At 47.8% G+C, this 72,089-nt stretch overlaps 1 protein-coding gene across 1 annotated transcript; it reads left to right on the top strand.

Moving 5' to 3' along the window:
• Positions 1-42,762: 42,762 nt before the first annotated feature.
• LOC125759109 (juvenile hormone acid O-methyltransferase-like) lies at positions 42,763-52,257 on the top strand. Its single transcript, XM_049417396.1, has 3 exons — positions 42,763-43,086; positions 49,534-49,791; positions 52,228-52,257. The coding sequence occupies exons 1-3, from the start codon at positions 42,763-42,765 to the stop codon at positions 52,255-52,257; spliced, it is 612 nt and encodes a 203-aa protein (XP_049273353.1).
• The last annotated feature ends 19,832 nt before the right edge of the window (positions 52,258-72,089 follow it).

Below are 72,089 nucleotides of genomic sequence, written 5' to 3'. Positions count from 1 at the left end.
CTCGGCGGCAATCACGCAGCCAAATCTTCAACGACATCGTATTGAGGGATTCGAACTTGCTGAAAAATTTATTAGGTCTCTCAGAGATGTTGTGTTCGTTCCTCAAAGGTCAAGAATGATTAAGCATGCCATAAATAGAAACGCCTTCATCATGTATACCCACAGAGGCCTAGCGCGATCCACAACTTGTCCTTTGTTGCAGGGGATTTCAATCCATTAATACCTGATGTTTCCTGGATCTGGGCTGTGCTTACCTGGTTCAAGTATGTGTTCAATGTACTGGATTGAAGACATCGTTACCTTACATTTCTTCAAGTTCGCCCCGAGGGTCCCTGCCTCAGGCGTTGAAAATATTTCATGCCGATGACTCACCTGTCCTAATCGCCGGAGCGACGGGTCGATTGGTGCCTGGTCGGTTCTATGTGTTTCTAATCTGGCATTGCAGCTACGGCAACAAGCGAAGTGGTCACTGATATCTTCCTCGGGAACAAGATGCCTTCACCGCTGGATGTTTTATGGCACAACTTTATGTACAGAACTATTTACATCGGAAATGCAAAAAAAAACGAAGAATGCCCCGCAGTGGGGCCTAAAGTGTCCGTGCTGGTGTCCAGCCGACAAGCTCTCGTAGTAGTTAAAAGATGCCTGGCTTTCTCGGAGGCTGCTTTTATCCTCTGGGCGACGACGAAATTATTCTGGTGTAGAACACCGATTTCAGTTTCTGTAATTTTTCCAGCTTTTGCTTAGTGTTTGCGGAAAACACCGCTCCCGTGACTACAACAATGGACGTAGATTCAGCTGGAATTTCGCCCAAACTATCCACATCAACTGCAGCTGCTCCGAGAAAGCGCACTGGCCACCCGAGTGAGGCTGACAGTGAGGACATATTGATTTACTCTACGGCCAGTGACGAAACCTGAGATGAAGGTGACTTTGTGCCTGTGAAAAGGCGTAAAGCAAAAAGAAGACTACTGATGCCATCTCCTTCAACAAGTAAAGCTACAACGAAGACACGAGAGCCACCGGTTCACACAATTCTGTTTGTACCGGTGGCTGCTGCTGATAGCCTAAACCGGCTAAATCGTCAAGCCACGTCTAGTTCTCTTGGGGCTCTCGCCCTGGGACGAATCCGGGATGTGCGGATGCGTCCCGGGGCCGTGAGAATGTTCTCGCCATAGACGTCACGCAAACAAGTACACTGGATATATTGAGTAACATCAAGGTGTTAGAGGACATAAACGTGCGTACATATCTGACGGCAGGGACTCTACAAGCGGTGTTATATACGATGTCGATATTTCTATCAGCGAAAGTGACTTCCCGGTTCTCATAAAGCCGGTGACGCGAGGACTTATCATGCTGCAAGCCCGTCGTCTTGGTAACTCACACTGTGTTAAACTGATGTTCAAAGGAGACTGCCTTCCATCGCAAGTCAGAGTCGGCAATTTTCGACACGCAGTGCGACCCTATGTGCCAAGGCCACTTCAATGCCGGAACTGTTTTAAGATGACCTGCAATGAGCAATGTCATAGCGTATATCAGGCGCGAGCTTACCTATACCGAACACCTTGTAACACCTGATGATAACAACCAGTACGTCTGCCTGACAGTAAAACGCAGTGACATCACTTCGACGCTAGTAGGCGCATATATTTCACCTTCAAGCGTTTTTGACACTTCAAGACTGAGCACACTTTTATCAGGGACTCCTGGACCGTGGATTGTTACCGGTGATTTCAACGCTCACCACCCACTAAGCGAAAGACAGAAGATGGATCGTCATGGAAGAGAAGTTTTCACCTTTGCGTCGGATCATGTGCTGCGCTGTGAAAACAACGGCAGTCCTACGTTTCTACGGGGATCGACCTACAGCAGCTACATCGAAATCACGTTCGTGTAACGAAGCCTAATTGACAAGGGGCAGTGGTTTGCAGATAATAAGACCCATGGGAGTGACCATATTGCGACTTATCTAAAAATCGAGGGCCTGAGCAAATAACAAAATTTCACCGCTGTGCCTCGCATCGAGTGGCCAAAGTTCAGGTCGCTAACAGAAGAGTGGTGTCAGAAAAATGACGCGCGTCCACTTGACAATCTGGGGGGGGGGGGGTACGATCAGATATGTTTCTCAAGAAGCTACTTATAACTTTGAACCTACATCACAATTTTGCGAGTATGAAGCGGAATTCGAGCGGATCAAAGCTATCCGTCGCCTTGCCGAAGGACGCTATAGGCGCACAAAATTCATTTATGATTTGAGGGAGGCACGACGTCTGCAGGACAAGATTCAGTGAAGAATCAACTGACTCCAATCTTTTAGATGAAACTCTTTATGCGAGTCGCTTGATGCACACAAGCCTCTATTACAAATATGGAGCATTGTTCGCGGCCTACGAACATCGCAAGTGTCTTGCTCTCCACCAAGGCTGTCACGGAATATGAAGTCGCGGAAGATTTCGGCGTGAAGGTTGCCGGTCAGATGTCCGCGTCCAGCACGCGTTACCTAGGAAACGCGTTCGTTTCAAAAGAATCGAGAATGGACAATCTGTTATCTCTAGAGGAACTTCGGGCAGCCTTAACTGCATGCAAGCGATCTTCATCACCCGGACCTGATTGGGTCCCCTACCTGGCCATTTGCAACCTCGGTCAAGCAGCTCGGCGTGCCCTTCTGGCCGTGTACAATGACTAATGGTGCGACGCACTGGTCCCTTCTTCGTGGAAATCCAGCCGCCTCGTTCCTCTGCTTAATCCAGGTAAATCTCTTCTAGACTTGTCCTTCTATCACCCCATCGCCCTTTGCCAGCTGTTTTGAAAAAGTGATGGAGAGGATTGTATTGACTCGCCTAGAGTTGTACCTGGAGTACTATAAGATATGCCTTAAGGCTATGACCAGATTTCGGCGTCGACGGTCGTCCATAGATAACGTTATCGACCTGGTTTCGTATGTGCAACAGCAAAATAGCCTAAAAGATTATGCGCGGCCTTGTTCCTGGACGTGAAAGGCGCATACGGCAACGTATTGCATGCAGCCATTGTGGATGTCTTGGAAAGTATTCGACTGGTGGCCGTGTTTACCGATGGATTGACAGCTATTTGAAAGGCAGTACCTTCTTTCTACAAACATCTTAATCTCATCTACCGTCCTAATTTTCTGTCTGCCCTCACGCGTTTGCCATCTCATGGAATCGAGTCAGTTGCCCCTAATGCTGCAGCCACGTACAGCAGAAAGCACATGACCGGGTTGATTGGCGGAACATGGGAGAGGCCTTTGCCTTACAGTGGGCGTAGACAGGGTGATGATGATGATGACCTTCTTTCTGCAGACTGAAGATGGTCCAACAGCGTACCATTACACCTGTCGCGTCGTGCCTCAAGGTGAAGTTCTAAACCCCACACTTTCTCACCTAGCGCTTCTCGGCTTGGTTGACGCATTTCTACGGTCTGTTCATCTATCAATATTTGCAGATGACATCTGCATCTGGGGTTCGGGGGTGACGCGTGTCCACGTACGTGCCAGGCTTCAGAGAGCGGCTGCACTGACGACAAAGTACGTTCAAGGACGGGGGCTGGAGCTGTCACCAGAGAAGTGTTCGCTTGTTGCCCTCGCGCGCAAGGCGATGGGACCGTTTGTAATTAAAATGAATGGCTATGCCATAACATACCAGAAGGCCCACCGCATTCTGGGGCTCATAATTGATCGCAACCTGTCCTAGAGCCCTCGCATCGCCTACATGAAGAAACTGACCATGATCCCCCACGTCCCAACATTTCTCGCTGGAACATCGTGGGGCGCATCTGTGCGAGCGATGCTTCAACTTTACAACGCTCTGTTTCTCGGTTTCATGCGCTACAGCCTACCTGTGCTTTGTAAAACCCGAACAAAAACGTACGTGTTCTCCAGTGATTTCAAGCTCAAGCACTGAGAATATGACTTGGCCTTACGAGATGCGCGTCTACAGCAGCGACTGTCGTCATCACGCGCGACCATCCAATCGCTACATACGTACGGGTCGATGCTTTTAAAATGCACATCGCACAATGCACAATGCATATCGCACCATCTCGCCTCACATCGTACATATAGGCGACACTGTGCGTTCAGCGGTACTGCAGCATAACAGCGGGCAGATTCTCTCGAACTTCACGCAGTCAGAAAGGCCGCCGTTATCATTATGGTGCCTACACGCAGTCGAAGCCCTTCTTATCATTTTCGGAATCCAAAAGGAAAAACAGTCGTCGTATTTAGCCCTACAACAGGCCACACTACTGTACCTGCATGAGAAACACAGCGGACGCATTCACATTTACACAGACGGTTCAGTCTCTTCTGCATGCTCAGCAGGGGCAGTGTTTATTCCCGCGAAATCAGTCACCGTAAAATTCAAAAATTCCCATTTGACATCATGGACGGCCGCAGAACTCGACGCCATCTGTAAGGCCGCTTATGGCTGCGAGCCGTTCAGGAGAGAGGGCAAGGGCCCCTTTAGCACGCCGATGGTGGCCGCGGTATCGCGCCAAGGAACAAACCGCGAGTTCGCGGAAGGCCGAGAGGGGTCGGCGCCGTCTCCCGCTGCGTTCGGGAGCGTTCAGGACGGTCGAGCCGTCTTCGGTGGCGCCATGCAGGCAAGTGCGTGCTGCCTCCCGTTCGGTTGTGACATCTGGCCCAGAGCCGCGGCGGTCTGGCTTTCGAGCTCCGGAAATTCCGGTCAAAACACGGACTGGGTCCGAGGCGCTGGCCGCGCTGTTTGAGGGCATCTGCCGGCGACAGGGACACTCTGCAGAACACCCCCTATGGTCGCGTTCGCGCCGAGTCACGGGCGATGGCGTGCTTGCTGTCGCCGAGGAGTGGAATGTGTAAGCGATAAATTCCGCGCACGTGGTGTTGGTTCCTGACACCGTGAATGAACACGCGTGGAAGAGAAAGGAGGAAAGCAGTGTTTCTCGGAATATCTGGGCTTTCCGGTTAGGCCCTGCCCAGTGGGCGGTGGCCAAGAAATACTTCTGCTCTGGTTGGTCGCCGTGGTGGAGGGATGGACAAAGAGCGGCCACCGTCCATTTTCTTTGTTCTTGGCAGGAGATATCGAGCTGCACGAGTGCGGCACGGCAGTCTGGGCTGTAATCAGCGTTTCTGATAGATCAGTGATGCTCCGTACTATGTACGTAAGGCTAGCCTGGGCTGAAATCATGTGTTGATAGATCAGTGAGGCTAGCGGCGAGCGCAACGTAAAACAGTCTGGGCTCTAACTTCTTCAATAAGTAGAAGAGTGAGACTGTGTGTTATTCCTGTTTAATCTTTTGTATATTTCTAGCTCAGTTGTATTCATTATTTTACGTTCACATAAACTACTAAATTCACCTAACCACCACTGCTGCCTACGTGTGAATGCATCATCGCTGCCGATCATCAACGAAGATCTCCGTGATCGACGACGACGAAGGACCATCAAAACTTTACTCCATCGGTTCAGCACTAAAGTTTGTAGTGGAAGAACCTTCGCAAGCTTGGTCCATCTTTGACTCCGAGGCTGCTTTTCCATGTCTTATGTCGCCATTTCGTTATGGACCTAATGATCAGTTAGTCGCTGCTATAAGGCTCCATCACTACCAAGCAATTGAGAAACAACACAACGTGTTGATAGCGTGTCAGTGGATAGCGAGTCATAGTGGTATATAAGGTAACGACCGTGCGGATCAGATATAGCGTTCTCCAGAACCGATGCCGCTACAAGACTTCTTTCGCTAGCATGTAAGCTCACACTTGCCCAGTGAAAACCGGCGGAATTCACCAACGGTCGCCTACACAGCTTGGGTCCCAATCGCCAGCTCCGTCTTCCGTCAGGAATACGGCGAGCTGAGGAGACGCTTCTCTGCTGCCTGTGGCTTGGCATGGCCTTCACGAATGCCAACTCCTGTCTGATTGGAATAGCCCACTAATCTACATGGAATAACTGCAGCTGCGAAGAAACGATCTCCCATTTTCTGTGCGAATGTGTCCGTTTCAGTGCGCCAAGACAAAAGCTTTCGTATGCGCTATATAAACTTGATAACCGCCCTTTAGCGGACAAAGAGTTTTGGGGCCTTGACCGAGTCCGTCGTCAGCACAGAAAGCTTTGGAAGCATTACTGCGCTTCTTCCGGACAACTGGTCTTAGTGACACACTCTAAGCAGTGTCGTAATCTCATTTCCTTTTTTCAACACGAAAGTGTTTTGTGCCGGGATCCACCAAGACATTCCCCATGAACTATTTCCATCACGGAAATACTTCAGCAGAATGGACATCATCAGATGGCGAAGAAAAGAAAGCTAGAAGAAAAAGTTCCGTTGACAGGAGTCGAACCCACGACCTCTAGGTCCACGACGACGTCTGGCGGGCGTTTAGCACTGAGCTACCGCCAAAGACATAAGGTAGCCTACATGAACGCGTCATTTATCTGTCACACTTTCATGTCACAGTGCTATTGAATTTATGGATGGATGCTATGAGCATTCCCTTTATAACGGGGTGGCGACATGCGCGCCACCAGGCTTAAAAACAAAAAAAAACAAAACTTTCGTTGCCTATGCAATTAACTCCGGCAGCACACCGTAGCTATGACCATCCCATTCGGCATGTTTCCAATAGGAGAAGTGTAATTTCGTCAACGCTTTCCCAATCTTCGCACAAGCATCCATCCATATCGAAAAATAGCTATCCACGCTCGCCTGGCTGTCGCTCCGCTTTCCCCGCTCGCTATGTGAGAAATAACGGCCAGGCTACAGGGAAGACATGACGCTCGTCACGTTCCTCTTCGCCTTTCACGACGCTTTGCATGGAGGCGAAAATGTCTGAGGCCCGTGTACTTAGATTTAGGTGCACGTTAAAGAACCCCAGGTGGTCAAAATTTCCGGAGCCCTCCACTACGGCGTCTCTCATAATCATATCGTGGTTTTGGGACGTTAAACCCCAGATATTATTACGACGCTTTGCAGGAGTACATATCGAGTATCAGTGCTTGTTGATGCCATCGTTGCGTGGAATTCGCCGTATGCGGTTTCCAGGTATATCATGACAACTTCAGTTACCTCAGGCGTTAAATCATGATCATGGGCGTCAGACCTCGGTACCGAGAAGTGCCACTACGCGCCAACGTGGGTGCTTCCACATCAAGCGGCGCTGCATCTGCCAAACAACCATTGATATTGTACAATCTCTCATATACCAATGCGATATAAACAATCAACCACTTCTATAACGACACGTTTCACTTTCGTATTATACCGATTTCTATGACGGAAGGATCAGCCATGTTTTTCTCTCTTTTTCCATTTCTTGCTCTCCCTTTTTTGTAACATCTCTCTTCAATCATCTCTAATCCCCCTTACCAGGGTAGCCAGCCAGGGTAGCCAGCCGGTATAAGAACTGGCTAACCTCTGTGTCTTTCCGCTTGTTTCATCCTTCCTTCCTTCCTTTTTTTCTCCTCTCCTCCAAAGACTGCGCGTTGCCTGCCGTCATTGACACCAACGCAAACCGGGTAAGCAGCTTCGTGCAAAAGGCGGGGGAGTGAGTCTGGCGCGACGCACCTCCGAGGCTCGGGAATATTTCAGCACACTTCAACCCAGGAATGTGTATAAGGAGATGGGGTTGTCACGATGAGCGCAACCTTACAGTGTCCTTAGCGAATGTTCGGACCTCCAGTTTCGAGTCACTGTATATAGTCGTTCTCCCGTCCTGCAACACGCCAAACCCTCTTTCGCAACCTCGGCCACCATGGTCCTGACTGTCGATGGGTCTCTAATTTTCCCATCTTGATCAACGCTGACTGCAACGAACGCATTTCTGTCAGGGTACCATACTGCAACGACGAAATAGCAAGCTCGAGCCTGGGCCCGGGCATATCCCAGGAGGGCTTTAGCCCTAGCCCGTCGTCTGCCCATATTGCACTCGAGGTGGACATTCTAAGCAAGGAGCAACGTTATTGCGCTCTCAGTTCTCCAGGAATGCTGGATATTTCTGGCCTCGATTTCCGTCGGGGAGACGTCAAGCTCTTTCAGGAGTTTTGTCCCGGCACTGGTGGTAAACAGTCTGGTAAACTGCGCCTTCTCTTGTGACTGTTGTTTATCAAGAACGCAGGATCAGAGGGTGGAAGAGAAACTTTATTGAGGTGCTCGTAGTTACAGAGCCTCGAGCAGACTGCCCCGACGAACGCGGGGTCGTCGAGGGGGAGTAGGGCCGTTCCGTCGCTCTCTTGTTTACAATACATGGCGAGAGCGACTTCCCGGGGAAACGTGACTCTACATGTCTTGAGTTCACGGCGGCTGCAATAGTACATATTTCACAGCCGCGCACCGACGTAAACACGGAGAGGCCATGTCTCTCACTACACACTCACGTTGTTAAACACGGACACATTGCCGTTGCTTATGTGTGTGTGGCTTTTTAGTTCCCAACAGTGACTTAGCTGCCTCTTCAAGAGTATTGTGCATCCTGATGTGGAGCAGTCTCTGCGAGCTCGTGTGCTCTCTTGACCGCCTTTCCGATGAAAATGTTCAGTTCGTCCCGCTCCGACCTATGCCAGTTAATGGAAAATATATCAATACGCGATGTATGTGCCTGACTAAAGGTATATATGATGCCTCGTAAAAATGAGGCGTCGAAAATCACAATTTACTACAGTCCACATTATAGCTGTCTAGAGAAAGCTCCGGCAATGTTAAGAGAGCACAATACACAGCTAATCGATCGGATGTGTAGCACGTCAAAATGGAGGGAAATACACGTTTCATTTTATCACTGCATTCAGCAATAATTCATTGAGAGCGTCAGCTGTAATTGAAACTAAGAAGACAAGATCATGAAGTTATATTTTGTCGTACTTGATCGGTCAAGCAGATGTAATTCTGAACGCACCAGTAAAAGTACAGACGCGAGGCCTACAATGATATTTTGACAGGTGCAAACATCCCGCGATTTCTTTAATATCGCGTATTTAGATTTATTTTGATAAATTGATGTTTTTTAGTGATTTCCCGATGTCTACAATAGATTTAAACAAATATAACGTAACCATCCTAATTTACAAAAAGAGAGAACGCTTGTTGTTAAAATTTAAAACTGACTCTTTTTTTACTAAAAAAATTCGACAGATCCCACGCGTTGTGGGAATCGGTTTCATGCGAAGCAGTCAGCAAGTACTTCTATGCTGTACTTTATGGCTTTGAGCCAAGCGTTAGGATGTGGATCGACGTGTTTTTGTAAGTGTAGTATCTCTGTGGACATCGTGGGCTTACAGACACGTCGACAACACTGGCGTTTAAAGGGTAATTTATGAGGCGACGTAGCGTCAGCCCTCACGTTAGAGTACATACGTGAGTATTATCAAAACTAAGTGCACGTTATGGTGCAATCGTGTGAATATTCCATTTATTCCACCGGGGACGAGCAATGCTTCAATATTGCTTGTTGAATCATAGGAACACAAATGTAATGTTTATTTGACTGCTATAAAAGCGGAGCCAACACTGGAACCACCAACGCTAATCTCATATGACGCCTGTATCGTAGGAGTACATATGTGGCGTTATTTTCTAAAAGAGCCCTATGAACCTAATTGAAACTGAGAAAAAACGCACTTTTTTGCTACTGCCAATACGGTCTGGCCTGCTCCAACAATTCTTTGCCAGTGTGTTCCTGTCCGCTAAATGCCTCAAATTTATATTGCGGCTAAAATCAATATAGCCCATTATCGTCGGTATTCAAGTGCAAACTTTGTATTTGGCTCTTATAGATTGGTTCATTTCATTCGGGCTTGAATTAGCTCGTAAAAGAAGTCTAAAACGATTCGAATGTACGATATAGCAGTATTTTGCGATAAAATGAACACCATCATTGTGACTTCGTCGGTGCCGTCCTCCGTCGCATGCGTGTAATGGCGATGACTAGACTTGAAGAGCGAGTGGTCGTACCTGGCATTCTGAAGTGTTGGCAGCGTTTTCTTGTCCTTGGCATATATTGAAGGTCTGTAAAAGTGCTCCAGCTCTTCTTCTTCCTCTGAGCTCGTTTTAAGCTATGCCGTTTCGGATCACTTCTTCTTCTTCAAGGAATAGATCGGTGGTGCCCAATAACTTCCTTTCATATATCTTTTATTTCCAATATACCGTCTTGGCGCGAAGGAATGGCATGACACTGTAGCGCTAAACTCGAAAGAAACACCAAGAGGCAAAAAGAAGTAGAAAAGTCGACCTCTTGCTCTTTATATTAGAGTTCTGCCCCGCAACATAATGTCTTTCAGTAAGTGCCAACTCACCTTAGAAAAACTAATTGTGGAACATAAACACGATAGCAAAGGAACATGGACACCAATGAAACAGATTAAATGACACCATGTTGGTTGTTTTGGTCACAATTGTTGACGCAGCGCTGGTTTAATGAATGTGGCTCAGTTTGAATGAAACAGATCCAGCATTTTGCTCATTTTTTTATTAGAAACTGCCTTTTAGATGCGGAGCAGCTTATGAACGAGGCCTATCCCCCCGACGTAACCAGTGCGCTAAATATAGCATAGCCAACTGTAGCATGCGCACGCTCGCGCGAAAGTGGTCTTCTTCCTGTTGTTCTTCGAGAGCCTTGATGATGATAATAACACAGGCGAAATCCGATTATCTCCGAGCCAGCCCCTCAATCATCACTCACTTCGTGGCTATGGCGTAACCAGTGCCCCGCGAGCCACTATATGTATGGAAGAAGAGAACGAAGTGTTGGCACGAGTGGAGAGCTCGCGCATGGTGTGCAGAAAGGAATGTTTGCTTGACATGTGGACGTGCGGTATAGCGCTCGCTCCACTGCAGCGTGTGCTCTAGTATAAATCATGCAAAGTACCCACTACGCCATAAATCATGCAAGGTACCCACTGCGCCAGAAACCATCGTCATTCATGCAAGGTACCCACTGCGCCATAAATCATGCAAGGTACCCTTATATGTGTAGCAGCTTGTGAACGAGGCCTGTTCCCCAGGCGTCGCGTCGGCGTAGCCAGTGCCCCAGCCGATCCGGAGCGGCGTGCTCGCGAAGCCGAAGCGAAACAGGCGCGTCGACGTCGCATTCTCAAACTTCAAGCTACAACCTTTGCAGCAAGAGCCATTAACTTTATACTTTACGGACCACAAGGCCGTTATACTCAAGGGGAAACGTTCCCTTGAGTTTGGGTCATATATGACGAGTAACACCATCAGGGGAACCGTTCCGCTGAGCTTCAAGTCATATATGACGAGTAACAACATGAAGGGAACTTCGAATGAAAGCACCATGAACAGTGATGAAGGTAATAAAAGATTTACAGAAATCTAAGTTGACTCATGGCTGCTTCGCATACTACTCAGGGTTACTTTTACTGGGACAGGGAGATATTTTTTTGAGTGGACGGTACAATGAGGAATTGTCCAATTTCATTCCAACTGTTTAGAAGTTAAAGATACCTAGGCGCTCTTTACGCTCCCGCAAAATTTAGCAAAGTGTCGGTTTATTAATTTGGCTCTATTTAAATAAAAAGCCACATACGTAGTTTTAACTGCTTTCTTGCAAAATTAAATAGCCAGCAGCACAAACACAATTGACGTTGCACCGTCACTACGTCTGCATAGGCTGCTTTTTCAAATCATTTTATAGGCCTGGCGTGGCTCTATGGTACAATACCTGATTGCCCCGCAGAATGCTTGGGTTCGATTCCTGCTGGGATCCGAATTATTGTTTTAGGGGCGAAGCTGCTTAGGGTGTGGGTCGTTCCCTCCTCTGTAGTAGTAGTATTATGTATGTAGACAGCTCTAGTTTAATGAATTGCTCAATAGATGGCGTTTCATGTATTTCTTAGAGCTCTAGTTTAATGAATTGCTCACTAGATGGCGTTTCATGCATTTCTTAGAGTTGCTGCTTAAAGATGACTGACGGCGCTTGTATAATGCGAATGGCACATGCCATTGGATGCTCGCGATCGTAAAAGGCGCTCGCTCTTGGCGCGCTTTCTCTTTCGCTCGGAGTCACCGGATGGAGGCAGACAAGGCGCTCGCTCTTGGCGCGGTTTCTCTTTCGCTCGGGAGCGGACACTTTTCCTGCATTTCGCCGATCACAAAGCGGTGATAATGAGGGACTACGTAAACCAACAGTACAATAAAAGTTTGATGTTTAATATATACATGGTGTTTCACACTCTTTATATGATGTACTGGGCGAATTTCGCGGAAGAGTTTCACGGTTTACCGATAATTACCTCCGGAGCTTCGCCCCACTCATCATCATTCACCCCGTGGATATGCTGTGATTTTATTGCATTCGTCGGCTCAAAGGTGCCGATGTCGGCTTTTCTTAACGCTCTCTCATTTAAATTACCAATGTCTGTTCTTACCGTTCCTGGGTAGATATAAACTGCCAATCACATGTGGCGCATGCCCGTACACCGCGGCCCGTGGTATACGGGTATGCGCCACACGTGTCTGGAGGAAAGTGTTTGACGACGTACGCGACAAAATTTTCACGTTATTCATGTCATGACCAGGCAGTCATATTGGTCAAATCATCTTACTCTCCCACACCAATTTTGGTCTACACCAAGTTATAGGGGCTATGACAAGAGCACCCAAGCGTAGCCGGCTAGATAGATGGATAGATACATACGTAGATAGGAATGCTGAAGTTGCCACAGGTTCGCTAAAGAATTCTACGAGTTTAAAATGTCGTTTGCGTGCGTGCCGATTGAGGAATTTGTGAGACCAAGGCACAACTAATGCTCGGCAGGAACTATTGCTGAGGAAAATTTTGAGGTGTTTCTGCAGCGGATGGTAGGGAGTATGGCCAGAAGGGTTTGAATGCAGCGTATAACACGATTGATAAACATAGGAAACAGTACGAAGATATGTGAGAAGCTCAGCTACGGGTATTTGTGTTAGCATGATATGGCGCCTGGGATGCTTAACGTGTACATAAGGCGTTGAAGGAAGCAGGCACTTTATCTTACATGCCGCTGCCATTTTGTATTCACTAAGTCAGCTACTATGTTGTCAAGGTGAGAATTGTCACCCGTACATTGAAATACCATGCAGGAATTGCTCGGAGATGTCCCGCGATAGCGTTATATCTAGCTGAAGTTGTAACATTGTGCGGATATATGTTTGCCTGTATCTGAGAAGTGAGGGAGATATGAGCTTTAAAGGGGCCATGGCACGATCACCCACAAATTTGTGCTTTTCAGCGAAAAGTAGATGTAGAGGGTGTATTATTCCTTTACATATATGAAAAATAGGCTGTAAGTGAATATTTCAGTGCAAAATAACCCCTAGAATTCGCCGGCTATAAACCCCGCCCACCGCCGGCAACCGCCATTTTGTTATCACGTGTGTGGGGCCATGTGCCGCATTAAGCGGAGCCGCCGTCATCTTCAACCAAAGCTCCGGCTGCAGTAAATCGTTCAATATCTCTGCCAAGCTGAATATAGCGGAAATAGCTCTATTGCACGTGCGGCTGTCCACGGAATGAAATCATTCGCCGGGATGCAGACGCTCGCAGACAGCAGCTTGTTACGTCACGGCTCGCGAGCGCGCCAGTGTTGCCCAACTGTTCACTATTCAAATATAAATTAGGTCGTCAACCAAATGCGCTAAAATTTTGCCAGCCTATTTGTGAACGCAGAAACATTAACCCACATAACAGGGATTATGATATACAATCGGCTGCCATGGACCCTTAACCCGTCGAGGTGGTGACGACGCCTGATGCTTTTCAATACCAGTTTCCTTACACAAGTAAGAAAACAGGTAGGGTGGTATCGTCATCGCGATGTAGGTGACCAGGTGCTAAAAAATACGGCAAATTCCACACACACTGGGTGTTAAAGTAATGCGTAGTACCCAGCAAGGAGCTGAATGCAGTGCATTGTTTTTGTTTGAGGCAAATGAATGCACCCATGTCATGACACGTAGGTCATTATCGCACGTTTATCAAGCATGCACGCATGTACAATCTCCTATATACATCGCATGACCTGCTGTTTATGTTCGTCACGCACGCATCTCATACCATATCAAATTTGATATATATCCAAGTGACGAAACGGCTCGAACCGCTCCAAGAGAGTTGCGTGTAGATCATGCCGTAGATGGCATGCAGGTCATAATTTGCAAGTTAGGACATACCATGTCACCCCGCAGCAATATAGGTGTATATCAAGTCAATGAAACGGCCGCGACCGCTTCCCGAGTGTGTCATGTAAATCATCAAAAAACGGCACGAAAGGGTACGATGGAAGCTTGCGATGATAAAATCCGTAAACGGTGGCTGTGTGCTCGGGCCAACTTTTAGACAAGTGGAGTTGTCTTTTTCAAGGCTGGAACTGATTTCCTTAGCGCTCGTGTGTATATTCTACGTGTTCTGTCCTGCACAGATGAGGAGGGGAGGGCAACTGTGAAAGTGGGGTTGGGGTGGGAAGCGGTCACCGTGACGAATTCGGCCAATCGGAAGGAAGCAGGTATTCCGTGGAAAAAAAAGAAAAAAAAAGGCTGATCCCTCAGTCATAGGAATCGGTATAACACGAAAGTTAAGCGTGTCGTCACACAAGTAGTTGATTGTTTATAGTGCATTGGTATATGAGAGCTTGTACAATGTCTACAGTTGTTCGGAAGATATAGAACCGCTTGATATGGACACACTCACGTTAGTGCCTGGTGGCACATATCCGTACCGACGACTAACGCCCATGACCATGCTTTGACCCTTGCGGTAGCTGAAGTTGTCAAGATATACCTGAACATCGCATATGATGAATCTCGCGCAAAGGTGACATCAACAAGCACATAGTAAACATGATAATCGATATGCACCCCTTCAAACCATGGTGCAACGCGAAGAGAAACGCGACGAGCCTCGTGTCTTCCCTCTAGCCTGGCCTTTAATTCTCACAGGGGCAGCGGGGAACGCGTTGCGACAGCCAGGCGAGCATCGGAGAGCTATTTTTCGATATGGATGTATGTATGCTATGAACTAGGCTTCGGCTAAAGCCGCCATCTCGCGGTTTGTTGAATCGTTCACGAAAGTGCACTTCTCCTTTTGGAAACACGTCGAATGGGATGGTCGCAGCAACGGCGCGTTGCCGAAGCTAACTGCGGGGGCAGCGAATATTTTTTTTCAGCATGGTGGCACACGTGTCGCCACACCGTTTAAAGGGACAGTCATAATATCCATCCATCCATGAGTATTGTGAGGGGGCAGTGTGAAAGGTAAAATGCGCGTCCATGTGCTCCCCGTCATGTGTGTGGCTGTAGCTCAGTGGGCTAAGTAACCGCCAGCCATCGTTGCGGACTTAGAGATTGTAGGTTCGACTCCTCTCAACGAAACTTTCTCGTGCAGTTCTTTTTTCGTTGAGATCTGATGGCGTTCATTTTGCTAACGTATTTCCGTGACGGAAATACGTCATGAAAGTCTTGATGGACCCCGGCATAAAACACTTTCGTCTTAAAAAAGGAGCAAAATGGGGAGGGGGGAGGTATACGTTTCGCTGAATAATGGTTGGCAGAGGAAGCACCACTTAACAATGGTAGGTTAGAAATTCCTAGAAGGGCCTAATTAAGATTCCTTTTCGTTGCGTATGTACCATATCGGATGGATTCAGGACGCCACTTAGAAATGGTAATACGCAATGGCAGGAGTGTACTGTACTTGTGATAAGGCATGACTGCATTTTTTTGTCTCTTGGGGACCGGAAATTTGACAGAAGTATGTAAAGTTTCAGATTATCGATGTTGTGAGCTGCTACATGCTGCGCCACTGCTGTCGGTAATTTCTTCGCCGTGTCCGCACGATGCCCTTTTAAACTAACATTAGCGTTTCTTAGTCTGCCCGGTATTCCGGTAACGCCAAGGCAAAGCATAGTACCGGATAGCGTGTGCCATAGCTACCGCCAAGTCAAGCGGCGCCATCTATGGACAAAAAAAACGACCAAAAAAAAGACGTAATATATATGTCCTCCGAGATTCTCGGATTACCCCTCGCTAAGCCAACAGCTTTGCTTATTTGAGTATGGCTTTCGAAAACGGTGCCGATTCGACACGAATGTTTTGCTGTCGAAATTTAAGCTGTCTTCCCAAGACGGACGTGATCGCGGATGGATCAGACATGTGACATGAGCCGTGATTTGGATCTCTCCACAGCCATCATTGACACGACGGGGAAGAACTCACGCTACAAGCAAGGATTTCGGCATTGCTTCCCAAGGATCCCAACTGTGCTTTGGGCCTCCGTCTCTTCCCGAATCGCTCCGCGCGGACCGAAGCGGGAGCGCGGGAACGGCTGACGTATGGTGACGTAGTACGCAATCCGCAGGCTCGAATTGCTATTTCGTCCGTCGTGTGAATACAGCTTTAGCGACATGAATCTAAAGCAAAGCATCAGTGCGGAGCTTACGAGCTGTAATATACATAGCGCACGACGGCCACTTGATAGAATCGAGGTGGACGGCCATCGCTTTCGGCGGAGCGGCCATGTTTACCGGGCGCGCGCATGCGCAGTTCACACCCGGTATTCCGGTACTCAGAAAGCGTTTGGCGTATAGCAGTGCGCGAGTCAGACTAATATCCTCTGTTAACAGGCTGTCCCGTTTCGCAAATGTACTGTTTGTGACAATATGAACATTCGATCATCTAGATAACATTTTATCTACATGTTCCATAGACTCCAGCCAGGAGGTATTGACGTTTATAAGGGGGCTCTTGAATCCATTCTATATGGTACATACAGAACGAAAACGAATGAGAGTTAAGCGCTTCCGCTAGGAATTTCTAACCTACCATTGTTAAAGGGACACTAAATAGAAAGAATGAATTGGTTTAGATTGATGAAGTGTGCTCGGAGAACTCTTGTGTAGTTTATTTCACCACCATAGGTTTATTATGAGAGGAGAAAACCAAGTTCAAAGTTTCATTTTGAAATTTCGCGGCGAGCTTTGTAATTCGTGACGTAAAAGGTTGTAATTCATGACGTAAAACGTATTTTGGCGCCACTGGCTCGAAGAAATTTCCACAAACTCGTTATGTCAAGTCTCTGGCCCCCTCAGAGGACAATGTACTTCGATTTAACCGATTAGGAACTACGTAGGTACAAGCAGTCGCCGTCAAAAATATGTGACGTCACGGCAAATGGTGCGGGAATTCCAAGGTGGCGTCTCCACCTGTATTTTCTTTTTGCGCGTTTTCTCGCTTATTAAGCGTCTTCTCGCAGCAAGCGTGGTGTTTTTGGTATCGTGGAAGACTACTTTACTAATGCGAGAAAAATCTTTTTGCTCTTTAGTGTCCCTTTAAGTGGTGCTTCCTCTGGCGACCATTATTCTGCGAAACGTACGCCTACCTCCCCCCTCTCAGTTTTTCTGATTTTTCCCCACAGAATATCTGTACCCTTCTGATTCTCCCAATTCGTCACGGTGACCTCTCCACACCCCCTCCCCCGAGTCTCACAGGCGCCCTCCCCTCCTACTCTGTGCAGGAGATGGCACGAAGCCTATACACTAGTGATACGGAACTATCGATGGTACTATCGATACTATTGATAGCTGAGTCGCTATCGAACTATCGATGGTGAAAAATACAATCGATAGCGCTATCGATAGTAAAAAATTCGATGGCACCCTCGATAGTATAAAATCAACAGCGCGGGCTCACTGCAGAGTAAACTTGGTTCTGCGCTCTCGTGGTACATAGGGGAGCCGGAGGAGCAGGCTGAAGGGCAAGAAAGTTGACATGATTGAGTTCTTCACCAGAGTGCTTTCCTGACACATGATTATAAAGTCAAACTGTTCAGCTGTAGCGGAAAGGAAGCCTTTACATGTGGTGGGACTGCGCGGCTTCAAAGTAATATTGCATTTTATGATTTCAAAATAAAAAAATATCAAAGATTTAAGTGGTTGTTTTTAGATACGAATTTATTGATCGATATATCCCGCCGCTTACATTGCGGAAATACCTAATTTCTCCGCAAAAATTGCTCATAAATTAAGCGAAGCTGGTAGTAGGCTATCGCAATTATCTTCGCAATATGGCCGGCCAGCAGCCGCATCATTATTCACACCACTATCGATAGTATCGTCACGTGGTTGTGACGGGAAGAACGCTGCACCAAGACTGGGAAATACGGAGCACTTTATTTGGGGGAACTTGTGCCCAGGAAATCAAAGCTCATGATACAAGGGATACCCGCTGCGCTCTGATAGCGGCGGGAGCAGTCGCAAGCCGTTGAGTAATCTGATCATCAGTGGAACGCGCCGTCCTTTATACATCAGTCTTCAAACCTTCCAGCGTTATCGCTGGCGCTCGCGTAAACTCTCGAATAAACTTGACTATTCTCGTCCGGCGCGTAATATTTAACAGAATGATCTCAAATAATTGTGAAGCTTCTCAAACATTACGGCGTGGTCTGCGTCAAACGTCTTGTGGGTGAAGCCCGAATAAGTAAAAAACAAAGCAATAAACAGGCGTAACAGTAATATCGCTAGTAATATTACGATGGTACTATCGAGGGCACTATCGATAGGTTGTCGACAGTAGCACTATCGATAGTGTAAACACACTATCGATAGCTTCAAAAAATCACAGCATATCCACGGAGTGAATGATGATGAGTGGGCGAAGCTGCGGAGGTTCATCGGTAAACCGTGAATCTTCCGTGAATTCTGCCCAGTACATCATCACCGACGTGAGATCAGGCGTCTTTATACTAAATGTTCGATGAGAGTTATGACGACTTGCAGCTCACTTTAATTTTACATGTACGCTGTGAATTTTCATTGTTTAGAAAACCATTGCTTTAGAAAACTTCTGGCGTCTTTCGTTAAGCAGCTGGCGTCTTTTCGTTTTGCTTTAGAAACATCTGGCGTTCTTTCGTTTTGCTTTTAGAAAACATCTGGCGTCTTTCGTTGGTTTATTTCATCAATCAACGGCGTTTTGAACAAAATTTTTTTTGTTTAATCACGCACAGGAGAAATCTCACCAGGCACTACCTTGGAGGTAAACAATGGCTGCTAATGGGAATGAGGCACAGAAGAAGTCGGCTTTTAGCTAAGACTTACACTTCTACTTCTACTAACGTTTCCTACTGGAACATGCCAATGGCTGCTAATGGGGAATGAGAGACAGAAGAATCCGGCTTTTAGTTAACACGCACGCTGCGAATTTTTTATTGTTCAACAACGCACAGGAAAAATCTCCCACCGGCACCACCTTGGAGGTCAAGATCTGGTACTAGCGTTACGACTGGTTACGCACTACGACTACTACGACTACGAGGGACGAACGGGTGCCGCCTTAAGGAGCTTCGCCCCTAAAAAAAAAACTATCGATACTATCGATAGTCAATTTACCGATAGTTCTGCATCACTAATGTACACACGAGCGCTAAATAAATCAGTTCTTTCTTTGAAGAAGACAAGTCCACTTGTCTAAACGTCGGCTCCAGCCCTCGCCCGCTGTTTAGGGATTTTTTCATCGTGTAAATCATGACGTACGTAAGATGCGTTGGTAATATATATGTTACATAGTAATAAAGAGCACGAAAAACTAGATACAAAACGGAAGAACAACACGGGACGAGCGCTGAGGAGTTTTGATGGCACAAGTGTTCTTCGCTTTTGTGTCTAGTTCTTCGCGCTGTTTATAACGACACTCTAAGCAAGGTAACGTTTACTAAAGGTGCACATATTCACAAACTTGTGTACCTATTAAATAGAAGTTATCTAGTAACCTCTGTAAAATTAAACTTTATTAAAACGCACAAATTTACTTTTAAAATAGGAGTTACGGAAATAGCCTTTAGTACCCGTTCACAGTATCGAGCGTTCTCACGTAAAAATAGAGATTACGTTGTACAGTACACGGCATACCATTTACACAAAACGGCTTGCAGGAGATTTTACACGGCCACCGCTCTGTGCCTCTTCTTTCCTTCGCTCTTCTTTCTTCAACGCATTCGCACGTTACGCTCATCGCATGCTTGGATCAGCCAGGTGTGACAAAAGAACGGAAGCACGGCTTTCCACTCTTTCGCGCTTCTTGCTACACGTGTCTCGTGTTTTAGGGGCGAAGCTCCTTAAAGCGGCACCCGTTCGTCCCTCGTAGTTGTCGTAGTCGTAGTGCGTAACCAGTCGTAACGCTAGTACCACATCTTCACCTCCAAGGTGGTGCCGGTGGGAGATTTTTCCTGTGCGTTGTTGAACAATAAAAAATTCGCAGCGTGCGCGTTAACTAAAAGCCGAATTCTTCTGTCTCTCATTCCCCATTAGCAGCCATTGGCATGTTCCAGTAGGAAACGTTAGTAGAAGTAGCAGTGTAAGTGTTCGCTAAAAGCCGACTGCTGTCTCTCATTCCCATTAGCAGCCATTGTTTACCTCCAAGGTAGTGCCTGGTGAGATTTCTCCTGTGCGTGATTAAACAATAAAAATTTTGTTCAAAACGCCGCTGATTGATGAAATAAACCAACGAAAGACGCCAGATGTTTTCTAAAAGCAAAACGAAAGAACGCCAGATGTTTCTAAAGCAAAACGAAAAGACGCCAGCTGCTTAACGAAAGACGCCAGATGTTTTCTAAAGCAATGGTTTTCTAAACAATGAAAATTCACAGCGTACATGTAAAATTAAAGTGAGCTGCAAGTCGTCATAACTCATCTGACCTTTAGTATAAGCGCGCCCGATCTCACGTCGGTGATGATGTACTGGGCAGAATTCACGGAAGATTCACGGTTTACCGATGAACCTCCGCAGCTTCGCCCACTCATCATCATTCACTCCGTGGATATGCTCTGATTTTTTTTTCGCACTTCCTTGTGCGGTTTGAATACGCCGTCTATATACGTACGCCAAAAAACGCGAACCTTTGCGGAAGATGTCACATGGATGGTGCTTCTCGGAACACACGCGCTGGCGCATAGTAATAATTAAAGTATATGGCGGCTTATAGAAGGCGACAGTTGCGGTGACCGAGGCCAAACGCGTCGCCTTCGCTCATTAAAAAAGGCAGCTAACAAAACATTGGCATATTCGAGGCGACTTGGACTTAGCACGCACTACAGTAGCGATCAACCGTGATTATTAGTAAAATGTTGTCGAACCGTCAATATCAATGAAGCCGAAACGTCAATACATTCGTTTTTAAATCATTTGGTCGGTGTCCGGATCTCTTTAACTAGAATGAAGACCAGAGATTTTATTACAGTATCATGATATACGTGTCGGGGAATAGTCTCTTGGTCCAACTTCTATGCAGTTTAAGCATTAGGTCGACGTGATTATAACGCCTGAATTATTTTCCTTCTTCTCGTGCACTTTCATTGAAAGTGTGATTCGTGCTTATGAAACTATGTGTTATGCGATAATAAATACAAGTCGTCTATTTGTTACAGGGCTATTTGCCCTTTCGTTCACCTTCAAATGTGGGATCAGCAAACGAAACGTGGATACTGACAAAATCTGAAGTTGACAAAGCAGGGAAGCTGCTGAAGGTGGTCAAGGAGTGCGCGGAGAATTGCTCTTCGCGGAGAAGAGTATAGGCAAAATTGACATACAAACAGCTCGCCATACGCCGCGCTAAGTCAAGTTTACGTACTTCTCGAAAAAAACCCCAAAAATGTCTGAAATTATCGCCTAATAAGTAGCTGGCTGGTACATATGTGCATATTATATACGCATGCTGAATGGTATTATCACAAAATCACGCAATAAACGTAAATCTATGCATACGCAAAAATACAATAATACCAATAGCGAGTTTTAGTATAGCGGATAACAGCACACGCAAGGATTTAGCGTTAGCGTTAGCGTTGCGTGCTCCTAACTGCGCATGAGCAGAACGTAAACGTAGCCCGAGCTCTTACGTGCGAACGCTATTTCTGAAATATAGCGTTCAACGCTAACGCACGCAAGAGATCCCGTACGTAAGGCAAGATGGCGGTGCCTGTTGAAGCGAGAGCCGTCCACTTCGAATCTTTGTAGCCGTCGTCCTGCATTATTAAACTTATTCATTCCCTAATAATGTTCGTATTTGATTTAGATTTGAGTAATGAGGCTTCGCCAACCGTGTACCGCCGATCAAATAGCTCCGTTTTTGAGATACAAAGTGGATTTGCGCTGCAGAAGGCTTAGCAAGATTTGTTTGCAAGGTTCGCTCAAGTTTTCTGTAGCAGCGCAGAGATGGCGACGCTGTCTTTAGTCGCCTCTTTCCAAGATACGGCCACAAGTCAAGCAGATACATGTCAGGCGTCGTTTCCCTTCATGCCTTTCGCGGCAGTGCATGAATGTGACGCGTGATGCGTCCCAGCTAAAAAAGGCCAAGTAATAGGGGTCTTGAAGAATTCTCGAACGCGGCATGTCGACAGAAACCAGTGTGTCAGAACTCAACACTTCTGCAAACGCGACATGGAGACGCAACAGTGGTGACTTTGGATCAGCTCGGCTTGGTGGCGCTTTTGTGGATTCTACAGTGCATTTAGTGTTTTTATGTCTAGATGGCGCTGTATGTGCTTGCGTTAGCGTTAGCGGGAATGCCTTCCGCTGTACTAAAAGACCACCAGTTGACACGCAGCGCGTTCCGTTTTAGCGTTAGCGTTGAGACGCACGCTAACGCTAACGTAAGCGTTTCCCGCTATACTAAAACTCGCTAATAGCGCGTATCAAGAGCCGCAACGCGGTTTTCGCAAGAGATGCAAATTGTAATGCTCAACCATCTATGTAATTAGATCAAGAGAAGATTCTTGTCTGATACACATGGCACAACTCATAATTAAGGATATGTGTCAATCACCTGCTCTGCTTAATTGCCGTTTTAGTGGCAGATCATATTTGAACGACCCGATGCTTGTGGTCCAAGGTGTGACGTTATGATGCATGCAAGCTCTAAGCCAACCCGAAAGGACACTGTTTTGTATTTTTTCTTGCGATGAGGGAAGCGTACATCTCTTACCACGCACACCACAACTGTCGTGCTCTGAGCAGGCATGTACCAAAATTATTCCGAAGCTCCAGCGTGTGCATTGAGGAAAGAGCTGCAAGCCATATGGCATCCACCGTGAATGTTCTCATTGCTCTGTGTACATATTTGTGCGCTGCATAATGAAGCCGCAGAAAGAAGTACGAAAGAATAGGAATACACAGAAAGAAGCGCTAAAGGATGAGTCACGCTTCTGTTGCTAGACGACACTTGGCTGGACCGATCATGCGCATAGCGGCTGGTCTGGAATGTGTCGCAGAAAGAATATAGAAAGAAAAAAGAGGCACATACTCTTTGTTAGGTGACATCTGGGTTGGTGGAGCCCGGGAAGAGCGGTTTTGCTGAGTGCAACGCCCTGCAAGTATTAGGTGATCAGCGAGATGCTTCTCCTTAAAAAGTATACTCATGTGTGCGGCGTACCATAACTGCTGATACATTGCGCATAAGCAGGATGATGAAACCCAGGGGACTGCCAAAAAGAGATTGATCGTCAACCCTTTTGTCACTTGGGTTGTGCGCGGAAGGTCTGCATTTTTGTAATGCTACTAACTCACTCAAACCACTAACACATACATGCAGTATGTAGCCTATAACAATACACGGGCAACTCCTCCCGCATTTTCCTTTGCTGAAACCCAAATGCGCTTTATTTGTTTTCTTCAGGTGATATGCTTTTGAATGGTTCAACAGGTAAACGTGGCATAATTTTAAGAACGGAATGCTTTGGCCAAAATGTAACACCTAACTGCATTTTGAAACTACGAGTTTTTTGGTTTTTTTTGCGTGGGTCGAAAAAACAAAACTGATAGTGAAGACAGCTCTCACATTTTTGGCGCAATGTTTCATTTTCCTGAGCATACGCTGTAGAACACGGCTTGTCAAGGCGTACAAGGCTGTGTACCTAAACGAAAGGTTACGTAAATAAAACACACAAAAATAGGACGAAATCAAGCAAGGTACGAAAGTGCTGCTCACAAAGAATTTTCTGGAAGAAAAAGCATGCATCATTCAAAAAAGAATTCATATTTTATTGCTTTATACCTCCAAAGCAGAAGACGATAAAGTTAGCGTGATAGTCATCAATACACATAAGTTTAATGGTTACCTTTATGACTATTTGTTCAGGGACTTGTCTAGCTGATTGAAGGCCGCCGGTTTTCAAAGCACTTCTCTTTGTTTTTGCCTGTGGTTAGTACAAATTTCCAGAAGCAGGTGGTAGTGATCTGCAGTCAAACCAGTCAAACCCTCTCTTGCTGCACGCACCATCATGCTTCTTCAGTCACCCCGCTACGGTGGTCTAGTGGTTATGGCGCTCGACTGCTGACCCGAAGGTCGCGGGATCGCATCCAGGCCGCGGCGACAGTATTTTCGATGGAGGCGAATATGTTTGAGGCGCGTGTACTTAGATTTAAGTGCACGTTAATGAACCCCAGGTGGGCAAATTTCCGGAGCCCTCCACTACGGCATCTCTCACAATCATAGTTTTGGGACGTTAAACCCCAGATAATATTATTATGTTTCTTCAGTCATTGTCAATTGCTTTGTCATTTGCTCATTCCGCAATCTTGCTGGAGAGTGGGTTCTAAAAGAAGAGAACCGTTATTTTAGACTGTCGGTTACTGCCACATTGCACACAACTGCCGATAACATGCAATGTGAGAGCATCTTAATTTAATAAAATGCGCGAAAGAATGACGATGAACAGACGAAACGTCAGACCACGGCGCTAACTCGCAACTAAAACTTTATTTCGCAACGAACAGGGTAAATAGCATCTGGAAAAGGATATCAAAAGACCATCTCGTATGCACAAGGCGACAAAAGTAACAAGAACAACAAAAACCGTAGGTGGCTGATTAGTCATGAACATGAGGCAAGCTATCTTTGAAATACGACACTTCAGCCTGTGAAAAGACTATCGAAGGTTGGCTGATGCATTTGCGACCTTTTAATGACATGTAAAAAGTTTCCATGATTTCTCGTCTGCGCTGATCCCTGTGCCTATGCAAAATTTCTGTCTATCAGAACTTGGGTTATAACCACTTTTGCGACAATGAAGAGCCAAATCAGAACCTGTGCCATTTTTTACATTTTGCGCATGCTCTTGGATCCTAATGTTTATGCACCGACTAGTTTGCCCTATGTAAACCTTACGAGAGGAACATGGAAGTTTATATAAAACATTAGTTTGACAATCAACAATTTTTTCTTATGTTTTACCGCGTACCTTAGACCTTTGTCACTTTTTCCTCCATTTAAATTTCTGTGCAACTTTAGTGGTCTAAATGCAATGGTAGCTGACAAAGCGGGTTATTTTGTGATTTTACGTCAAGGGAGGTTTGCTGCTAAGGCCATGAATGCTGTGTAGAAAAACTTTAGACAAGTCAGTGTGCATGGCGCTGAGAAGGAAGACAGAGCTATAGCCTTTTTGGGTGACCTACATTTGGAGGTGTTACTAGCGACGGTCATGATGGCCAAGATTGTCACGCTTGAGGCTACTTTCACGGCGAAAACCCATAAACCTGACGTCACTTTCAAAGCCATAGTTTCAGAAACGAACGCTTGGTAGCATGAATTTTCGATGTGGCTTCAGCTCCATCTCTCGGCTCTTTCATACAATGACCCATTTGTTGTTCCGAATTCTGGTGCACTGGTGAAATTTTTGAATGAGTGCAATCCACGGCATGCGACTGCCTTTAGCATTGATGTACCTCATAACACGTTAATGCGGTGCATCAAGATTTGTATAACTGATGGCAATCATTGTGCAGTACGTCATTCATTAACAAATGTCTCGTTCCGTATATAGCTTCATGAAAATGTTGTGTTTTTATTTGAATTCCACGTTTTTTGCCTGGCAGAGGAAGCTTTTCCTACAAAAACCGGGAGTATGCTTTGGGTCAAGTGTTGCGCCAGTCCTCAGTAACATTTTTGTAGCTTATGTGGACAGAAAAATTGAAAAGAGCATCGGAGACCTGGTTGTAAAAGTTGTGCGCTATGTTATTTTTTTTAGCTATTGTTAGAAGTTGTGATGTACAAAGAAGAGTTAATGATGTTTCAGAAGTGTTCAGAGAATGCGGTAAGGGGCCTATCTTTTACGTGTGGAATGCCTATTGAAGAACAGTTGGGTTTCTAGATTTAAAGTTACTTTTTTCTACGGGGGATTACGTCTGTTGGGAGTATTCCCCTTGGCAGATAAGCCTTTACTTGCGTTTTCATCGGAACACTCGAAATTAATAAAAAACACGGTTGATCCCTCCGTCATAGGAATCGGAATAACACGAAAGTAAAGCGTGCCCTTACAGAAGGAACTGAATGTTTACCCACTGTCTGCACAATGTATATTGATGTCTGACAGCTATAGCACCGTTTTATGTGGACGTGCCCACTTTGATGATTGGTGCTACATCTCCATCCAGACAACTAACGTCCCTGCTAAATGATTAAACAAAACGCTTGTGGTGGCTGTAGTATTTAACGGTAAAAGCGTATTTAGAGAACTAGGTGTGATAGCCAGAAGAGCGTCGCATATTGGACGCAGAAATTGGTCGCCATCCCGCGGCATGTTAAAATGTGATTGAACACCATGGCCGGACTAGAGGGAAACGCAAAGCGCGTCGTGCCGCCCCGGTAGCCCGGTCGCGATTTTTCTCGGGGCGAGCGCGTGAGCATGGAACGCGCTGTTACAGCCAGGTGAGGCAGGCGTGCGTCGCAGAGCTATTTTTGGTTTGTATTAGCGTGATGCTGAGCGAGGCCGACGCTTTTACGACGCTTGGGCAAAGGTCGCTACCTCGTGGTGTGTTAAGGCATTGACAAAATTCAACTTTTATTGAAAACGCGCCAAATTGGACGGACGCGTAAATGCGTTGCAGGTGCTAGTCGCGGAGGCCACAGCAATGACGAATTACTTTACCTTACCACTCCCAGAGGTCAACACCACCTAGCCGACCGGGAGAGTGGTAGATATAAAAGGCGCGTTCGTAAAGCCTCCAGAGTCTGTGACCGTGGCGCAGTGGATAGCGTGCCCGGCATCTGTTGTTGCGGACCGAGCGGTCGTGGGTTCGATGCCCGTTGACGGTACCTTTTTTTCTTTGCCATCTGATTGTGTATATTTTTTCGACGTCATTTCCGTGACGGAAATACGTCACGGAAGTCTTGGTGGACCCCGGCATAAAACACTTTCGTGTTAAAAAGTCACAGTTTCGCCACAAGGGCGAAGCAATGAATGCGATAGCAGGAAACTAATGCTATACGAAGTGAGGCTCGCCAATGGATACTCTCAGTTTGAATAGCGCTCCTGTTGCAAAGGCGGCCGAAGCGGCGAAGAAAACTCGCGTGCTTCAAGTGTCGAGCTGTGACACTGGATAGTTCGCGCTCATCGTCTGTTTGTTCGTTTAGCGGCGTCCCTTGAGATCGAGTGACTTCCGTACGCTCCGTAACATGAGCGCGGATACCACGGTGAAAGCTTGAAACAACCCTCTTCCCCTCACCACCAGAAAACCACGCGAGCAGACAGCGGAAGGGCAAGGTTCTCCCTGCGCAATAAGAAGAAGCGAGCGAGCTCCCCGACGAGTTTTAAATGGGCCCGTCGTTCTCCTAACGCCATCTCGCTGGTAATGAAGAAACGCTTATAAGCGCAGCCGTCTCTGAGTCCTCCAGCGGTAAATGGTGTGTATATAACGCTCGCCGTTACCTACGTGGAGGATCTGCGTTTCGTGGCGTAGTGGCTAGCGCCACTCGCTGCGGAGCAAGAGGTCCCTGGTTCGATTCCGCGCTTCGGGAGTATTTTCCTGAATTATGTTTTGGGGCTTTTATATATATATATATATATACATACTTATACATATACGGTGCATGACGACGACGGCGACGGCAAAATTCAGCCGAGACTGTCCATATAATTGCTATCGCAATAAAACCGGCATTAGTGTTGCATGCATCCAGTCTACTTTGTTTAAATCATGTCACCATATGATGCAACAAAGCTTTGCGAAACAGGTGTCAAGGCTACAAGAACCAGGATACCCCACTAGGGTTATCACGAGAGCTTGTGAAAAAGTGGCAAAGACAGTAAAAGCTAGGCCGACCAGAACAGCTGATGGTAATCGCGCTACCACAAGAAAGAATTTAGCAGTGACTCCTTATTTGCATAGGTTATCACATGAAATAAAAAATGTGCCAAATAGGTACCATGTTGACGTTGTATTCAATGCTGGCCACAAGTTCCGACAGGTATGTCCAGCCATGCACAGAAAGTTAAATGGAAGACGGAAACGTGGCAAACAGCTAAGGGGCACGGTAAAATATAACAAAAAATTGTAGATTGTCAAACTAAAGCTGTATATTAAATTCCATGTTCCTGTGGTAAGATTCACATAAGCCAAATTAGTCGGTGCATAAACAACAGGATCCAAGAGCATGCGCAAAATGTAAAAAATGGCACAGGTTCTCATTTGGTTCTTCATTGTCGCAAAAGTGGTTGTAAGCCCAGTTTTGATAGGACAGAAATTTTACATGGGCACAGGAATCAGCGCACACGAGAAATGATGGAAGCTTTTTACATGTCATTGGAAAGTCACAAATGCATCAGCCAAGCTTCGGTGGCCTTGGCACAGGCTCAAGTGTCATATCTCAGAGATAGCATGCCTCATGTTCGTGAATAATCCGCCAGATAGGGTTTTTTGTTTTTGTTGTTGTTGCTTTTGTCGCCTTGTGCATACGTGATCGTCATTTGATATCATTTTCAAGATGCTTTTTATTCTGTTCATCGAAATAAAAGTTTAGGTGCGAGTCAGTGCTGTGGTCTGTCGTTTCTTCTGTTCGTCCCCGATCTTTCGCGCGTTTTATTTATTCAGGATGGAACCACACCAACTTGCCCAGGTAAACCTTCTGATGAAATGTGAGACACTTACTACCCCTCCCCTGCCCCCCAAAAAGGTGTGTCACTTTACCAATACATAAGCGTTCCTGATATATATTATCCTGTGCATTAAGTTTATTGGAAAACGAAAAACCTGATTTGAAAACGCACGATAATCCCACATGTAATTTACTTTTGTTTAGCACAAGAGTCAGCAATACAAGAATGTAAGTGACACTTTAGTAGAAGAAACACGACAGCAGATGATTAGAAACATAAATATTACAATTAACATTTTTCAGTGACCATACTTAGCATTTCACGCGGAGCTTGAATATGTTCGTACTTAATTGTTTTCCTTAAAGTGTATATTCTACTTGGCAGTTCATAACCTCGGCTTCGCCGAACGTAAGGCATATAGACGTCAGACTCTGGAGTTTCCAAGATGTGTGGCGCCACCTGTCGGAGAAGTATTGAGTAGTGCATAGACCGACTCTCTCGCACAGTTTGCTATGGGACCAGGTGAACTAGCGAGTGCGAAACAACGATTGTGCTTAATATCGCGGGTGTTTGCGCATTTAGCACTCAGAACGAGAGCTGTGAATTGCTCTCCGCTAGTCGGACGCGCCACCGAACCGTCGTGAAGTGCTTGCTGGATCACTCGCCTGAACGACGGCGAAAACAGCAGCAGACGAGAGCCCTCCGCACGCTACGAAGAAACTCCGCAAAAGACGCACTGTTGCGTTGTGAATTGCCACGGACGTAAAAGACTGAATAACAACGTTCAGTTTTACCGATTTCCATAGTTGTCGTACGAAGAAGAGAGGCGAGAGCGCTGGATACGGGCCGTTGCGAGCGTGTTGGGTAAGCGAAGTACCCGCGTTCTCCACAGCCGGTGGCATGAATGTGTGGCTCTGCTATTGTTTTGCGTAGCCCTGATGCAAAACCGTGGTAACCTTGACTATGAAGCTCAGCAGAGGCTCTGACCGCGGTGCTTGTCGTGTAACACGAAGTGAGCAGCTAGAGGCAGACTGGAGACGCGTGATACGCACACCGCGACGAGTTGGTCGTCACAACACAGCATCGCGGACGTACGTACGTTTTGAAGGCTCAGAGTTCTGGTTCTAACTAGCTAACAGCACCACGTGCGTCATACAAGTAAATCGCAGAATGTTGGTCGCGACCCCCTTCAGGTTTATTTCGCCCGTGTCCTCCGCGGTTGCCGTAGCTATCTCGGAGGTCACGGTTTTGCCTTTGGTTGTACCCCGCGAAAGTGGACACGCACGTATCCCCATTTACAGTACATACAAACGGAAGACGACCATAAAGAGACCATTTGAGGATGCGTAATAAAACACTCCAATGCACAGGAAGCGAGAGATGAATTAAGGGAGAATACAACTGAAAAGGCGAAAATCGCCGGAGTCATTCGCCCCATGAACCGAGTTTTCTACCACTGATCGTAAGATGCATAGCTAAGTAAACTGATCGTGTATGTAGGTACTTTATCGCTGTGGCATACGTATATACCCGATTTTAACGCATTTAGGCTCTAGAGAACGGATGTCGGAGGGCTTGCCTCGAACTCGGTGTCGTGTGATGCTCGCTTGTACTTGCGAGTTGCAGCGCGCGGGAATAACTAAAACTTATTTTGCATTGTACTCGCAGTTCGCTTTGATCAGCTTCCTTTGTTTCTGAAGCGTGGATTGGCGGAAGAAGCTTTCCAGGTCCTTGATTTTCAGGAAACCGCGCCTCGACACCAACGAAAGAGGAGGGTTATATTGCGGCCTATGCACATTCGCTTGCGGGCGGCTCTCTTTGCACTACCCAGTTAGTGCCAGGGCTACGATGAGGGCGCTAGTGGCGGTGTTTTTCGCAGCGCCACCTGGGCAGAGTCTGACGTCTATCTTCGTGTGGAAGTTTCCAAGCTGCCTGATAGGAAACCCTCCCAGCATGTGTTGGGCAGGACGTATGCTTTAAGCAGTTTCAACGCAACACATTGAATATGGCAAAAAAAAAACATTTGTGCTGTCTACGTACCTTTAAACATTCTGGCATTGACATCTACAGTACGTATGCTGATTCATCTTTTCTAACCACCATGAAACGTTGCTTTCACCCTAGAACAGAACGAGAACAAAAAGAAAAGTTATCGTAGGGCCACGGAAAATTTTTAGCGCCAAAGAACTAAGAACATCGAAAGACATACCAACCAAACCGACCATGTCCCCCTTTGCACTCCAACTTTGCACGATCACTGGTATTCGTGGTGTCTGAAAAACCGTTAATGCACAGCGTATCGCTTATTGCGTAACATATTCTCAGCTGTCCCATTTCGCTAGCGACGCACAGAAAATACTGCGTGTACATACGCGATGTAATACTGCGATACATCGCGTAAAAAGCATTTAATTTATTTTTCTGACACGTCCCAACTCTTACAGTAGCGAACTCTAACAGTCCCTATTGTCATAAAGACGGCTGGGTGGTCAGTATAGTTACACGCTGCCGTCTCTATGGCGCCAATGCCCGGCGCAGCGTGAGACATGGCTACTGCGCAACGGAGGCGCACAGCTCTGATTACTTCACTAGTCTGGAATGCGCAAACCCGCGAGTCGCGTGCGGCGGCGGAGGCTCCGGCGCGCCAGCGGCGCCAGCTGTGCGCCATGACGTCACTGCTCCTCGTGCCTGCGCAGCACGTCTCTCGATAAGCCACGCGAAACTGCTCGACCTTGGCCAGTGTAGCTAACACTACAAAAATGGGTTTGCAGCTCTGCCACGGAGAACGAGTGTATCTTGTCAGCAACAATGTAATAGTTTTAATTCTAGTGTGTGTGTGCGTGTGTGTGTGTCCACACGACGAAAATTTCACGGCAAGTACACGCAAAAACAAAAAAAGAACCCACTAGACGATAGTGACGGAAACGCACACTTGCTTTCACACAGATTGTTTCGCTGCTTCTATTCAGACGAAAATGCAAACCGAAAAGAGATGTTGTCCTGAAACGTTAAATGCTTGGGTATATGTATATATATACTGTGAGCGCTGACTATATAGTCATTTTCATATGTACAGAAACCATTGTAATCATCACCTTGGTTTGTCATGCGGGCTGCGCCGCTTTGGACATTGAAATATAACCTTTCGATTACTGAACTGGGCGTCGTCTCATAAGTGATGGAGAGTGCTGTGGTTCCCACGTCCTCTTGCTCTACCGGTCACCCCTGGAGCTCCGGTCTGGTCGACGGTCGTGCTCGCAAACGACAGTGATGGCACAAAACAACGCCTCCGCTGCCGCAACCGCTTCTGCTCAGCCAGTTGGGCCTCACTACACAGTGAGTACGTCGCAACGAGACTCTCCGGTATTTTCCGGCCTTCGCGGTGAAGACGTCGAGGAGTGGCTCGACAATTATGACAGAACCAGTGTTTGTAATTAATGGGACGATGCCCACAAACTACGCTACATTCCTTTTTTACCTCAGGGAAGTGGCTAAAAGCTGGTTCTACAACCATGAAAGTGACTTTCCTGATTGGGCAGCCTTCACGGCTCAACTCCGTCAGATATTTGGTACATCTGCAGGACGCTCTGAGGTAGCGAAACAGAAGCTCGCAACCCGCATTCAAGGGCCCGACGAATCATATACGTCGTATATTGAAGACGTTCTGGCTCTCTGTCGCCGTGCCCAAAGTGACATGACGGAGGCCAATCGCATCCGTCACATACTGAAAGGCGTGAACTCTGTAGCATGAAGAATTGTAGCAACAAGAATTGCGAGCCCTAATCCGCACCATTGTCAGAGAGGAACTCCGCGGTCTTGTTCCGGGCAACACAGCCATTTCGCCTGTCCGCTCTCCTCCTCCCAACCTGCGTGAAATTATCAAGGACGAAGTGGCATCGATGACAAGCGTCGCACGTGCCCCGTCTCCTGTACACTTTCGCATGCCTTCGTACGCAGAAGTTGCATCACGGGCCCCTGCACCAATGTCATCTGCGCCTGCAGGCGTTCCGTGCGACCATTTGGCTTCGATGGCAGCACAAGCACAAGGGCAACCACACTACTCTACCTGGCGACCTCCGCGCCCCGTCTGTTTCTACTGTGGCATACGGGGCCATATATCCCGTTTCTGCCGCCGCCGTCAGCAGGATGAACGACGTGGCTATTCTGCTTATGAAAGAGACTTTGCCCCAAGATCTGATGCTTACGCTCCAGCACCGTATCCATCCTCTTCACGTCGGTCGCCCTCACCTCCGTTGTCCCAAGCCATGCCTCGTCCTTATCGTTCACCTCGCCGCCGTTCTGCGTCACCATTTCGGCGTACGACATCACCCTTGCGTCCTGCACCGATCTCTCTGGACAGCCACTCGGAAAACTAGAAACTGCAGTTTTTGCAGGGGAAACTGCTCGTTATCGAAAAGTCACAACTCCTCCGTCTAGCCCAGCAAATTTACTGCCTCTTTGTGTGGAATGTGTTTGTGTTGACGCCCTTGTAGACACTGGAGCAGCAATTTCAGTCATTAACCGCGAATTGTGTTTTCGTCTATGGAAAGTGCAAACTCCTTATGTCGGTCCCATGTTATGCGGCGCTAATGACAATCCGATTTGCCCGACCGGACAGTGTACTGCGCGCGTTCTCATCGACGGAGTCCGCGACCATGTACAGCTGGCTGTGCTTTCTTCATGCGCTCATCAGATAATCTTAGGCTGGGACTTCCTATCGGCTTCGTCGGCTGTCATTTCGTGCGGTCAACCTCTCATTCGTATTACGGACACTGAGCTTTCTTCTGCTGCCGATTTTTCACCGCCCAACCTTGTCACAGCTGCGGATTTTATCCTGCCTTCAGGGCAAGAACGTGTACTTACGATCAGGTCACGAGTGGTTATAGATGGCGACGCGGTGGTTATACCTTGCCAGCGCTGTATTTCTCGAGGCATCGCCATCGCATCTTGTCTAGTGCGGTTCACACGTGGTTCTGCAAGCATCACCGCCTACAACACGACGCCAGAAGCCCCACTGCTGCCAGAGGGGACTACTGTTGCCAGCATTACCGAAGAAGCACCGGTATGTGTCGTCACTGTTTCAACTGACTCGTCATTTCCACGGTGTACGCCCGCGGAAGGTTCATCGCGTGCTCTAAAGGCCACCTTGAGTACAGATCTCAATCCGACCCAGACTGATGCCTTGCTGACCATATTAATGAAACACAACACTTGCTTTGACGTTTGTTCCGATGGCCTGGGTCAAACAACAGTGGCAGCTCATCGCATCGACACAGACGGATCTCGTGTCATTCGTCGCCGCCCTTACCGTGTATCAGCTTCTGAACGCAAAGTTATAGAAGAACAAGTGAACGACATGCTCGCACGCAAGATTATCAGGCCTTCGGCAAGCCCGTGGTCTTCTCCTGTTGTGCTCGTTAAAAAAAGAATGACTCGGTGCGATATTTCGTTGATTATAGAGCGCTGAACAATATTACTCGTAAGGACGTCTATCCTATGCCTCGGATCGACGACGCTCTTGATACTTTACAAGGTGCCGAGTACTTTTCGAGCCTCGACTTGCGCTCTGGTTATTGGCAGATCCCGATGCACGAGTCCGATAAAGAGAAGACTGCATTTTCCACACCTGATGGACTCTGAATTCAATGTAATGCCTTTTGGCCTCTGCAATGCCCCAGCCACATTCGAACGAATGATAGATACGGTACTGCGTGGATTAAAGGTACTGCGTGGATACGGCACTGCGTGGATTACCTGGACGACATCGTCATCTTTTCGTCCAGCTTCTCACAGCACCTGGAACGGCTAGACGAAGTTCTTACCTGTCTAGCTAAGGCCGGTCTCCAACTAAACACTAAGAAGTGTCGGTTTGCCATCCGCAGCATCAAGGTATGAGGTCACGTTGTCAGCAGACATGGCATTGAGCCCGATCCCGACAAGGTTGCTGCAGTACTGCACTTTCCTACACCAACCACACCTAAAGACCTTCGCAGCTTCCTCGGCTTAGCGTCGTACTTCCGCCGCTTTGTGCGTGATTTCGCCACTACTGCAGCTCCTTTGCACAAGCTGTTGAACGCGAGCGCACCTTTTGTCTGGTCGGATGAATGCGAAGCCGCTTTTCACACTCTCAAGCGATGCCTCACATCGCGGCCAGTGCTTCGGCATTTCGACCCTGCAGCGTCTACTGTCCTACACACTGACGCAAGTGGACATGGCATCGGTGCCGTCCTGCTGCAGCGGAATCACGCTTCCGAAGAACCAGTCGTGGCCTACGCGAGCCGCACTCTTTCTCCTGCTGAGCGAAATTACAGCATCACCGAACAAGAATGCCTCGCCGTCGTGTGGTCCGTACAAATATTTCGCCCTTATTTATACGGCCGGCATTTCACAATAGTCACTGAGCATCATGCTCTGTGTTGGTTATCGTCTCTCAAGAATTTGTCGGGACGCCTTGGCCGTTGGGTACTGCGTTTGCAAGAGTATGACTACAATGTCATATATAGGTCGGGTCGGCAACACCAAGGTGCTGACGCTTTGTCGCGGTGCCCGCTCTCGCCAAGCGCCCAAGTGTCGCCTTCAATCTGTTCATCACCGACCAGCCAAGTGACCAAGCAGACGACCGTTAGTCCGATAGAGTCCGCTGCCTCAGTGGACATTCTTTCATCCACAGATCTCACCTCGTTCCAACATGCAGATACATACTGCCGCACAATCATCGATCGGCTTACTGGCTTATCCCGTGCCCCAACAGCCGCTTAAGACGACAGCTTGAACGTTTTAAACTTCGAGATGGAACGCTATGTAGTCAAATTTACCACCCTCTCGGTGACCAACGGGTTGCAGTCGTCCCTCGTTCACTTCGTCTACAGCTTTTACAAGCCCTGCACGACGACGCGACAGCTGGCAACTTGGGTTTTCACAAAACTTACGAGCGCATCAAAACTCGGTGCTTTTGGCTTGGCCTCTCAACAAGTGTGGCCAAGTACGTCGGTTCCTGCGCGTCATGCCAACACCGAAAACGTACCACATCTCTTCCCGCGGGCACTTTACAACCTCTGCCGTGCCCGTCCGCTCCCTTTGACTTCGTGGGCATCGACTTATACGGACCCCTCCCGCTTACGCCAGCCGGTCACCGCTGGATTGTTACTGCCGTGGACCACCTAACTCGCGTGACGTGGTCGTGACGTCGACAAAGACAGCAGTCAGCACGTCCGAGATGAAACTGTTTATTGGGCCGAACTTGTGGCCGGGAAACTGAAGGTCAAACTACAGCAATACACTGATAGCGTCGAACAGAGCGTCGACCGTCGATCAACTGACAAGCGGTCAAGCGAGTCGGCTTTTATACAGGCGCTATCGAACTTTCCAGCGATATCGCTGGTGGCGGCGTAATCTCTCGACAAAGCTGGAACATTCGCGTGCGGCGCGCAACCTTAACAAAACAATCTACAGTGATCGGGAAGCTTCGCGAACAATGTGGCGCGGTTTGCGCTGAGCGTTGCTGACAGTCTTGGGGGGTTTAGCTTCAACTCGTGAAACATAAGACACGCGGCAATGCCTCCCTCTGAAAAAGCATCGTCCCGATGCTTAAAAACAGAACATGAATACATGCAATACTAAAGAAAACTAATAAAGAAAGCAAACAGAGTCCTCTGGTGCGTTAACGTGCATAGTACGGTTTAAGGCGCACCACATGCACGACCTCAGGTCGAGCTCGGCGCCTCTGACAGTTCGTGATGCCATCAGGCACAACCTCGTAGTCGAGTACGCCGAGACGTCGAAGTACCCTGTACGGTCCGAAGTATCGACGCATAAGCTTCTCGCTCACTCCTCGTCGTCGTATTGGTGTCCAGACCCAGACACGGTCGCCGAGCTGGTACTCCACGAAGCGTCGTCGAAGATTGTAGCGACGGCTGTTGGTGTTCTGCTGGTTCTTGATGCGCAGGCGGGCGAGCTGTCGAGCTTCTTCGGCACGTTGTAAGTAAGCGGCGGCGTCGAGATTTTCTTCGTCGGTGACGTTCGGTAGCATGGCGTCGAGCGTCGTCGCCGGGCTCCTTCCGTAGACCAACTTGTACGGCGTCATCTGCGTCGTTTCTTGGACGGCCGTGTTGTAAGCGAAGGTCACGTACGGAAGGACGGCGTCCCATGTCTTGTGCTCAACGTCGACGTACATGGCCAGCATATCGGCGATGGTCTTATTAAGACGGTCGGTGAGGCCATTGGTCTGCGGGTGGTAGGCGGTGGTGCGACGGTGGCTCGTCTCGCTGTATTTGAAGATCGCCTGAGTGAGGTCCGCAGTAAAGGCGGTACCTCTGTCTGTGATGAGGACCTCTGGGGCGCCATGACGCAATGCGATGTTCTCCACGAAGAACTTGGCTACCTCGGCCGCACTGCCTTTGGGCAAGGCCTTTGTCTCGGCGTAGCGGGTGAGGTAGTCAGTTGCTACGACGATCCACTTGTTGCCGGAAGTCGACGTCGGGAACGGCCCCAGTAGGTCCATCCCGATTAGTTGGAACGGCCGGTGAGGTGGTTCGATTGGCCGCAGGAGTCCCGCTCGCCTAGTCGGCGGTGTCTTCCGTCGCTGGCAATCTCGGTAAGTCTTAACGATGTTCTGACGTCGGCAGCAAGGCGTGGCCAGTAGTATTTTTCCTGTATTCTGACGAGCGTGCGAGAAACACCGAGGTGTCCAGCCGTCGTGTCGTCGTGTAGGGCCTGCAGGACTTCTGGTCGCAATGATGAGGGCACGACAAGAAGGTAGTCGGCTCGAAGTGGCGAGAAGTTCTTCTTCAGGAGAACGCCGTTCCGCAAGAAAAACGACGGCAGTCCTCGCTTGAATAACTTCGGAACATCGGCGGTCTTGCACTCGAGGTACTCCATAAGGCCCCCAAGTTCCGCGTCGCTCGTTGCCTTTCGGCGAAGTCATCGGCACTTATAATTCCGAGGAAGCAGTCATCGTCGTCGTCTTGCGGCGGCGCGTCGACGGGGGCACGAGACAGGCAGTCGGGATCAGAGTGTTTTCGTCCGGACTTGTACACGACGGTAATGTCGAATTCTTGCAGTCGTAGGCTCCACCGTGCGAGGCGACCTGAAGGGTCCTTCAGGTTAGCTAGCCAACACAAGGCGTGGTGGTCGCTCACAACTTTGAAGGGCCGGCCGTAGAGATAGGGGCGAAACTTCGATGTAGCCCAGATGATGGCCAGGCACTCCTTTTACGGTTGTGGAATAGTTTATTTCTGCCTTTGATAGCGACCGGCTAGCATAACTGATGACCCTTTCCAGCCCGTCAGTCTTCTGCACGAGGACGGCGCCGAGTCCTGCGCAGTTTGCGTCGGTGTGGATTTCTTCGTCGAAATGCGCTAGTATCGGAGGCATCTGAAGGCGTCGTTTCAGTTCTTGAAATGCCTCGATTTGCGCCGTTTACCACTTGAATGGCACGTCGGTCTTCGTGAGGTGCGTTAGTGGCTCGGCTATTCGTGAAAATTCCTTGACGAAGCGTCTGTAGTAGGCGCACAAGCCGAGAAAACGGCGAACAGCCTTCTTATCGGTGGGTGGCGGGAAGGCAGCGATGGCAGCTGTTTTGCGCGGGTCCGGGCGAACACCATCTTTGCAGATCACGTGACCCAAAAACAAGAGCTCCTCGTACGCGAAGCGGCACTTTTGCGTTGTGTAATCGATCCAGGGCGTCGTCTATCCGGGGAAGGGGATACACGTCCTTCTTCGTCACTTTGTTCAGGCGACGATAATCGACGCAAAAACGTAGTGTTCCATCCTTCTTCTTTACTAGCACCACGGGAGATGCCCACGGACTCTTCGACGGCTGGATGATGTCGTCGCGTAGCATTTCGTCGACCTGTTTCTTAACAGCCTCGCGTTCTCGCGTCGAAACTCCGTACGGGCTCTGACGGATTGGTCGGGCACCTTCTTCTGTTACGATGCGATGTTTCGCGACTGGGGTCTGTCGAATTCTTGACGACGACGAAAAGCAGTCCTTGAATTGCAAGAGCAGGGCTTGAAGCTGGTCTTGCTTGTGCTTCGGGAGGCTCGGGTTGACGTCGAAATCTGTTTGGGGATCTCGATCCTTCGAAGCAGGTTCGGTAGCATCAAAGAAGGCGAAAGCATTGCTGGCATCCACGAATTCGTCGATGTAGGCGACCGTCGTACCTATGTTTATGTGCCTATATTCGTGGCTGAAGTTTGTCATCACTACCTTTCCTTTGCCATCGCGCAGCTCGGCTATGCCTTTTGCGACGCAAATCTGACGGTTCCGAAGCAGGTGCTGATCGCCCTCGACGACGCCTTCCAGGTCTGCTGATTTCTGAGTGCCGACGGAAATTATGACGCTGGAGCGAGGGGGAATGATGACCTGGTCTTCCAGCACATTCAAGGCCTCTTTTTCTGGCGGCGTGTACGGCGGTAGTGCTTTTTCTGTGGATAATGTTATCGACTTTGATCTCAGATCGATGACTGCACCATGAATGCTTAAGAATTCCATACCAAGAATGGCATCTCTCGAGCAACGCGGTAGGATTACGAAGTTCGCGGGATAAATCCGGTTGTAAATGGTGAGTCTCGCTGTGCAGACTCCCTCCGGCGTTAGGAGGTGACCTCCAGCGGTCCGGATTTCGGGGCCTTCCCAGGCTGTCCTAGCTTTCTTCAGCTTCGTGGCGAACTGTCCACTGATGACTGAATAGTCGGCTCCGGTGTCGACGAGGGCTGTGACGCTGTGGCCGTCGATAAGAACGTCGAGGTCGCTAGTTCGTCGTCTTGCGTTGCAGTTAGGTCGTGGCGTCGGGTCACGGCGACGTCGGTTTGTTCCGCTTCTTCCACGTTGCGTTGTCAGGTCCACTTCGGTCCGCGAGGCTTCGTCGTCAGGGCTCTGTCTGGTTCGCGTCGGGTCTTCAAGGTTTCGTCGTGGCGTCGTCGTCGGCGGCGGAAGATCTTCGATGTTTCGTCGTACAGCAACCGCACCTCTATCGGTTGCTGCCCTTAGTTTTCCGGATACGGGCTAGGCGACCGGCCCCGGAATGGGCCGGTGTACTGGCGGCGTTGGGGAGAGGCGTAGCGGCCTGGCGACGGCGATCGGGAAGGTCCTCGGGGGGTCCACTGCGCTCCTGCCAGATAGTCGGCGATGTCACGTGGTCGTTCACCCTGCTGTGGACGCGGCGCGTCGATGGCGAACCCGCGCAGTCACATCCGTCGATACTGGCAGCGGCGGTAGGTGGGGCCGGCTTCTCCGCAGTGGTAGCAGAGTGGACGATGGTCGGGGGCGCGCCAAACGTCGGTCTTCCTCGGCGTGTATCGCTGGCCGGTTGGCGGGCGGTATGGCGTCGGTGGTGGCGGCGGCGGTGCCTGGCGGTGGAACTGCTGGGGCGGCGCGGCGTCTTGACGCGGGCGAGAAGGGGGGGCGTTGCGTCGGGCTGCAGCAGCATAACTCATTGCTTGAAGCTGCGGCGGTGCCGGCTGAGGAACACCCAGTGACTCTTTAATTTCCTCGCGGACAATGTCTGCGATCGAATCCACTTGAGGCTGCGGCGAAGGTAACAGCTTGCGCAACTCCTCCCGCACGACCGCTCGGATGGTTTCGCGCAAGTCGTCGGAGGCTAGTGAGTGCACTTCGGAATAGGTTGCAGACAGCGGCGAGCGGTTTTACTGTTTCGTCCGCATGTCCAGTGTCTTTTCAATAGTCGTAGCCTCGGTGAGGAATTCGGCGACCGTCGTGGGCGGGTTGCGGAGAAGTTCCGCGAAAAGTTCTTGTTTGACACCCCGCATGAGCAGGCGAACTTTTTTGTCTTCCGCCATCGCAGCGTCGGCCTGACGGAAAAGTCGAGTCATCTCTTCCGTGAAGATGGTGACGTTTTCGTTTGGCAGCTGCACCCGGGTCTCCAGCAAAGCAGCGGCCTTTTCCTTGCGGACGATGCTCGCGAAGGTATTGAGAAACGTCGCCCGCAAGAGGACCCAGGATTGAAGGCTCGATTCATGGTTCTCGAACCACGTCTTCGCGGCGTCTTCTAAGTAGAAGTAGCGGTGGCGCAGCTTCTCTTCACTGTCCCAGTGGTTGAAGGCGGCGACTCGCTCGTACGTCTCCAGCCAGCTCTCCGGGTCTTCAAACGACGATCCACGGAAAGTTGGTGGCTCCCTTGGCTGTTGCATCACTACCGTTGTAGGGGGCAGGGGGTCTGTCATCGTCTCGGCGGTAGATGTGACGGTCTTCGGCTGCCTGGCGTTTTCAGGAAGGAGCCCGTACTCGGGTTGTAGTCCCTTCTGCCGGCGGCTGGTTCGAGGATCCGGGTTGACCTTAGAGTCGTCTTCTTCTTCGCGGCTTGGGCTTGGGTCAGCGCTCCGCGGTGGCGTCCGGATCATCAAGCAGCACCTCCACCAGATGTCACGTGGTCGTGACCTCGACGAAGACAGCAGTCAGCACGTCCGAGATGAAACTGTTTATTGGGCCGAACTTGTGGCCGGGAAACTGAAGGTCAGACTACAGCAATACACTGATAGCGTCGAACAGAGCGTCGACCGTCGATCGACTGACAAGCGGTCAAGCGAGTCGGCTTTTATACAGGCGCTATCGAACTTTCCAGCGATATCGCTGGTGGCGGCGTAATCTCTCGACAAAGCTGGAACATTCGCGTGCGGCGCGCAACCTTAACAAAACGATCTACAATGATCGGGAAGCTTCGCGAACAATGTGGCGCGGTTTGCGCTGAGCGTTGCTGACAGTCTTGGGGGGTTTAGCTTCAACTCATGAAACATAAGACACGCGGAAATATTATGGGTGTGAATTATGGGACCGGATTGAATAGTGTTTGAATAGCAAGACATCCATTTTGAAAGCAACCCTAGAGTGGTAATGAAAGAAACAGCCCCAGAATTTCACAACATGTCATTTAAAAGAAACACAAACTAGCTTTAACAAATGAACGTTACCATTAGCTTTAACCCACAAAAAATATACCACAGTTATGTAAATTGAGGGAAGTTGGTATGCAGAAAGAAATAGAACCTTAGAAATATTTTGTACCTGTAGGTTAAAATACAGCCGTGAATATACAGTATTCAAGGTGGCACTTTATGAAAAGCTTTTGAAAAGAATCATATGTAAATATTGATAATATTGTCCCGTATGGCACGTACGTGAAGTCGACCGACAACACAGGAACAAAAAAACGTACTTTATTCGTAGTGAACTTGTGCCCCCCTCAAAGAAAAACAAAGACCGCTCAGCGGCTTCGCCGCAAGCGTGCCTCTTGTGGCGAGCGACCGTCTACAGAAAAGAAGAATGAATGCTGTTCACTCCCCGCAGCTGGTTTTTAAGACAGTGACATGAGACCATTCACCGCCCACCTACTGTCTATCACGGAATTCGATAAGACGTGCACGTCATCATTTAGGGCAGCTACCCTGAGCGAGTATGAAAAACGCAAGGAAAAGCAACAGCCGTTATCGCGCGATAAACCGCTTAACGATACGCTCGTGGCAATATTCATGAGTCAACAACATGTTCAATGTAATAATGAAGATAGTGGATTGATGACCCTGTCGTTTCGGCGACCTTGGAGTAAAAAAAGCAAGGCCTTCAATTGTTGGAAGTTAAGCGCTGTGTTCGCGTCTATGTCCACTCAATTTTTATTCTTTATTGCAGCTGCAGATAAAACATAAATGAGCTTCTCTTAGTTGCTTTCGTTGGACAGAGAAGAAAGAAAAGAAAAAAAAAGCAATGAACGGTACGGTTTGCCGCAAATAGAACACATTTATCACGGGGTCATCCTAGTACGTGCCAGTGAGGTCACTTATATTGGGGCTAGTTACAGCTGCCGCAAGCGAAGTCGGCGATCACGTGAACAGCCGTGTTCTCAGCGGAACAAGCAGACGCCCCGACACGCGTCATCTTGCCGGCTTGGATAGCGCACCGGCTAGAAACATGGGCCGTCTTGATACCACGCTTCCGCCCCGGGGCCCCATCACTGAGTGCCACAACTCGGAGTCCTACAGCCGCAGGGAGCTCATGAATCCGGCGGGCTACGCTAATCACGAGACCTACCTGTGGCAGCTGGACCAGTCGGCACTGGATCGGACCGAGTTCCTCGCGCAGCCTCAGGCGCACCACCAGCACCTGGACGTGGGATGCGGCACCGGCGGTTTCACCTTCCGTGCCCTCCAGCCGCTTAGCCGCCCGGCTAGGAGAATCATGGGCGTCGACGTGTCCCCTTCGATGCTAGAGTTCGCTCTCCGCCACAACAGCCAAGTGAGCGCAATTTGCACGGGGATGCGTTAAGATTGATGAAATCGGCGCACATGTATTGGACACTTGTCTATGGTAGTAAGAGTGCCTCATTATATACTTGTCCCGACGAAGGGGCAATGCCATTTTTAACACGAAAGTGTTTTCTGCCAGGGTCCACCAGGGCTCCACTGACGTATTTTCGTCACGGGTATGACGCTGTGAAATATAAAGACTAACAGATAGCAAAGAAAAAAAAAACTAGAACAAAACGTCCCGTCACCTGGAGTCGAACTTACGACCCCTCGCTCCGCAGCGCGCGGCGCGAAACAATCAGGCCACAGACGGCACGTTCTTGGCCATGCTACGGCGGTATATACGCAATTTGCCGGTGGCGGTACTCAGAGATCGGTGGTACATCAGCGTGTTTTCGTTATCACTAGCGGCATGGCGCGAAGAACTCGAAAAGCGCGCTTTAGAGATCGACGCCCCCGCGTCGCGATGAGTGTGCGCCTCTACAGCGCGTCGTCGCTCGTACGCGCGCTTATCTCTTGATAGCGGTAGTTTGTACGTCTTGTGCTCTCGCCGCAAGCTTGCGTTGAGAGCACGAAGGTCACTTCACTCACTACAGCGGTCGCTTTTTCGAAATGAGCGCGCTGCTCACACTAAAATATGTTACAACTGTGACAGTTCGCGCTCATCCTGTGTATGTTCGTTCCGTGGGTCCTTTCTTCTTAAGCAGCGCGTTGTAAGTTTCGAGCTGCTTGCCGTTCTTCCCGTGACATTACAATTTGTTGCTTTAGCATTAATTCCTTTGCCTCCGGGGCGAATGAATCCACAACAAACGCTCAACTACGTCTGTGAAGACACGTTTCACTTTCGTGTTATACCGATTCCTATGACAGACGGATGAGCCATTTTTTTCCCGCTGTTTTACAACACTTTGTATGCGCTTTACATACAGAGTAGTGCTTCCACAACGTAAGAATTCCGTGGTATGTTCGACCAAAGAACTAGTCTGCATCTTGCTTCTCCGCCTTCGTGGTCCAGAAACATCGTTCGCAAGCGCTACTTGACGATGACGTATAAATATTACTTGTATGCGCTGCTTGCAGAATAACAGCTCACTCATGGCAGTACGGCCGCTAATGATTTGCAGTCGTTTTCCGCTAATTAAGCACGGAAGTACCTATTTGAGGTAAACGGAACACGCAGGATTCGGAGAAGAGCTCCGAGGTCGGTCCTAATTGATCGCGTTGCCATCAACGCCACATAATAGTTTAGTATAAAAAGTCAGTTTCCCCCCAAGGGCTAAGCAATGATTGTTATAGCACGAAATTGAAATGTCAAGCGAAGGACGAGAAGCAGCTCGATACTTGTAACGCGCCGCCGAAGCACAAAGAACGGAGCGCGAAAAGAACGCACAGGCAGGTACAGGGCAAGCATGAACCAACAACTCTCACAGTTGTTGCGTCTTCGTGCTTGATCAACGCGCTGCAAGTGTCGACAATGAAGAATCAGACGCTCTTAGATAATGCTTTTTCTTTTAAACTGCGGCGCGTGGAGTGATTCCCTGCGTCTCCTGCCACATGAGGGCGTCTTATGTAAGGTGTACCCGGTGTGTTTGTTTTTTTTTTCCCTTCCACATCCGAGTGGGTACAGAAAAGGGCCACTTTGCCGTGCGCGTCCTATGGGCAGTTTTCAAAGAAAAAGGAAATCAGGAGCGTTGCGTAATAGAAAACATGCTCAAGTCCGTCCGAGGTTTGCTTACCACCAGCGGTAAATGAACTCGCCGTTATTTCGCCGGCGCATGCATGGGGCAAGGTATAGTTGTCTAATGCAGCGGGCTGGGGAGCGAGGGTTAGACGGTTGGAATCCCAGGTCAGGTGCTTCGGAATTTTTCTTCTCCCTTATTTTTCTTTATGCCTTTTTATATATATACATACATATACATATCCGGGACATGACGGCGATGGCTAAAATCAGCCGAGAGTGTCCATATAACTGCAATCTCCAATAATAAACTTTGTTTGTCCAACGACACGTGGTAGGAGATGGAAATATAACTGAGATAGACGAAAAAATAACTGAAGACGATTAATATATATGAAGGAGGGTATGCAAATGCGTCACGGGGTTGTTCTTCCAGCCATTCAGTATTATAGTTCTTCTGCAGAGTGAGTGTACTCCCTCTGAATAGCATGAAAATATTTATATTTGGGTGAGTACACCATTCTCATGTGGCTTTGTCCAGCAGTGGAGAGAGATTATCTTGCCTGAAATTCTGGTTAAAATATTGAGACAATGCCTATATTTGTTGAATAGCATCGGAATATTGTAGCCCGCCAAGCTGCTGTTTATCAGTATAAGAGTAGATTGTGAAGTCATAATCTGCAATTGCCTGACATCATAACACATCTACACTCAAGGTGAAATATTTCGAACACTAAAATATAGTTACGATCAATTTTCCGCATTTTTAATTCCTTGACATTAGTCTATCGGCCCTTGTCGTCCATGTTTTACTCTCCTACTAATACAATAATTATTCCTCGCTAGCCTCATTCACTGTGCAGTCTTATTAGCCTATATTCGTGACAGTGCCTTCGTATATCAGATTAAAGTGAAATTGGGCTTGCATACATAAGCAGCCTTTGACCCCTTATGCGACGGCTGGTGACAAACTTGACGATAAATCCTCCTTTGAGTGCATGCATAGAGAGGAAAGACCCATAAGCACGGCGCAGCGGGGGAGGCAGAAGAGGGGCTACCTTCTCGACAGCACCGAGCGCCAGGCCGGGGGCACTGGTTCCGATTTTCAGTCCCATTTACCTTACCCTAGTTCAGTGTAGCCAAACATGTTCAGCCTAGTTAACCGACCTGCCTTTTCGTGCGACCAATCTCACATATTCATGTGCTTCTATATCAGTTCGTGTATATTGTAATATTATTTTCGTCACTCTTTCAACTATTAGGGACATGTAGTGCGGCAGCACGACGGTTATTTGTGTGGCTACCTTGGCGATGAGGTCCAAAGCTTCCTTCATTGCGATAGTAATTACAGGGACACGCAGGACCAATACATAAAATCATAACTGAAGCAATGAAACATGAAAAAGTCGCCGTTTCGCAGCAAGGTCAAAGCACTGAATGCGATAGCAATAGATTGGAATGTTATGGGCACCGTGCATACGTTAGGAGCCGCCACAGTCGCGCGCTGCCTCCAGCGCCAAAGCGGCCACGGCAGCAGATCTGGCGGGATAAGGGAGCACACAACGCAGGCGGCGGCAAGCCACTGCGCCGTGCTTTGGTGCTTCGCTTGAGGTGTTTCCTTTCCCGTTTGCTTCCAAAAGACGTCAAATTGTTAGCAGCTGTCCGAGAACGCAGCGTTAGCGCGGGTGCTTCTTTTCGCCAGACCTCGTGTATCCTCAGGCGAACGCAGCAACATTAAATGCATGAGCTGGCGTAAGACAACGGAGGTGACGAGCCCGTTGAGCGAAACTGCGCACGTATAACGCGGGCCGCCTCGCTCACTAAACAATCACAGCTTATCACCCTCGGGCTAACGCGGCAGCGAACTCAGCAGCAGCTTGAAACTGGCGATACCAGCAATTGCATTGTCACGGCCACTGAATGAAAAAACGCTTTCCATCGAACGGCCATGGCGCTGCATTCACTGCGCCGACTTAATCAGTGCAGCCGAGTTCGTCGTCGTGGCTCGTGTTTTGCTGCCATGGCACTGAAAAGCGTGTCAGTCATTATTACGTTTGGATTCAGAGAGCTGCGTGATATAGTTTCGTCCGAGGAGCTAATCTGAAGAAGGGCAGGGACCTCCTCGAAGCGGGGCACGTTCACGGCGTCGTGGAAGGGGTGTTGCACGGCAGATCAACAATCACGGGCAAATGCAACCCCAGAAAAAAAAATCTATTTAGAAAATTCACTTGTGTCGTCGAACGAGTGCGATCCACCGTTCACGCCGATTCCGTTCATATTCTCTAAATGGAAACCGGTAAAAACGCGTGTCCGGAGAATTCCTGTAGGTGTTATTGCACCCAACAACGCAGCCATTATTCCTGGAGTTCGGCATTCCTACGAACAGCGGAACCGGCACAAAACGAACTGCCCGCGAAAATCGCGGAGCGATGTTGTATGCTATATTATTCTTATCGTCCACCACCTGCGGCTGACTGATCGCGTCGATAACGCGGACGTACCGTCGCTCTGGTCACTAGCCAAGCGCGAGAAGCACGAAAAGTGTAGTCATCGTAAAAGGCATAGTTCCTCGACTTCACCCCATTGCGAGCACGTCAGAGCATCCCGCCAAATCTGCGCTTCTTGCCGCTAGGGACGCCGAGCGGAGTTACGTCTGCACGGAGCCTATACGAAGTAAGGCTATCAACTAATTCCTTGAGGATCCAATATTTGGTAACTCTACAAAACGCTGGCCTATGGAAATACGGCCGCTCCAGGAAGCGAAGCGGTTTTCGTGCTGTCTGTCGCCTAAACGCGAAGCATTGAGCGCCCAGCACGCACAATGGTAGGAGGCGTCTACAGAGCAAGTACTACTGGTGACTGTTGATCAAAGTACGCAGTTGCTGCCCGAGCGACGCAGCCAATCACCGCCACAACATCATGCTCCTCCTCTCAACGGAGCCGGCAGCGCGCTTCACCACTGCTTGGGCCGCGCCCGTTTGCAGCTTTCACTCGCACACAGAACATAGGACACGCCGGGCAATGTTATCGGTTTGAGCTTGTTAAGGAACATGACGGCGACGGCAGAAATTCACCTCGAGTGTCCTTATAAGCGTTATCGCAATAAAAAAACTTTACTTTAGGGTGCACCGGAACCGTATTGAATATAATATATTTCATTTGACTTCGGAGCGCAACCCAAAAGAACAAAATGAGGGTTTTTGATTAATGTTGTCAACATTTCCTGGGTCTTTCCGTATCATATATTGGTTGGTATTATTGCAACTACTCGCAATCCTATTTAATTCACAATCGTAATGCGTGCACCATTATATCTTGTGGCATTTCTACTATGCACGGCGCAAGGCTATATTTTCGCTGCAGTACAACACTAAGTGATCCACTCGGAATAATGAATATTTGGCGTTTATGTTCTAACAAACATTTTAAAAATGGCGAGCGCTTGCTAAATATTGGTATGGCAAGCGATGCAATATATTTTCTAATGCATTAGGCAAGGTGCCTGTAGTTTCTCTCAGTAATATTGAATTATTTCCACCCACAACGCAAGTATATCAAAGAAGTGCGCAATAAGTTGTCTACTCAAACTAAATTCCAAGTTCGCAAACGTCAACGCAGTGTTGACTTCAGAGCGCAACCCAAAAGAACAAAATGAGGGTTTTTGGTTGAAATTGTCAACATTTCCTGGGTCTTTCCGTACCATATATTGGTTGGTATTATTGCAACTACTCGTAATCCTATTTATTCACAAGCGTAATGCATGCACCATTATATCTTGTGGCATTTCTAGTATGCACGGCAGATGAAAGTGCTGTTATAGTGTTAGCTACACTGGCTGAGCCAGAGTGGTTTCGCGTGCGCGCACAAGAACCGTGATGCGCATGCGCGAGGAGCAGTGATGCCACGCAGCTGGTGCACCGAAGCCGCCACCTTCGCGCACTCCGACGTCGCCGCGCGCGACTCCCTGATCTGCGCATTCAAGAGTAGTGACGTCATGGCCACGGAAGAAGGCGCGGGCGCAGCTGGGCGCCTTCGCTGCGCAGTCGCCGTCTGACATTGCCCTGCAGCCGCTTGGTAACGCCTCTGGATGGTGGTTGCCAGTGTGGTATAGCCATGGAGAAGGAGAGCGCAAATGCTGCTCACCGGCGCAGAAGAGCGGAGAAGCTCAACTCATCGAATCCCTAAGTAGTTGCCTGGCAATTTGCGGTCGAGCGTAGGAACAACGAACGGCACAAGGCTAAAAAGCTAAGAATAATCAGTTGAACCTTAGCTAACGCTACGTATATCCTGGCATAGCCGAGCTAAGCCACTGCAAAATTTTCTTGTGACCGTTTGCAAAACCTACGAACAAATTCAATCTTTATGCTCTTGTATTCTACACAGCGGCAAGCACCGCGCCCCTCATGCAGGATGTATTGAAGGTTTCTACCACATGGAATGCTGTACGTTCTCTTTTTTTCTTAACTTGCCATGTTTTTGTTAAATGCATTGTGCCGTCCTGTGAGACGGCTGTACCTATGCTGTGTACGGCCAACTCTGACGCCGCATTTCAGGCTTACACAAACAAATCAATGGTCGCATTCGCGAAGCAGACCAAGGGCGCCCAGTCGTTACATTTGCACGTCAGCAGCAAAGCCCGTTGGTTTACTTTAAATAGCAAGCTGTTGTTTGGTGTCAGGATATTATTTGCATGCATAGACACTTCGACGCACAAGATTTTGTCGATTTCTGAGGCTCGGTACTGTTGCGACACCGCAGGGATCTATTGCCTACGAGCTCCTGGATATCGCCTCGCCTACGGAAGTGTCCGCCTTCGTCACCAAGAATGGACAGTTCCAGCGTGTCTACTCCTTCCTCTGTTTCCACTTGGTGCCGGACCAGACGGTCGCATTCCGGAACATTAGCAACTTGATGGCGGCCGATGGTGAATGCCTGGTCACAGCTGGCGTCACCAACCCGGCCTTCGACGCCTGGCTGGATATTCACGCCATGCCTGAGTGGAAGCGTTATGTTACCGTAAGGCTCTATTTGTGTGCGCGGTCCCTGGTGATTCCTGGGGACAGCATGAGTATCGAACAATACTGATAACTACATAATACATGTTCTTTAGCAGTAGTAGAAAATTTATTTTACTGAAGGGTGTTAGGGCGATGGTGGGCCAGTCCCCCAACTCCAGGGCCCCACTGGGCTGTGCGGCTCACTAGGGTCTCGTGTACTTTTCGCTGTCTTTTCGCGAGGAGTATTCAATCATCTTGCGCAGGTTCGGCCTCGTTTTTTCTCAGCTAAAACATGCAATACGTAAGAGACAGCTATTTGTGTTTTTAACAGATGAGCTGTTTATGCCAGCAGTTGGTTGTAATCTGTCAACAGAAGGCTATCACCATGAGCCAGCGTGCGCTATGTTCGTCCTTTTCATCCTCTTCGTCCTCTTCTTTATCTCCTGCTTCGCTCACAGAACACGCGCACTGATTTGTACGGCCTGGGGTGGAATAACTCTGACCGGTGAGACAACGAGTACAGAGGGAGAGAAAGAAAGAGATAAAGAAACAAAGTAAGAAATTCAAAAAAATTTCTTGACGTGGCGGGATTCGAACTCGCATACCCATGATCCGAAGGTGAGCATCGTAACCACTCGGCTATCCAGGCACGCTAGCAAAGCATAAGATAGCCTCGTATACCAAGGGGGTGAGAAAGGGAAGTGAGAGTAAGGAGGATAGAAATGAGGAGGGGAAAGAGTAAAGCACAGAAGAGTATGAAGAGAAATAGAGAGAAAGAGAAACAGAAAGAGAAAGAGTGAGAATGAAAGATAGAAAGAGCGATAAATAGAAATATATAAATAGATAGAAAAAAAAATAAATTGAGATAAGCAGAGAAAATGAAGACAGAAAATGAATGATAGAGATGAAGAAAGAAAGAGAACAACAAAGAAACAAAGAAGGCCGCCCAGCTCCGCACTTCCTTCAGGCTAGGCACCACTAATGCGAAGCTGACCTAATTATTTTCACTGCTTTACGTTTTACTTTAATTCATTCAAAGTACGAAAGTAAAAATAAATTGCGTCAGCTTTTTCAAAACGGACAGAAGTTGTTAGGAATGATTTCACACAAATTTTAGTTGATCGCCTGTACTTGAATGCAGATGTAGTTTGTACGGGTTACGCATACATAAACTACCCGTATGTACGTATGTATGTATGTATGTATGTATGTATGTATGTATGTATGTATGTATGTATGTATGTATGTATGTATGTATGTATGTATGTATGTATGTATGTTGTGACGTGCCGTTGTGGCCGTCGGAATCTATGGGTTCCGAGGCGGCGTAAGAAAGACGACCGAACACATGGGAGACCAGGAAGGGACTGCCAGACCCTTTTCTTTATTCTTGGAAGCTGCCCGAGCACGCGCGAGCTCGGCGCCGATCTTCGTTTTCTTCGCGCGAAAGCGCTAGACACACACCGAGCGTCGTTTGCTGTCGCTCGTGACATGCCCGGATTTTGAAATAGTCGTCCCGACGTAATACATCACGTAACACTGAAACAGAAGATGGGTGAAACATAACTAAACTAACCTAAACAGTTCTATTTGTAGCTATTTACAAAAGTCAATCAGTCTTTCCACTTTCACGCACGAAAAAGTATACACAAACACTAATGATTATTTACACTTCATGGCACACATGTACACTCTAGTCCGAAGGATGAAGTTGATCGATCTGAGCAATGGGGCTCAGATAGGGTCCTTGAGGAGCACCAGTTAGCCTCTCTCAGACACAACGTCTTTGTGGTGCTTGTTGAAGTGCTCTTTTCGTTTTTCTGAAGACAGTCTGATGAACATGGCAGCGAGCTTTCTGGCTTTTTGCAGTCATTCACGCACTACCGCGAAATAGGTTGACTCTTCTTTGAGCTATTGAGGTTTCCGGCGACTGTAAACAACGTCTAGCGGCAGCACTGGGTCCCTACCGTACACCAAGAAGAATGGGGTTTGACGAAACGTGTCTTGGTACCCGGTGTTGTAGCCGAATGTAACATATAGGACAATACCGGCTCACTTTTCTCCCCTGGCGGCAGTCATGGCAATCATCTGGTTGATTGTCGTATTGGCCCTTTCGAACAAGCCGTTTGCGGCGGGGTGATATGCGGTCGCAGAAGAGCTGCGTCCCTCTGATGATCATTACAAAATGTTCCTCTTCAGATATGCGATGCCAGGCCACGGGAACTAACTTCGGTGATAAAGCTCGCTCCCTAACCAGGTAGACCTTGCGCAGCCTTTGAGGAACAGATACCGCAAAACTCTCCGAGCCCCAGTCGACGACGGCTCTTGAGGCCCGCAAGAAGTCGTCGCCTAAAAGGACTCCTTCGTGAGGTAACCGGGGAACAACGACAAAGTCATGCTGCAGTGTTTGGTCATCCACTGTTACCACAGCTCTGACTTGACCCAAATTTTGCAGGTGATGGCCGCTAGCTCCTACCAAACGTAGAGACGAAGGCCCTATGCTTAGTTTGAGTTTGGCAACTAGTGGTGCCGTAATCAAACTTTTGACAGCTCCAGAGTCTAGGATGTCTTTAATTGTTTGTCCGCTTATGGGGACACAAACCGAAAAAGTACCCGCTTCTGAGGCACACGACACCTGCTCAATTACTGGCGACTGCTCGTGGGTATTGGCGTCACCAGCTGTGCGTTTCCCCGCTGTTTTGAACTGGAAGATTCAAGTTCTTCCTGCCACTTCAAAAATTCTTCTGTTAGCGGCAGACGACACTGCGTGACAAAGTGACCACTTCTGGAGCAGTTCAAGCACAGTTTACGAATTATCGGGGCGTTTCCTTGGAAACTTTCAAAAACACGCGTCCCGGAATCAGTCGAATGCCGCAAAGGAAACGGCTTCCCATTTGTGTCTTCTTTTTTAGGCGCGTTTCTTTGTGCTACTTGATCATCTGAGGAACCGCTCAACTCCATACTATCCCTGCGCTGGCGATTGCGCAGGAGGTTTCGAAGCGAACGCTTCCAGTCAACGCGGCGTTTGGCGGACTGGGTTCTGGACGGACTCTCGCGTTCTTGCACAACCACAGTCTGAACACTTTCCTCAGAATTTCTGATCTGGTCAAAGCGCAGAAAGGAACTTATCATGTCGTCTAGCTGCCTAAAAGTCTTGTCGAAGAAATGTTTCTTTGCTTTAGGTGATAACGTAGGCATGATGGCTTGACACTTCTCTTGTTGTATTAAAGGGGTACTGACACAAAATTTCGCGGCCGAGATAGCCTGCTGGATCGATTCCCGTGTACGTGCGTGTACCATCTGCAAGATATCGACAGCGAATAAAGCTTGGAAGGTATTTTATATGAATTTTGAAATTCGCGAGCGCGATCCAGCATTATAGGCCGCACCTAGTGCATTGACACCCTCGGAGGTGACCCGAGGTGACCCCCCTACTTCCCCTACGTAACCGTTGCAGCCGGTACAAGTTACGATGACGTCGTAGCCGCCATTTCTGTTTTGACGCGCTTCCCGACGAATCGCTCCTCGCCAGCGGGTCAAACCTGAAGTGATTCGCCACGTCGAAAATTCCTTCGATCCCCGCCGCAAGAAAATCGTCGCCGTCAGACGACGATGAGCCCGACGACAACAGACCGCGCGGAAATCCGCCACCGTTCTGTGTGCTCACGTGACCGAGCGTTTCACTCGCTAGGTGGTGATAGTTGCACCCGGCGGCTTGCCGTTTTTGGAGCTCTGTCAAACCGAAACTGAGTCTGTGTCGGTAATGAGGAGCTTGTAATTAATTATCTGTCGCGCGCTGCAGCGAACGATGTGCCGTGTTATGATTAACAGGCCCCCAGCAACACACTGCAGCAAAAAAACGCGGGGCGAAAATTTTTGTGTCAGGACTCCTTTAAAGGATAATTCCATTGTTCCATGAGGTCCAACTTGCGGTATGCAAAGTCTGTACAGGACTCTCCGGCGCGTTGCGTTGCTCCGAACATTCGCTGCTTAGCCGTTACATCGCAGTCCGTGTTATACCGTCGGCGGAACGCTGCTTTCATATCCGCCCAAGTAGTGATATCAGCCACCTTTGTGTGGTGACGCATCCATGTAGTCTTTAGCTGGGAGCCTCGAAATAATGAACGGTATGGCCACCTCGTCAGGAACGCTGAAAGTTCTGAACCAACAGTCGACTTGGTGAAACCAGGCGTTAAGATCTTTCCCGAGATGCGGTAAGGAACTCGCCGCGAAACTTGAAAGTCGGTCGCGTGCGTCTTCACCGTTAGACATGCATATGGTATTATCGCTTCTGCCTTTGCTGTGTTGATTCCGCGAGCGGTGCTGAAAATTTATCGACGCATTGCTCTCCTCTGCACTCGTGCATGATGCGGCGTCAGAATCCTCATGCGTTCTCGACTCCAAGCGCTCGATGCGTTCTACAAGTGGAGCGAGTAAGTTGCAAAAGAAGTTGTGACTTGCCTGCAGCTGCGGGTCAAGAGGTGGCTGTGGTGCGTCGTCGGCTTTAGCGGCGTCGCCGTCCTTCGAAATCATGGTTTTGAGTCCCTCCAATTCGCGCCGGAGCTGATCCACCTCGGTCTTCAGGTCATCGGCTTCGGACACAGCTGACCTGTAGGCTTCCACCCGGGCGGCGTCATCCAGCTGTTCGAACACGTCGATGGAACACGGGGCGGTCGCCATCTTGGGTTCACGGAGCCGACGTTGTCCTGAAGTCAGTGGTTCAGCCAACGGAGCGCGTAGAGAGCGACGTCCCCACATAGAAAATATGAACGTCTTCTTAGCTCACCCCGAGCCGTTGGGCGCCAAATGTGACGTGCCGTTGTGGCCGTCGGAATCTATGGGTTCCGAGGCGGCGTAAGAAAAACGACCGAACACATGGGAGACCAGGAACGGACTGCCAGACCCTTTTCTTTATTCTTGGAAGCTGCCCGAGCGCGCGCGAGCTCGGCGCCGATCTTCGTTTTCTTCGCGCGAAAGCGCTAGACACACACCGAGCGTCGTTTGCTGACGTTTTACTTTAATTCCTTCAAAGTACGAAAGTAAAAATAAATTGCGTCAGCTTTTTCAAAACGGACAGAAGTTAGGAACGATTTCACAGAAATTTTAGTTGATCGCCTGTACTTGAATACAGATGTAGTTTGTACGGGTTACGCATACATAAACTACCCGTATGTATGTATGTATGTATGTATGTATGTATGTATGTGTATGTATGTATGTATGTATGTATGTATGTATGTATGTATGTATGTATGTATGTATGTATGTATGTATGTATGTATGTATTGCGACCTGTAGTGGTGGGTGAAATCCATAGCGGAGGCACAGGCCGCGAAAGAAAGAAGTGCGCGCGTTATCTCTCTGGATAGCGAGCTTAACCGACGCTTTTACCAAGAGCCCTGCTGCTCTTCGACCAACAGGCCTCACCTGTACCTCTGAAGCGACGTCACAGTATGTATGTATGTATGTATGTATGTATGTATGTATGTATGTATGTATGTATGTATGTATGTATGTATGTATGTATGTATGTATGTATGTATGTATGTGTTATGTATGGAAATTAATTAAATAGATAACACTTACACGTGCCGTATAGTTGCGACCGTGCAAGTGAAGTTATTTATGCCATATGGTACTTCCAGCCTCTTGCTTATTTTCCTGCGCTACTAAACCCAGGTGCACGCCTTATCAAAATAATTTCTGCGAGACCGCAGTGCAGCTTTGAAATACTTTATCATACAGAGGAATATTTTACCCTTTGTAAATGTTAAAGCGTCTCTGCGTTTTCACCATTAAAAACATTACGCACTCAGTAATAATGTAGCTCAAAATGTAGGTCCGTGAAACATATTTTAAATATCCAAACCGGAAATGAATATACCAATGGGTTCGCAGATTCCTCACTGTGGTCGTGTGGCGTAAACTAAGTTGGCGGTATCCGAATATTTTATAGAATTTAGCAACGGTGACGTTTACGACCCAAGGATTCCGTTTCTCTCACCTGCGGCCATACTTTCGCCCCTTGACACTGCGCAACTGAATGGCTAATATAGGAAAAAAAATCACAGCATATCCACGGAGTGAATGATGATGAGTGGGCGAAGCTGCGGAGGTTCATCGGTAAACCGTGAATCTTCCGTGAATTCTGTCCAGTACATCATCACCGACGTGAGATCAGGCGCGTTTATACTAAAGGTTCGATGAGAGTTATGACGACTTGCAGCTCACTTTAATTTTACATGTACGCTGTGAATTTTTATTGTTTAGAAAACCATTGCTTTAGAAAACATCTGGCGTCTTTCGTTAAGCAGCTGGCGTCTTTTCGTTTTGGTTTAGAAACATCTGGCGTTCTTTCGTTTTGCTTTTAGAAAACATCTGGCGTCTTTCGTTGGTTTACTTCATCAATCAACGGCGTTTTGAACAAAATTTTTATTGTTTAATCACGCACAGGAGAAATCTCACCAGGCACTACCTTGGAGGTAAACAATGGCTGCTAATGGGAATGAGAGACAGAAGAAGTCGGCTTTTAGCTAACACTTACACTTCTACTTCTACTAACGTTTCCTACTGGAACATGGCAATGGCTGCTAATGGGGAATGAGAGACAGAAGAATTCGGCTTTTAGTTAACGCGCACGCTGCGAATTTTTTATTGTTCAACAACGCACAGGAAAAATCTCCCACCGGCACCACCTTGGAGGTCAAGATCTGGTACTAGCGTTACGACTGGTTACGCACTACGACTACGAGGGACGAACGGGTGCCGCTTTAAGGAGCTTCGCCCCTAAAAATGTATATCGCTGCATGGACTATCACAGTTATGCTAGGTTCAAGAGTTTGAGTACGTATAGCATTTACATACGATTATAGGAAATTTGTGTCCTTGTAGATCAGATGAGGCGGACCTAAAAAAACAATTGGACGCGCCAGGAACTAGCCATTTCGACGAGGGTGCTTGTTTTGGTCAATTAATTGCGGATGAACTTCATAACGTTACCTACGAAAAAGAAAACAGTACATCAGAAACTCATAGAACTTAGAAGCTAAATTACTTTAATCAAATAAAGAGAAAAATTAGAAGAAAGAAATTAAGGCCGCCTTGCAATAGTGATGCCAAGCCTGAAAGAAGTGCTGAGCCGAGCGGCCTTCTTTGTTTCACTTTATTGCTCTCGTTCTTCCTTTTTCTTACATCTCTGTTGTTTTCTACGGGCAGAAATTACGGTGTCGGCGTCCTTTGATGTGAGCGAAAAATCAGCGTTGTCCTTGAGAGAAAGTCCGAGGTAGATGCAAACAAAAAATAGTAATAAATCTGTTAGCGTGGGATCGGGTATTACAACCTGCGACCTCTAGCTCTATGGCGCGATGCGTTTAGCAGCTCGGTCATCACGCATACATCCACTAGCATACAAACGGCGAGTGCTTTATATACACCGTTTAGCGTAGGTGGTACGCACATCTCGGCGGCTCTTTAGTCGGGTTGACAAAAAACCAGCGAGATGGCGCAAAGTAGCCACGGTCGCGCTTTCCGTGTTCTGTCGCGCCGCATGTGTTGGCATAGGAGTCGGCGCACGTCCGCACTTTGGCTTTCTTTGTGGCGTGGTTTAGGTGTCGACCCAAAGGCGAAGCGAGGTTCGAAGCGAACAGGGTTCAATCACGCTATCGCGTTCTACTTTTAAATGCGAAGCTCAAGCGTCTTCCAAGTTTTTATCCTGCTCTTTCTTCATCTCTCCCATCGTTTCTCGCTCATCTCTGGTTTTTCTGTATCATTTTCGTCTCCGTTCATTTCTCGGCAGGGTTCTGTTTGGTGTCACAGAAGTCTGGCAACTTGGGGCACACCACGGACGCTGGCAAAATACTGAGAAGCGCGAAGCGGCTCGTGCGTTACGTGCGCCCCATTGACACGGGCACGGACGCACGCCTGCCCCGAACGGGCAGGCGCGCGGGCTAAACAGCGCGTGGCCGCGATAGCGGCCAGTAGCGCGTAACCGAGACCCTGCCAACCGGCCACTGAGCGTCAGCGAAATGGCCGCACTCGCGAAGCGAGGGCGAAGCCACGATTAGGTTTCCGCGCCCGAAGGGCGCAAAGGGCCTTCACTGAGCAACAGGGAAAAACTGCCGGCAACTTTGCACGCGTCCGTGCCAGCTCCGTGGTGTGCCCGTGTCGTATCACTGGCGCGCACTGCCCCAAGTTGACAGACTTCTGTGACACCAAACAGAACCCTGCCCATTTTCTTTCTTTCTCTCCTTAAGTATTTGTTGATCTTTCTGTCTTGTTTCTCTCTCTCTCTATTTTCCGGTTCTTCTTTCCTTGTATTTGGTCCTCCCTCTTTGTTCGATTCTCGCTCTTTCTTTCTTTCTCTTTCTGTCTTTCTTCCTTTTCTTTCTCTCTATTTCTGTCTCGCTTTCTTTCTACGCTATGCTTTTCTCTCTACCCTCGTTCTTTCTCTCCTCCTCGCTCTTACATCTATCCTCCTCGCCATGACTTCTCTTTCCCACCCCCTTGGTATTCTATACTATACAAGGCTTAGCCATGCTCTATCGCATTCTTGGATAGCCCAGCGGTTACGACGCTCGCATTTGAATCACGGGTGCGTGGGTTCCATTCCCGCTTCGCCGAAAAGTTATTTCACCAAGAACTTCTCTCTCTGTCTCTCTATTTCACTATCTCTGAACTCCTTCTCTCCCCTGTCAGAGTTATTGCATATTGCACGTGCCGAATATTGCACGTGCCGGTTGATGATGACTACAGTTTTCTGTTCGGTCTGCACGCACTAACGGTCGGCTTAAAGAGCTTCGCTGTTCCATAGAAAACGGAAGTTAGGGAGCGGGGAATTTGGAAACCTATTTTCTTGCTTAAAAGAAGACATGCAATCATACAAATTCCCGTATAACAAGAACTATTCATTTGCGTTCGATTGAGGCATAAAGCTAATTTTTATATGGAACGCAACGAGGTGTAACTTGCGTTTCAATGTGGAATAAAATGGAAACTTTCTCAAATTCGTGTTTTGTTCTGGTAGGATTTAAAACTTCAGTAGTCAGAATTTTTTTTTATCTCAGAATTTACTTTTCCTTGATCATGTATTAATTACTCATATATTCCAACAATTTTAGAGAGGTGAAATAAAAACATGGGCCTTTTTGAGAAATATATTGAAGGCGTTTATGTAAGAAAATTTGCAGTAATATCATTGAGATTCAAGCACCTTACACAGACGTGATTGCTTATTATATAAATCAATTTTGGCACTGAAACAAAAAGCGATATTCAGAATATATTCTCGCACAGACATCACCCACACGACATTTTGCGAGATTCGAAAAGCTCCCACGTAACCAAAACGTTTCCTCTCAGAAATATTCTGAGAATCCACTGTTCTCAATGCAATAACTCAGGACACTCCTTTTTCAAATATATTTGAGATGTTCGCCAAAATGGCTGGGACGTTTGGCGCGCAATGGCCCTTTAGCGCTTTGGTAGCAGGCGACAATGCACGCGCGGAACCTCGTCGACAGCGTAAGTGGGTGGTTCTTGGAATAGCAAAGCAACTATGCTAAAGGCTTGTTACCATTATACGAATTGCGAGGTCTGTACATGCAGACTGCTATTGCAGGATCCCAGAGTTGTCTTGCCATCATCCATCTACTTCAACTACACTGGCACTATGGCGCAAATCGAAGAAGAGACGCGCAAGTGCGTCGTCGATGCGGGACTCGAGTGCATTGCATGCGAAGTCATGGTGTGCACGTGGCAGCTGCGAGATGTCGGGCACATTTTCGGTGAGTCTTTCATTTTTTTTTGTCATCCTTAGCAAATGAACTGAAACGAAAGTGCGTGAGCATGAGTTTTCGAAAACAGCAGTATAATATTTTAAAAAATATGTAGCGGGAGTAATTGGTTCGCATCACCTTGCCGATCTATACTTTCAAGCCTTGACTAAACACTATTATAAAACAAGAACCTCTTAGTAATAAACGGCTTGGAAAGAAGGCTACGCATGCCTCTTTGCGGTCATATAGTCGTGAATTTCTTTGACGGTAATTAGTAAATAATGACGCCAACACTCTATTCAAACGGAGAGAAAGTTCACCATCATTAGCATACAAGGCCTATTTTTGTGTTCACTGCAGGGCGAAGGCGTCTCCCACAGTCTTCCGCAAGCTCATTCCATTTTGTCCCTGCGAACTTCTTGATTTCATCGCTCCATCTAACTTTGCAGTCTTCGGCTTCTCTACCCTTACCTTGGTATCCACTTCGGATCTCTAATACACTTGTTACACAGGCAAGTTAACCGCATTTAATACAAACCACGGTTGACCGCGTTGAACCACGGCTAGCGCCAACCACAGTTCGCCGATGTTACACCGCGCACAAGCGATCTCGGATAAAGCATACTTGCTTTGGCGTGAATGGCTCTTCTTCTGGCGGCAGTCCGGCGTTGAACTCGGCTGTTATTATCGCGTCCACTTTCGCATTCCTTGAGGTGCTCCGCAGATGACGCTGATTGTTTTCCCAAAGCCTAATCAGGCTTTCTGTGATTCGTGCAGTCCAATTCGTTCGTTGTTCACGAACGCTCGCCGGCGTGCACACTTCCTCCATGGAGGCCGCCATTTTCTTAGTTAGGCGCCAAATCGAGGTCGCCAAGCTCGGTTTGGACAACCGCGGTTGGTGGCATAACTGTGGTATCATATACCGTGTAACATAAGCGAATTGCGGTTATGCGTAACCGCGGTTACACTAACCGCGGTTTAGGATGTCTGCGTAACAAGGGTATAAGTGATCATCGGTTGTCAGCGCATGCACTACGTGGCCAGCCGAGGCTCACTTCTTTCGCTTAATATCACTTAGAATATCAGCTACACCTGTTTGTTGTCTCACCCATTTTACTGTTTTGCAATCTCTTAATGTTACGCCAATACTATTTTTGTTCCATTGGGCGCTGTGTGATCCTTCGTTTTTTCTCGCGTGTTGTTATCTTCCAAGTTTCAGCCCCATACGTTAGAACATAAAGTATGCGGTGGATATATATGGTTTGCCTTCGGGAGAGCGGAAGTTGGCCAGTTAGAAATTGGTAATATACCTGGCACATGCACTCCGACCGACCATTATCCTTCGGTAGATCTCCTTTTCATTATATCACTGCCCTGTTGCTACCTGATCGAAGTATACACATCCTTGTGCAGACTCCAACGGTTCGTTCAAAATGGAGAGTTCTTTTTTTGTTGCCAGGCTATACATTAAGCATCACGTTTGTCTTCAGCATGTTCAATTTTATTCCCAATATTTTGTCAGTTTAGATCATTACCGTATTTACTCGAATGTAGGCCGGCCGCGCAGGGACACATAAAAAACGTCATCACTGTACTTGAATCGAAGCCGACCTCCCCCCCCCCCCCCCACCATTTTCGCACATCGTTTTTTCGAAAAAAAGCAATGGCTTAGGTACGAGTAAATACGGTGATACCTTTTTGCGGTACGCCATTAGTAAATCTTTTCTGTTGCTGATACCAGGGGGTATGCAAAAGTTCTAATTATCAATAAATACAGACACAATAGTCCCTTGCAGTGGTAGTCCGTCTCCACGTAGACTCTCTTCTGCGTCACCCACATTTGCCAGCGTTTCTTCACATGTTTCAAGTCCTCTCTTTAGAAGTCCTGCGCTTTCCTGGACAACCACTGTTCCACTTCGAAAATGACATCCTCTCTGTCGTCAAGCCGTCGACCACGAAGTGGCTTCTTTCTCTCGGGAAAGAGGAACAAGTCGCTTGGCGCAAGATTAGTCGAATAAGGCGGATGCTGCAAAAGATCACAACTTAACTGGTGCGCGGCGACAATGGATGCGCCAACAATGCCAAATTCACGTGGGAAAACTCGTAGCCAATTCGCTTTTGAAGAGGTGCCAACAAGCGAGGTAGCCAGCGTGCAGACACCTTATTCACGTGCAGTTCCTCATGAATAATCCTCCACTCAGTTCCGTAACTCATTTCAATCTCCACCATCACTCTTTCCATGGTCAATCTGCTGTCGTCGATGATAACGGCCTCCACTTTCTTCACGAGGGCAAAATCATACTTGACTGAGGGTTTGCCCGCTCGTGGCTCATCTGTCAGGGACACGTGACCACTCTGAGAGCTTCTCTTCTACGTCACAACGGAGTCGTTTCATGCCTATAGACAGCTTTGATTTCGTCGTGCGTCGTTTCCCTTCAAATGTAGGAACTTTATAACACTTCGGGCTTCAATTTTGTTCATGGCGGAGGTTGATGTATTCTACAGCTTGCGAAAAAAAATACTTCAGACAAAAATTTGATATTTGCAAAAGTATGCATGGCAGTTACAGTGATTCTGCACAAAATGTTTAATGTAAATATTTCTATAACTTATTTATTCTGCAAAAAACTTGGATAACTCCTGGTGTATTCTGCGTTGATCTTAATTTCTGTTTGTTCCCAGTTCAGTCGTTTAATTACTTCTGGGCAAACAGCGAACATAATTGAAAAGAACGTATCTCCTTGTCTGACGGCTTTCTCCATGTAAATTTTTTTCTGTTCTTGTAGAGAAGCAGCATAACTGTGCCGTTCACCATAGATGTTTGCAAGGGTGTCGTGTTTGTTCAAATCAGTAGCTTCTGAACGTCTTTCCTGTTTCGAAGCGGTAACTCACTCGCGAAATTGACCTCTGCATATTGGTACAGTATTCATTAGACGTTCCAGGAGTATACGGGATGACGTCATAGGGATGAGAAACTGCGTCGCCTGTCCAGCTCACTAACGGCGAGAGAAACCAACTAAGCCGTATTTTGTGGCCTATACTCCCACAGAATTCTACTCTGACTGCTTCCCAATCAGCGCTGGTCTGCCTTCCAGTGGCAAGGAAGCCCTCAAGGCGGCTTACATTGAGCGACTTCGGCCGTTGGTCAAGGAAACACCTCATGGCTGCGAGATGGCTGTGGGCATCTACCGAGTGCATGCCAGGCTTTAGATTATCGAGCGCCTGCCTAACACTGGCTGCGTTCTTTATGTTGATTTCAAGCTGCCGTGATAAAATATTGCTGCCTCAGTGTTTTTCTTCATATGCAACGACAAAGAGTCGCATCAGAAGCGGAAACGGTTTTTTTATATATTTTTTTTCAAATAAATGTATTTAAGGAATGGTTGGCGCCGAACACTCCTCTTTTTTTAAGTGGTCCTTATCCGCGTAATGTGGTCAGCGACCACGGCTATGTTGATGAAAGAGTACACAGATGAATATTGACGTGCTGAAGGTATATGTACTATACACACAGACACAGACACACACACACACACACACACACACACACACACACACACACACACACACACACACACATATATATATATATATATATATATATATATATATATATATATATATATATATATAGGAATGAAGAAAGAAACTACGACTTTCGTTGATTCGGCACTGTATATTTTCACTAACGTTTCGTCTGGTGGACCAGACTTTGACAAAGTAACAAGTGCATCGCGGTGGGTTTCCTTATAAACACGCTCAAAGTACATAGTTTCAAAGAACTTATCGATAGCACGAATGACAACATAAGATAGCGGTCACACGCAGTCGACATAGATTCATGCACGCACATTTGGGACTCGTGGCAGCGAAGTCAGGTTACACAGAGTAAGATAGATTGCAGACGCAGCTGATATGGCATTACACACTAGTGATATGACAGAATTATTGGATTGCGCGTCACATGGAGGAAAAGGCGGGGGGTGGGATGACATCGGATCTTGCGCTTTATCTATTTTTTTCGCGGCAACGTAGTCACATGCTAGCAATAAACTGCAAACAGTCTGAGATCGCAAACAGAAAATCTACGCAGCACTAAGATCAATTTTTACTTTTTAACTTCTCCTGAAGTACGCTTCAAACACATCAAGGTCAATACGGGAATAAACTAAAACAACTAAAAAAACTAAAAAAACAGCACTGACACCGTACATGATGCACACAACTCAGTACGTATGCACGTAGTCTGGTATGAAAGCTGAAAAGTAGTGGGTGATTACCAACGTAACCGTAGAAGAAACACGAGCAATATTAGAAACAGAGCTACATATCCCGTTGAAGACCCGGTTATGATTAACAGTGCTTAGTGGGAACGCTTGTAAGTGTGCCTTTGATTTCGTTGATACCGGATGAGACGGCGTTCCTAGTGACGCTAAACTATCTATGCCCTCATACAAACACTGGACCCCACCAGCGCAACGTGATAAATGTCTAGATTTGTATATAAGTGCAGTGCAACGTGAAATACTCGAGGCGTATAAGACCCGCGTCCGTTACCGACAGAATATGACTAAGGAAAAAAAACAGCGCTTGAAGAGCTTTCAAATAATCATGATGTCGTCATTAAACCCGCAGATAAGGGAGGAGCGATTGTTGTTCTCAAAAAGAGTGATTAAATCATGGAAGCGATCAGACAACTCTCGGATACCACTTTTTATAAATCCCTCGCAACCGACCCAACCGATAAATTTAGGTCCATTTTGATAGATCAGCTCACAAGATTACTAAAGGAGAAAAAACTAGACGAAAAAACCGTTAGGTCTCTCATACCGCTCAGTCTCGTGGCTGGTAGGTTTTACTTGCTACCAAAGATTCACAAACAAGGTAATCCAGGCCGCCCGATCATTTCCGGTGCGAACACTACAACGGAAAACCTTTCACGCTATGTAGACTACCTTCTTAACCAGATTCCTGCAACATATCCGTCATTCGTAAATGATACCAATAGTTTTCTCCAAGATATATTACACCATACCATTCCTCATAATTCAATCCTTGTAACTCTCGACGTCACCTCGCTTTACACTAACATACCGCATGCCGATGGGATTTCAGCAGTACTTAAAGCGTATGAAGACTGTCGTGTCGAAAAGCCTGTAGATATTGAAACCCTGGGATCGCTGCTAAAGCTTATTCTTCAACTTAATAACTTCGAATTCAATGATAACCATTACGTTCAGCTGATCGGTACTTCGATGGGAACCCGAATAGGTCCGAATTATGCTAATATTTTTATGGGTATTTTGGAGAATGACTTCTTATCCAGCACTGACATGCAGCCTTTCTTTTATAAGCGATTCATTGATGATATCTTCTTGATTTGGGCATATGGGGAGCAAAACCTCTTGAAATTTATAGATGCGTTTATTAATTTCCACCCGTCAATCAAGCTGTCGCATAGTTACTCGCCCCTTTCGGTAAACTTTCTAGACGTCACTGTGTCGCTATGCGAAGGAAAACTGCTGACTAAATTATATCGTAAACCTACTGATAAAAACCCGCTTTTGCATTTCAAGAGCAGCCATGTACGACATTGCAAGACCGCCATTCCCTATAGTCAGTTCCATCGCTTTAAACGACTGTGCTCCAACCGCGAGGATTTCATAGCTAATTGCGAACAACTTAAAACTTCTCTCACTAAACGGCAATATCCATCGGCTTTAATCGATGACGCAATAGGTCGAGCAGATAAATTAAATAGAGCGGAAATTCTGAGGGGGAACCGTTTGCCTGAAAAACAGAATAGCACCAACCTCGTACTAACACACTCAGCATCAGCACCAAAGGTACACTCTATATTAAAACGCCACTACAATATCCTTGCCCAAAGCGCACATCTCAAGAGTATTTTTCGTGAACCACCTCGCGTTGTGTACCGACGGTCTAAAAATCTCCGAGATTTATTAACGTCATCAAAAGTAAATAAGCCCGAAATAACTGGCTGTGCACCCTGCAACAAATCACGTTGCAAGGTGTGCGTACATATGGAAACGACACAGAAAGCCAATAGCACGTTTTCGGACTTCTCCCTTAACATTCGAGGTTCATTTAATTGCGATAGTTCTAACGTTATATACATACTTGAGTGTACCGTCTGGAAAAAACAGTACATTGGCCAAACGGAAACTTCATTTAGAATACGCTTTAACAACCATAGATCGCATTCCAATAAGCTTCCTAGCCTACCATTATCAAAACACATTCGTTTACCTGGACATTCTTTTGAAAATATTCGGGCCACTATACTTGAGTCAGGCTTTCGCTCTCATCATGATTGTGATGGCCGCGAGTCTTACCTAATCTATAAGATTAACACCGTCTCATCCGGTATCAACGAAATCACAGGCACACTTACAAGCGTTCCCACTAAGCACTATTAATCATAAACGGGTCGTCAACGGGATAGGCAGCTCTGTTTCTGATATCGCTCGTGTTTCTTCTACGGTTACGTTGGTAATCACTCACTATATTTCAGCTTTCATACTAGACTACGTGCATACGTACTGAGTTGTGTGCATTATGTACGGTGTCTGTGCTGTTTTCTTTTTTTTTTCTGTTGTTTTAGTTTCTTCCCGTATTGTACTTTATGTGTTTGAAGCGTACTTCAGGAGTAGTTAAAAAGTAAAAATTGATCTTAGTGCTGCGTAGATTTTCTGTTTTCGATCTCAGACTGTTTGCAGTTTAATGCGAGCATGTGACTACGTTCCCGCGGAAAAAGTAGATAAAGCGCAGATCTGATGTCATCCCCCCCCTGCCTTTTCCTCCATGTGACGTGCAATCCAATAATTCTGTCATATCACTAGTGTGTAATGCCATATCAACTGCGTGTGACCGCTATCTTATGTTGTCATCCTTGTTATCGATAAGTTCTTTGAAACTATCTACTTTAAGCGTGTTTATAAGGAAACCCACCGCGATGTACTTGTTACTTTGAGAAAGTCTGGTCCACCAGACGAAACGTTAGTGAAAATATACAGTGCCGAATCAACGAAAGCCGTAGTTTCTTTCTTCATTCCCTATTCTGTCGGGGTCCGCGTGATGCTTTTCCCACTACTATATATATATATATATATATATATATATATATATATATATATATGAGGCGTTTTTTTCGAAATGGGTCAAATCCATCCAAAGAGAATTTGAGAAAACGGCAAAAATTTCCTATGCAAACTAAATACAACGCTGTCAAAGCTATTCTTTGATATGTTTTACATGTCGGCTAGGGGAAGTTTCTGGCCACAATCAATTAAAAAATATGCAGCGGATTTCACCATTATTAGCATGATAACTTTGGATTTGGCTCATTTCGAATTGAGACATGGAATTCAATGCGGTATTCTTGAAAAAACTTTATTGAAATTCGGGCAGTGGCACATTCTTGCTTCGTCGGCGTCGACTTTGCTTCTGTTCACGATGTCGTCGACGTCTCGGGACCGATCTCTCACCGATCTCTTCACTTCCACCAGAATCCATGATAATCCAGCTCCGAAAGGGCAAAAAAAAAAAAAACTTGCACAAACTCGTGCAGAGGGCACGGAGGAAGGCAAGTTTCAGCGCAGTCGCATTTTCAACGCAGCTTAGGAAACTAAGGTCTCTAGAATTACGTATCTATGTATTTTCTATTAAAAGAACACACCACCTAATACTTACCTAGCAATGTTACGCCTCAGATATGCGTAATGTTTGCTTTTTGATCAACAATGTACACAAGTATGAGCCTAGTCAATCGTTCAAGATGGCTGGCCCTTGGGCAAGTGGTTCAACTTTGGCCGGGTGGCTGAATCGGGTGACGTGCCGACAAACAGAAAGATAGACAGAAAGACAGACCAAAATATCTGCGTTTAAGTTCCCCAAGAAAGACTATCGTCTTTAATAAATAAATGTGAACTAACCAGCAGTGTACAAGAACAGAGATCATTATTCCCGGGTGTGATGAGGTGCCCTAACGCCGCTCAGAAGACGACAAAGCGGCGCGAAATCGCGCAAGCACACGCACTAGAACAGGAGTGTTCACCCATCTTGAAGATGCCTCCGTTCTCGTGCCCACGTGGCGCGAGATATAAAAAAGAAGGAACAGGCCACGTCGACCGATCAGACGGAGCCAGAGGCTCGAGCAGAGAAGACGCGTTGGCCTGGTCGGACGTCAGCGTTCGGGACGCCAACATCTGTCGGGGGGACCTGGTCGAGCGTCAACGCCCGAGGGACCTCGCAACGACACGTCTTCGGCCCCGGCGCCCAGCGGGCGCAGAGGAGCCTGGGACATCCCGCCTGGCAATTCTCATACAAGACCCGCAACGCAGACACGACCGCCAAGTCAAGGCCCGTAGCGTGAGCGCGGCGTTTCATTCAACTTTTTAAAGACGATAGTCTTTCTTGGGATACTTAAACGGTGAAATTTTGGTCTGTCTGTCTTTCTGTTTGTCGGCACGTCACTCGATTCAGCCACTCGGCCGCCAAAGTTAAACGACTTGCCCGAGGGCCAGCCATCTTGAACTGGTACGGCTGTTCATACTTGTGAACGTTGTCAATCAAAAAATAAATATCACGCATATCTGAGGCGCAACATCACTAGGTAAGTATTAGGAGGTGTGTTCCTTTAATAGAAAATGCATACGTACGTAATTCCAAAGACCCTACTTTCTTAAGCTGCGCTGAAAATGCGACTGCGCTGAAACTTGCCTTCCTCCGTGCCCTCTGCACGAGCTCATTGTTGTGTTTCGGTTCTGTATTGCACTGTACGAATGCCATGGGGCGCCGCTCTGGCATTCCTGTTTTACGCAGGCGACGTGTAAATAAAAGAGTGTGTGGAGAGTACTCCTTGAGTGCGAACGTTTCTTCTGCTTCAGCGCATCGCGCCAAACCGCGTGTTCGGGCTGGTGGGGTCCCCACCGGTCGCGTTGGTCACCGCCGGTCTTCGCCTGCTGCTGCGCCGGGACTACCAGCCCGCAACACAGCACTCATGTTTCCCGACGTATTGTCAGATGGCGTCCATATCTCACGCAGCGCCTCTTCTATCGTCTTTAGACGACATTTGCAGCGAAGCACGCAGATACGCGGCCAATTTTTCTAAAGACGCTTAGCGTGTTGATTGTCTTGCTGTACTTTGTAATTGTGTTGTTTGCGTATTTTTATGTCAGAATTATATGTTTGTGTGCCGTTCCAGTCTCGTCCTCTTCCTTGCGGCCCTCACGAGCGTCTCGACACCACGCATTAAACCTGCTCCCCGAACCCATATCGTAACACCGGGCTCTGAATTAGGTACAGTTGAGATAAATTCCCCGCCTCAGTTTTTACCAAGGGGGAAAATACTGTCACGTGGTCGTGACGTCGACGAAGACAGCAGTCGGAGTTTGCAGAATGAAACTGTTTATTTGGCCGAACTTGTGGCCGGGAAAATGACAACTAGAACTACAGCAATACACGCTGTACAATGATAGCGGCGAACAGGGCGTCGTCCGTCGATCAACTGACAAGCAGTCAAACGCGTCGGCTTTTATACAGGCGCTATCGAACTTTCCAGCGATATCGCTGGTGGCGGCGTTATCTCTCGACAAAGCTGGAACATTCTCGTGCGGCGCGCAATCTTAACAGATTGTTCCAAACAATCGCGAAGCTTCCTACACATCACGGCGAGGCCTGCGCAGCGCGTTGCCCACAGTCTTTGTGGGTGAAGCTTACACTCATGAAATATAAGACTCGTGGCAATACAGTTATCGGCTGAGGAGGTAATATCTAAAGGAGAGATATTTCTGACAACTGCGCAGCAGGTTGCACTATTCCCGATTTATACGTCATATCCGCAGTATAAGCACGTGTACGCAGACGTTTCTTGTCATACACACTCTTCATCTTCAGCTTATGTCATACCACTATACGGCGATAGACATTCAAAATATCTCGAGTGGCGTCATCTACTGCAGCAGAAGTGCTTGCAATTTTATGCGCGTCGCTTTATAGGATCAGTAAAGAAGACAAAAAACAATGGGCCATTTTTTGCGATTTTCGCAGCCCGATCTCGCATTGCTACAAAGCAAACATTAAGGCAGCTTCGCCAAGCTTGAAAGAACAGCGAGGCTAGTCGGCCTTCCTAGTTTCTCTTTGTACTTTCTCATTCTTTCTCTTTTACTCTGTTATTTCTATGTCTTTTAGGAGCTGGCTCGCCAGTTCCTTTAGCTGGGGCGAGGTCCCGCGCCGAAACCTTAGTGCCACAGGCGACCGCTACAGGGGCAGCTGTGCAATAGTTCATATGTCGCCCGCTAGATGGTGCAGCGTTAGCGGGGCGGCGCGCCATCGGCTTGGCACACACCTGCTCTCCTCCGATTCCGCACACTCCGCTGCACACTACGCGCGCGCTACTTAGCGCAGCTAATCCTCGACAATAGCTTGGAGGCGATGCAAGCGGCCGCTAGAGCTCGTAGGGCAGCAGCAGCGCGGGCCCGCCGGCGAGACCCTGTGGTGCGAGCTCGCGTGTCCGAAGAAACACGCCAGCGTCTTGCGGACCCCGACAAGATGGTTCCGCGACGGGGAGGCAGCACGTAAGCGACGGCAAGAAAACATCGAAGCGGAGCGGGCGCGGAAAGCGGCGGTCAAGCGCCCAAAGCGCTCACAAGCCGAAGCTGGTGGCGCCGACGCGCGCTTCAAGCGCGAGTTCCTCGATCTATCGTTCGGCCACAGCTGCAAGGTGGATATGGCTTGGTCTTTAGATTCGAAGCAGCTTTTGCGCTGGGCTTTGTTCGTAGTTCCATTGGCGACCGTCCGCTTTCTACCACCTAGCATAGCCATCTGAGCGCGCGATCGCGCCATGGAGAGGTCTTCTTCCTCTTGTTCTTCGACTGCTTTGATGATGCTACGTGCAGAGCACTTTGAGGGCCCGGGCTGCCGTATGCTGTCCTAGCTTGACGTAACGCAGACAAAACCATGTGTGCTGGCACGCGCTAGTGTAAGGGGCTGAGTAAGACACTGTGGCCTTTCCCCCTTACACTCTCTCAGGAATCATGTGATGGAGTCGGGGAAGGAGATTCTGCAGACGCACGATGAACCCGCGTGGCGTGCTCCAAGTGTTCGGGGCGAGTAACCGCAACAGCAACTACGGTGAATTCATGGTGTGCTCCGCTTGTAAGGACGCGTTAACATCGGGCAAGGTGCCCGTGATGAACGGAGCTTCAAGTCAACCCATGCGCTGCTTCACATCCGCGCATGGTTCCCTTTAGTGGGAGATGGTGTAAGTTTTTCGGCTGTTTGTTTCTGTCTATGTCTTTGTTTCTCTCCATCAAGTTCTTCATATCTTTTTTTCTTTTCCGCTTCTTTATCTCTCTCTCCCCCTATGTCTCGCTTTCTCTTTCTATTTTTATCTCTCCTCTGCTTTTGTCGCTACATTTCTAAGTTTCTCTCTCTTTCTTCCTTTATCTCTCTTGCTCTCTGTTTTCTCTATATCTTTTCCTGTCTGTTTATTTCTATGTGTCTCTCTGTTTCTTTTTCTCTTTTTCAATCTTTTTTCTCTCTCTGCCGTTCATTTGTCTCGTTCTTTCTGTGTGTTTCTAAAGTTTATCTCTCTCTTTCTCTGTACTCGTTCTCTGGCCCATCTGTGCTATTGCATCCCACGCCGTACAAATCGGCGCCGCGGGAGAACGCCCGCCGGGGGCACGTGTTCGAGGAGCCAAAGAGAATGGGACGAAGAGAGAGCGCGCCGGCCGATTTATTGCGTTGCACGCACGAGGCCCACCTGTGACAGGCACTAGGTCACGAGAGATGCCATATAAGGTAGAGACCGTTCATAATAATAGTTTCTCTTGACACCTCGAGGCGAACCTCGAGCTTGAACAGCTCAGCTTTTAAACTACTGGCGACGAGGGCTTCCAGCTAAAGGAGCTGAAAAGACTAAATTAAGAAAGACGACACACCACTGGCGTGTGACTAGCGGCGTGACGTATTCTTCGGGTGTCCCCGCAGTGCGTTTCGCAGGAAACCCTCCTTACGATGTCCACCCAACTAGCTGAGGCAAGCACTATTCTCAAAGATACTCATGGTATTCCGACGTACCCAAGAATTGATTCTGTTATTGCATTAACAAGGTATCCTCTTTATGTCACCAAGGAATTCGCAGATGGCCTTGCAGATGTTCCAGTTCCTGTAGTCCAATGACTTTAACCTCAAAGGAAGTTTTATTTTACGAGAACGGAAATATGGGCGAGTTTGTAAGAATTCATCATAGTGCAGGTTGCGCAAAAATTTATGTTGCTTTCTTGTGTCCCCGTAATTTTTGCGCTACCTGCTCTATGAGGAAGTTATATGTTGAATACTTCACCGAATACATGTTTAAATAAAGTCTTTTTCTCTGGAATTTATAAATTGGCGACTGCTTCGAAGAAAATGCCGTAGTTCGGGGTTTTCTGTTTCGTTACAGCGAGGCACACCGCAAAGAGCGGTGGTGTCCCCACTTTTATTCAACGTAGCAATCATGGATCTCTGGAAAAGCTCACTG

This window comes from Rhipicephalus sanguineus, chromosome 7, assembly GCF_013339695.2.
Source record: "Rhipicephalus sanguineus isolate Rsan-2018 chromosome 7, BIME_Rsan_1.4, whole genome shotgun sequence".
Taxonomy (NCBI): Eukaryota; Metazoa; Arthropoda; class Arachnida; order Ixodida; family Ixodidae; genus Rhipicephalus; species Rhipicephalus sanguineus.
This window is presented reverse-complemented; position numbering and strand designations above follow the sequence as displayed.

Excerpts from the sequence above, each read along its gene's own strand:
- LOC125759109 (XM_049417396.1), top strand. The coding sequence starts at position 42,763 with ATGGGCCGTCTTGATACCACGCTTCCGCCCCGGGGCCCCATCACTGAG. Across the intron at positions 43,087-49,533 it reads CTCTCCGCCACAACAGCCAA|GGATCTATTGCCTACGAGCT; the intron begins GTGAGCGCAATT and ends GCGACACCGCAG. Across the intron at positions 49,792-52,227 it reads AGTGGAAGCGTTATGTTACC|GTGATGGCCGCTAGCTCCTA; the intron begins GTAAGGCTCTAT and ends CAAATTTTGCAG.